Source organism: Adiantum capillus-veneris, chromosome 5 (assembly GCF_014529385.1).
Source record: "Adiantum capillus-veneris isolate H3 chromosome 5, ASM1452938v2, whole genome shotgun sequence".
In the NCBI taxonomy this organism is placed as follows: Eukaryota; Viridiplantae; Streptophyta; class Polypodiopsida; order Polypodiales; family Pteridaceae; genus Adiantum; species Adiantum capillus-veneris.
The window spans coordinates 118183203-118255291 of record NC_140935.1 but is presented as its reverse complement, the minus strand read 5'-3'; the positions used below and the strand labels follow the sequence as shown (position 1 = coordinate 118255291).

Sequence of the window (72089 nt, the reverse complement as noted above, 5' to 3'; positions counted from 1 at the left end):
AAGAAGTCCTCTGACTATGAACTTCCCAAGAAGGGCTCTGCTCTGCTGTGCTGGATCAATGATCCCAAGCCCTCCCTGAGAACAAGGAAGCGTGATGACCAACCAAGCCACCTTGGCTCGGGCCATCTGAGTGTCACGTCCTAACCAAAGGAAGTTCCTGATCAGCCTCTCTACCTGGCTGATACAAGAACTCGAGAAGATCCAGCAAGAAGTGATGTACCACATAGTCGCCAACAGCACCTGGTTGGCAACTACTACTCTACCAGCCAGCGAAAGTCGTGCTGAGCTCCAATGTAACAGCTTTCTCATGATGGACAGGAGAAGAGGATCAATCTGTTGCTCAGGGGACAAGTCCAAACCAACCTGACAACCCAAGTACCGAACTGCAGTCCCTGGGGGAATCCACCTGAAACCCTCTCCTGGCATCCAATCTGGCACAGGAGCACTGCCAACCGAGAAAACCACTATCTTCCTCCAGTTGATCAGTGCGCCCGATGCACAACAGAAGGTCTCCAAAGCCTGCTCACATATGTGTAGATTGGCCTCCTGGCCCTCTAAGTGCAAGGCTGAGTCATCGGCAAACTCAGCGTTCAGAAGCTCATCCCCTGTATAGAGAGTGCTAAGCCCCTCAGACCAACCTACTGTGACACCAAAAATTTGCTCATCGCCTCCGCATATAACAGAAAGAGAAAGGGGGCAAGAGGACAACCCTATCTGACCGATCGTGTGAGCATGAAGCGCTCACCTCTACCTCCTGCCAAAAGCACCTAACTGTGAGCCTGTCTGTACAAAGCTGACACCCCTCTGATCCAAGCATCTGAGAAGCCCATCTTGCGTAGAGTGCCCTCTAGAAAGTCCCAATCAACTCGGTCGTATGCCTTCTCAAAATCGAGAAGAAGAATCACAAGGTCCTCCCCACAGAGCCGTGCCAGGGCAAAAGCCTCCCAGAAAGTGAAGATGTTGTCAAGGATACTGCGCTCCTTGACAAAACCTGTCTGAGTCCCATGTATAAGGCTCTCCAAAAGTGGCTGAATCCTCAAACTCGGAGCCTTGGCAAGAATTTTGTAGGCTGAGTTGAGGATGGTGATGGGGCGCCACTGTCGAATCTCATCCAAGGAGCCACCCTCCTTTGGAATGAGGTAAATCAGGCCCTCACTCATGCTATCCGGCATCACTCCTGTGTGCAGAATGTACTAAAAGGCACTACAAAGATCTGGGCCAAGCAGGTCCCAATACTCCAAGAAGAAGCTGGGAGTCAGTCCATCCTCACCTGGACAGCTACCACGAGGGAGGGCCCTAAAAGCCGTGTGCAGCTCCTCAAGCTGAAGAGGCATCTCTAGCCTCTGGCGTATCTCCTCAGTCACAAGACAAGGCATCTGTGCCCAAACCTGTTCCCTGCATGCATCCTGCCGCTCTGACTGGGGCTCAGCCGACAGTAACTCACGGTAAAAGTCAGTAGCAACTGCACACATATCCTCGAGCTCACAAACAACTGACCCATCGGGTCTCCTCAACTGATTGACCTTGGCATGCGAGTGGCGAGGTCCCACTGTCTCAAAGAAAGCACCTGTCACTCTGTCACCCACCTGAGTCCATTGAGATGCATGTCGGTGAAAGGCAAACTCATGACGCCTCTCCTCTTTGCAAGCAAGCTCTTGTCGAGCCTGCTGTAACTGCTCCTCCAACCATGGACTGTCTGGATGCTGCTCCTGCATCCTATGTAGTGAAGCAATGCCTCGTCTGAGACGCTGCTCCTCCTCTCTCGCTGTAGCCCGTCGAGCCAAAGACTCCTGGAGAAAAAAGTGTCTAAGCTGAGCTAGGCCTAAGGCCACTCTGTCTGCAGGTAGATCCTGGCTGTCCAGAGAGACTCTACCCTCTCTCGGAGTGCTGAGTCCAACAAGACCCGCTCTGGGATGCGAAGCATCGTGCTCCCACTCCTCTGCCTGTCTGCCACTGTGAGGATCACTGGTGCATGGTCCGAGAAGGAGGTCCCTGCCAGGATGCCCATTGGTCCCCCCAAGTCACTGAAGTGGTCACTAGTGTAGAAGAGATCTATCCGCGATAGATTCACTCCTCCCACTCTGCGGTCCGATCTAGAGAAGGAAAGACTCTCTGGAGGCCTCACAAAGCCAGAATGCTACCATGTATCCGCGACCCTCAAAGTCATACACAACCTCTCCCATGCTGCTAACTCGACTCCATGCACAGTAGCATGGCTTCCTCCGATCCTGTCAGAGGGGTCCTCCAACATGTTGAAGTCCCCTCCTACACACCAATGGTCACTGGCAAAGACTCAACAATCTGTGACCAAAACTCTGCACGTGACTCGCCACATTGGGCGCATAGATGTTCAGGAAGCCCACAAGGCCACCCTGAACCTGCATAGTAATCCACTGAGCCCTACTTGGCACAATAATCCCTCTGCCCACAATGGCCTGTTGCAATGAGTCCGCAATAGTTATACATACCCCACCCTGGATGCCTCTAGGTCCAAAAGCAGCTGACCAAAAGGTATCATATCGTCCACGCAAAATCTGACCACATCGCCGAATGCGTCTCTCAGATAGATGGTGCTCCTGAAGCATAAGGAGATCAATCTCTCCTCCCACAAGGCAACGCTGAAGCTCTTGACGCAAACGGCCCCGCTGTCGCTGAAACTGGGGCCCACCTAATCCCTGCACGTTCCATGAGACGATCCTCATGGGGAGCGAGAGAGAACAAACACTGCCGCAGCAACAAGACGGGCTATCTTCGAGGCTGGCTTGGATGGGGAGTAATCCGCATTCGAGCATCCAGGAGTCCTCATGAATGTATACATAGCAAGGCAAACACTGCGTATCAGCATAAAAGTACACCACAATGTGCCTACATCGTGCTGAGTCTGGGGGTGTCACCGCAAACTTGGCCAGTGGCCACAAAGTCTGCAGCAAATCTGTAACTCCAAGTTCTCCCATGTGGTGAGAGAACTCGATAACCTGTGTATGCAACCATCCCACCACTGAGTCGAGGGACCACTCTGTCTCGGTCCTACCACAGAGGGGGAAGGAGAAACCAACTGCGAGGTGGGGAGTGGACGGGAGCAGAGGGCGGGGGGGTGGATGATGAGGAGGAGGAGGAGGGGAAATCTGTAGGTGGGGCGGTTGGCGAGGGTGAAGCGGAGGTGGAGGCTAGTGTAGGGGGCTCCTCCTACTCAAGAGGACCAAAGCGGTTCCCCGTGGGAACCAACTGCTGCTGAGTAGGCACCTGAGGGCCACTCTGAGTGCCAAGCTGTCGCTCTGGCCCCTGGCGTCGGCGGCCACGGGCCTGCTGTCACCCCTTCTCCGCTGGAGCCCCAGGCTCGGAGGGTGGCTCTGAATCTGTGCGTTGTGCCGCTGGCTTAGGCTGCGGCCCAAGGCTGCGGCCCAGCCTTGGCAGGCTAAGGCTAAGGCTAAGGTGCAGGTCGTGGCCTCCTCCGTGGACAGGCCTTCGCTAGGTGGCCCATCTGTCTGCAAATGAAGCACTGGTTCGGGAGAGCCAAGTACTCCACACTCTGTCTAAACCAACCCCCACTCACCCGAGGTAGAAGGATGACCTTCGGGAGCGTGTGGGTATCTTTGACCGAAACTCGAACTGAGGGGATGCCAGCCGCCTTGGCAGCTACTGATGCTGCCGTACGAGGTGTCTCTAGGACAGTCCCGATGGCGGAACCAATCTTGGAGAGAAGTGGTAGGTACTCCCTCCGTAAACCCAAAAAGCAGACTGAGATGGGGATGTCTGCCTCCTCTACTAGCACATCCGAAGTCGGGTCAAAACCATGTCGCCACTATCGAAAGTGGGCACGCGATGCTCGGATGGCCAGTGGACTCATAGCTATGACCTTGGAGGCCATCTCGGAGGTCTCGAACTCAATCTGGTAGTACCCCCGTCTGAGAATCTGGACATCCAAGATCTTGCCCACCTCTGCGAGAAGGTGGGCCTGGAGAAGGTCTCGCAGCTCTCCTCTGCTAGGTCGGGTGCCGAGAACCTTGCAGATGACCGAAGTTGCCTGCAAATGCTCTACCTCTGCGGCAAGGCTCGCTTGCTCTGTCGACGAACGAGCAAGTCGAATGGTGGGCTCAGCGGGGTCGGGCGAGGGGGCTTTAGGCGAGTCCCTCTGTGGCGAAGCTGGATCCTCCATCTTTGTCTACTGTTGTGGCCTAAATAGAAGACGACGGGCGGAATCTGCAACTTGGCACGCACAGCACTACCCCAAAATGGACTCAATGTTGTAGGTACCAACTAGGAGGAAAAATAAAAGCGGGGGGGGGGGTTAATCCGGGAGCGCTAGCAACAAAGGCGGGGGCGGCAGCAGGCGGGAGCGACTACAACAGGGGCAGGGCAGCTGGCGGCAGAGGCGGCAGGGGCGGAAAAAGCGAGCGGGGCTGCAGCAGCAGCAGTTGCACGCACTGCTACAGCAGGGTTAGGGCAGCGCGTGGGCAAGCAAAGCAGTGAGGGGGGCAGCGAGGGCTAGCAGGGGGGCAGGCGAGCAGCGCTGGGGGGGGAAGGGGGAGGGCGAGGGCGTAGTGACGGGGATACAGCAGCAGCGAGCTCGGGACCGATGTCGAACAACCCCATAGCTAGAGTCCTTAATCCATTGTAATACTTTCCCAGGGGCGGGTGGGAATGGGTAAAGGATGTAGTAATCCTTGTGCCTTATGCCTGTCAAACTTGACCGTCTGGCATACTAAACAAATGCGAACAAAGTTGTCCACATTCTTCTTGAGTCTTGGCCAAAAGAAATAACACTCCACCCCCTTCAAGGTGGTGTCGATGCCGCGGTGACCCATAAATGGTGGGCAGTGGCACCCTGTCAAAACCTTTTTCCTCGATGGTTGTGTAACACACAACATTGTTTTCTTCATCAAGTAGCCATCCCAGATGGAATATCCTGGCATGATCTCCCCATTCTGTATCCAAGTAAAAACATCGATAAACTCAGCGTACTAGTCAACCATATGCTCAAAGCTTCTATGATGGATTGCGAAAATAGCCAAGATGAGGGGCTTCCGAGACAATGCATCGGCCACTAAGTTTTTATGTCCCTGAACATGGACAATCTAGAAGTGAAATTGTGACAAGATGTTAGCCCACTGCATCTGCTTTTTCAAAAGGTGCTTCTGTGACAAGAAGTAATGTAGACTCTGGTGATCAGTAAAGATCATGAAATCGGATCTGAGTATAGCATTGATCATTGCCAATATCTCTTTCTCATAAATTTGTGCTACCAATTCTGACCTTGAAAACATTCTGCTTTCAAAAGATATCCACTTTTCAAATCAAGTAGTGAACCTAGTGAACTAAGCTATCAACACAACTAGCAAACTATCACTCTCTAGCCTTTTTGCTAATGTGTCCTTTGAGAAAAATGCTTGAAATAGTCTAAGCTACATGTTGTCCAAATCTCAACCAAAAATCATGACATGGTACATGGATCGTGATCCATGACACATGTTTGACCTCATTTTAGCATGAAACTTAGTCTGTTAGTTGTCTATGCCTACAAATGCTATTCCCAAAAAAAATTGAGTTTGGATAACTAAAAGTTCACAATCTCCAAATTTTGATCAAAATCCCAAGCTTTTGAAGGTTTTGTTAAATTTCTTTGATTTGAGGATGTTTTTAATGTCAATTTGACCCTAGTTTTTTATTTTTGTTACTTGGAAGCACTGTTTGTCAAATGGTATTAGTTTTTGCTCAAACAATCTCAGAGGTACATGGATCGTAATCCATGTTCCTCCACCAAACTGGATGAAACTTTGCAGATTGCTTCTTGTGAGTTTATTGATATCCTTCGGCACCAAATTAGGTTTTGAATGCTTTTATGTTATGACCATCAAGTTTCTATTTTTTTAGAGTTATGGTCTCTTTTATCAAAATGTGGTTTTCGCCAGTTTTTGTCCACAACTTTAACCCAATTTTGATGGTGGTAGTTGCTACTTACCCTACTCCTAGGTACTAACAAAAATCTATGAACAAAAACAAACAAAACACTGCAAATTGAAAGTAAAATGGAATATAGAATAATAATTTCAAGACATCGAGAAAATTGAAGAATGAAATGCTTTTTGTACTCACTCAAACTCTCTTTGCCTATCAAGAGTAGATCTAGCAAGTCCTCAATTTCTAGTCTCTACCAAGCACTAAACCACGTGTCTAGCTACTTCACTCCTGCTAAGGTGTGAACATAATGGATAATAAATCTCCAAAAAAGGGTATGAATATGATTAAGTCACTCACCAACTAAGAATCGTATCTTCGACAACAACGCCAATGTTAGTGGGTCATTACAATCAGACTTCTATATCATAGCTATCTGACACTAACATAATGTCAATACTCAGGAAAGTGACTCGAATGGGATACGTAGACTCTTTGAGGGTGTCAGCCTCAAGAAATAAACCTAGTGAACTAATCTATGAACACAACCAGCAAACTATCACTCTCTAGTCTAGGAAATTTTCCTATATCCTAACTCGTCGCTCTAGGTCATCACGCCACAACAAAACTTTTTGGAGAAGCTATAATAGGCCTAGAGCACTAATCTAAAAAGTATGAAGGTCATCCGACAAGGTACCAAAATCCTGATCCATCATGGTCCAAGTCTTAAAAATTGCAACAAAACAATCTAGATAGGTCACTCTAAGGTCTAGTAACACTCTCATATGGTCAAAATGTCAAAAAGCAATCTTTTTGGCACTCAAATATGGAGGTATAGCTTACAAACATGTACTCAAGAAACACAACAAAACTGAGAATGATTATACTTAAATGGAAGAGCATGAGACAATAAACACAATGCAATTCCGAAACAAAATTTTGATTACCATATCAAGAGAAAAATCAATTATAAGTTGTTGCTGGGTAGTCATTCATAATCATACATACAAAAGCTCTTCAAAACTTCCAGCTAATGTTACAATGTGTCCTTTCATATTAAGGATTTTGAGCTTTATGCCTAGGGCATTCCATATGGCCAATGGCTAGCTTACAAGGCTTTTAGGCTCATGATAAAAAATACATCTCAGAATTTACAACATTCAGCTCAAAAATCATAATGTCTCTTTTGACATTAAAAAATGATATAGATTACATTAAAATTCTAGACTTGGGCAAGGTGTGGTTACCCATCAGCTATATCTGCCAAACAAAAACTATGCTCATATTTTTGATGACATACCATCTGAAAGCCAAGGGAAAAACCTTTCAGTGGGGCGAATATCAACAACTTTTTGATGCTCTTAAGGACGCGTTAGCTACAGCTCCTATTTTAGTTATTCTGGATGCTTTGAAGTTATTTGTTTTAGAAACAAATGCCAGTAGTTGTGCTATTGGAGTAGTTCTTCTTTAGGAGGTAAGGCCAATTGTATTTGAAAGCAAAAAGCTTGATTCCACCGAGTGGAATTATTCTGTTTACGAAAGATAACTCTATGCAATAGTGAAGACATGGCGGCATTATTTGTATGGAGCTCAGTTTAAGATTGTGTTTGACCATCAAAGCATAAAAGGGTTTACACAAGAAACAGACTCGAAGGGTCGAAAGGCCAGGTAGGTTGAGATTCTTCAAGAGTATGATGCAAAGCTCTGGTATTGTAAACGACGATACAATGTGGTAGCTGATGCTCTTAGTCGCATGTCTGAGATCAACTCTCTTCTTTTTACCAAGCTTCAAAGTGAGTTTTTGGAATCTTTCAAGGGCAAATGTGAGCATGATGATGCATACTTCAAAGTGAGAAGCATGTGAAAATGAGGGATCCTTCTCACTCCAATGCTAGTAGTGTGTCTTTAACCTCCACACCCAGTTCTCCTCTTTCCAGTGATGAGTTGTAGAGATGGAAGAGTTTTTCCATACATGATGGGTACCTACTCCACAATGGTAGAGTGTATGTACCAATGAATGCAGACATTTGGTGCAAAAGTTTCTATGAATGTCACGACTGTCCAAGTGTAAGGCACCCAAGAATTAAGAGAACTTATGCTCTCGTAAGATGAAATTTTTACTAGCCAGGTTTATACGACTATGTTCAAGACTATGTCTTGCTTATCAAAAATGTCAAGTAAATAAAGCAAAGCTCCAAAGGCAGGAGGTCTCTTGCATCCATTGGAGATTCCTAATGGTAAACGGGAAAAACATCTCTATGGATTTTATTATGGGTTTATCAACCATTGTGTGAGGTCATGACTTCATGACTTGTCTTATGTTTTGCAGCTCAACATTCCTCCATGGATGTGCTTTCTACCATGTCACTGTGCTTTTCTTCAACGGCACATGAGGACGTGCGCCAAACTAGAAGGGGGGAATGTTAGCAGTGGCTAACACATGCTACACGATTATGCACCAAGCTAGGGATGTGCTATTGTGCACACTATTTCCTATTAATTTTATAATGCTTTGAGCTCATTTAGGAGTTCTAAATTGTATAAGCTTAGGCTAAGGGGATCAAATTTATCCCATAGTTGAAGGGCTTGAAGCCCAAAACTATAAAAGAGCCCTATGCTAAATGAGAAGTCAGCTCTTCTTTGTAAAGTGGATGGTCATGAGGCTCATGGTCTTTCCATGCCCATCTATCTCTTGATTTCTAGTAATCAATTGTCTTCTTTGTCTTGATTATGTGAACTGAGATTGTACTAGTGTTATGTTAGATCTCTAATCCCTTTTTTAGTTAATCTCTTCTATCTACACCATTGGTCATAGTGTGTGAAGGCTATGCCTTGCCCCTCTTTCTCTCTCTCTACAAGGTGTATGGTTGGTGTGTGTGCATATGTAGTCACATTGAGGGGATGGATCCGGAATGGCAAAACTAATGCAAAGTAGGTATGTTAATTGCATGCTAGTGTAGATGTTTGATTAGGAGTTGTGATTAGGGTGATTGATGTGAGAGGCTAATTTCAATCACATGATTGTGTACAAAGTGATTAGTAAGTAGGATTGTGTGGTTGATTAGAGGAAGCTCCTTCCATGGCTTCTCTCTACGATGGGTAGAAGGATCCTTTGAATCCTCTATTTTGATGCATCCTATGACACTCGTGCTTGCAAGCACTAGCCGTTTTGTTGATCCATGGATTGATAATTTTATGTGGGTTGCAATTAGGCCATTGCTACAACGCCTCCCTACCCCTATTCTAAGCTTCTCAATTGCCAATCCTACCGTAACTCGTGACATGCCTAGCACTATCGTAAACAAAATCAAGAATAGGAAGATAATCCTCCCAATCAACTACTTCTTGCTAATGTATGCCCATAGCATATCCTCTAGCACTTGGTTGAATCGTTCAGTCTACCCATCTGTTTCAGGATGATTTGTAGTACTTATGTTGATTTGTATACCTAATTGTTTAAACACGGTCCTCCAAAAGTGACTGTCAAACTTGGGATCACGATCACTCAAAATATTACTTGGCAACCCATATAACCTGTACAAATTGTCCTAAAATAACTTAGCTAACTCTGGAGTCTTAGCCATTGATTTGGTTGGAATAAAATTACAAATTTTAGTCAATTGGTCTACGACAACCCATACTAGTATCTAAGGCCAACAAAGATGAATAAAACATGAAGTGCAATGAAAGATTATGCAAATTGAATTGTTACATCTGAAAGATGGATCGATTATAGCCGAAAACTAAACAACATAAAGCAAAACAAACACCTAAATTATTGTGAAGATTAAACCACTTGAAATTTCAGATTTATGAAATGTAACACAAGCAATCAATTATGACCCTAAGCTAATGCAAGTTCATAAACCTACTAGCCTAAAAACTATATGATCAATCTTAATAAAGCATCCAAGTCTATCATATCTATGGCCACAAATAAGCTACTAATCTGTTAGTACATTGTCACTTTAGTTTTTTGAAGCTCATGGAAGATTGTTTGTAACATTTCATAGAAAAAGTAAGGTACATCTCAAGGCTGCCAGCCCAAGGCAAGTCTAGCTACAACTCTCAGCTCCTTGAACCCTCAAGGAGGTGTTCCAAGAATCTACTAGCCTACCAAGGTGACGGCTAACCCCTATCAGCCCAGGGCATCGGTTTAGGGTCTTGACCAAGCGAGCCAAGCGCTAGGCCTCACGTATACACAAATATAGCATCCAAATTTCATTTTTATGTGTCTAGTAGCATTTGTGCTACTCTTTTTTGACACTTTTTTTTTATTTGTTCATTTTTTGCATCTTTTATTGTTTCCATCAGAAGAGTGCTTATGACAAATGAAGTAAGGGACTAAAAGCCTAATCATAACCCTAGGTCATGTTAGAAATGAGTATTAAGTTAATCACTAAGAGTCTAGGACCAATAAGCAATGATCCTACATTAACCTACGATCAAGACCAATTACTCATGATTAGCACACATAAAACCAAATTTTTAATGAGTTTAATATTCACAAAGCAAAATGTTAAAATTTCCTGTACGTCTAGCTTTTGAAAATGAAAGGAACCATAACTTAGAAGAAAATCCACTTAATCCAAGCAAGCAAGAAGTGTAAAGATAAGCAAAAGAGCGATGTCATGGAAGGATTTCACCTATTTGTGCTCTTTTGAGCATCCTTGGAGTAAGCATCCACTATGTGTAGAGGCCCCTTGATTCGTTTTATTTGCAAGCCAAGCTTAAGCCATTTATTGAAAGCCAAGAAAAACATACAAAATCTTTATTGAAATCCTAGTGCTGGGATCTTTAATACCCAATATATACCAAAGGGAAAAAACCCTAGGGAAAATAAGTGCCTTTGGTTATGCACATGATGCTCTTTAATAGAAAATATATGCATACATAAAAAATAATGAGAGAGAAAATCCTTCTACATAAGCATATTTTGCAATTTCTAAAATCTCTCATGCATGATTAAAAGTTGATTAATTGTTAGCTCAAGGTAAACGTAAAATTTAAAACAAGCCAAGAGCTAAAATTAATGCAACTTTTAAGTGAAATGAAGTGGCTCTTGAAAGAAAAATTTTACAATTTAGCTCCAAAAAAGTTGACTAACAACTACCTCACATGAAATTTTACAATCATAGTACAAAGCGGCGAGCTAATGATTATACAACTTGGAATTGGAATGGCTCTAAATAGCCACATATTGCAATATATTGCAATGCAACCCCTCCTTGGATCAATTAAAAGCTCTTGCTTGCCCAACCCTTCAGAAAGTGACTCAATCGTCAGTGCTATATAATCATATAATGATTTAGTACAAGTACTAAAACAATTCACAATCAATCACAAGCCTGAAATTTTCAATGCTACCTCGGGGTCATCCAAACAAGCTTGATGTTTTAGTGCTATGGAAAGTTTTTGTATTCATATTAAGCACTAAAATGTATCAAGCAATGTAAAACAAAATATCCCAAGCATGCATCCCCTCATCAGCATATCACAAGGAACTTTGTTCATTTAGTGAAAAAAGTATTTTTCAATTAAGCCAAGCAGTAGATCATAAAAATCCATAAACCAAAAATTATGTGCAATGAGGTGCATAGAAATGCTCATAATCATCACACACAATCGATGTTTTGTCTGCTTGCTTTGATGTTGCATGTATTGCATACAAATCAAGAGAGAGAAGAAGCATATGAGGCAATGTTTATTAGCTCCCTCAAGGAAATCAAAATCCAATGTTTCTCTTTGGCCCAAGTCTCAATCATTAGTGCAAGAGAAGAATTTTCATTCAATGACCCACGAGACTTGCCATTTTTTTGTATTCCATGAAAACATGTTCAAATAATCACAATTAAATGCACAAATTTGATTTATGGTGCTCTCACTAGCGGATTTGATCATACAAAGCAAGTGAAAGGAAGAGAATATCCATTGTAAATAATTTTGTCATTTTTTGAGCTCGATTTTGTCAAGTAAGATGCGATGTTAAACCTCACGGCTCACGGGCACCCCATCACCTACGACGGACGTGTATTATGTATTTGGTAGAGTCAGGTACCGGGCTTGTCGGACCAATAGGAAAAGGGTAAGAGTGATCGTCGATGAGAGGCGCACTCTAACTGGGACATTCAAGGGATTAGTTGGCTAAGCATGGGCGCCCAAGTGTGAATGGGGTGAGCTCATATAAAAGCCAACTAAATCTAAAATTCACTCATTCTCTCATTTGTGCAATAGAAGAGTGCTCTTGCTCCATCTCCATCTCCATCTTCTTCTTCTTCACCTCCTTGTGTGTGTGTGTGTGTGTGTGTGTGTGTGTGTGTGTGTGTGTGTGTGTGTGTGTGTGTGTGTGTGTGTGTGTGTGTGTGTGAGAGAGAGAGAGGGAGAGTATGTGTGCGATCGAGCATTACGAAGGCACGACGGCGGCGAAGCGGTTGAGCGCGGCACGACTGCAGCTTCTTCTTCATCGCGGCGAGGAATCCACCACGAAGGCGAGAGTAGAGCGGTGAGTGACACACCCTTTGCTCTCTTGAGCTTGCTAGATTAGTCTTGTTGTGTGCTTGGAGCCATTTGTGGCTCGCACACGGTGTATTGGCAAGTCCCTTACTTCGACAGTGCGGCAAGGAGCGCACATTTTTGGCGCCGCTGCCGGGGAATCGCCCTGCACTAAGCCCAAGAGGCACTTTGTGCTTCTCCTATGAGTTGTTTGTAGTAGGAAAGAAGAGGAAGAGGAAGAGGAATGAGTTGTTTTTCTGTAAGTTGTTAATTTCTGTGTTGTCTGCAAGTTCTGTGATTTCTGCATAATGTTGTGTTTTCTGTTTGCACACAATCTTTGCACAATTAGTAGTCGTTAGCTTGTTTGCAGTGAATGAATAAGTAGGAAGGCAGTTAGCAATTTCTGTTTGCACACAGTCTGTACACAGTTTTCTGGCAAGGTTTGGTTGCACACAGTCTTTGTACAGTAAGGTAGTGAGAGAGGAAGTAGGTGGACAGTTAGCTCACTGTCAGTAAGCAGTTAACAGATTAGTCAGTGGTTAGCAGCATTGTTAGTAAGCAGATAAGGTAGTGAGCTGTCTGTGAGCTGTTGACTGGGAGGTTAGGTAGGTGAGAGTGTGTGTGGCCAAGAAAGGGTCACCTAAACCGCGCGCGGTCATCGCCAAAAAATTTAAAAAAACCAAAAATATTTAAGCGTGAGTGACTAGGGGGCTACATTAAAATTTTGATCGAGATCGAGATCATTTGCCCAAGCCCAAGCCCAGGCCCAAGCCTCAGTCCTCAGTCTTATGATATATACTAGACTCACTCTTATATATATACCCTACCCCCTCAAGAGGGAATGAGAGCATGTGGGGCAAGTCCTCCACTCTCCTCCCTTCTCTTCCCACTTGCACCCTTAGACTTTCTAATTTGGGCCTAGTTCCCTACTAGAAATTGACGGTTTTAGGGATTCCGAGGGCATAAAGTGACCAAACGGAGGGCTGTAAAGCACGGCATGTCCCTCTGACCGAGACGCTCGTTTTGAGCTATCATACGTTCTATTCTATAGCTGGGTCAGAAAAAAAAGACCAAAAAATCAAAAAATAAATAAATAAGAAAAGACTTGGGTTGCAAAACACCCAAAATTACTTGGTGAGCAGCCTTCACGGGACCTCACTAACACTTCTAGGGGATCCAAGTCATATGAACCTACGCTCCGGACGAGTGTTAGAGCACGAGCATATTGGTAGTGCCTCCATTTACGCGGGCACCCATTATTCCTCCACCCTAGGTTCTGGACCTTCGGCCGGGACTCAAGGTAGCGCGACCCAAGATCCTCATATCGCGTCTAGTGATTCTTCCTCTGACTACGAAGTCATGGAGGGGTATCCTACACCAAACCCTGATAGTTCAAGTCAAGACATGCATGCCATGGGCCCACGGCCCGGGTCCAGCGTGTTTAGCAGCTTAAAAGAGACCCTTAGTAGAGCTACTCGCTCCGAACATGCGGTTAATGAAATAAATGAAGGGAGTGGGGAACTAAATTCGTCATTCATGCCTAAAATGGCCCCTATGCTTCTTGAGAGTGTGCATGTGAATGTTCCATCCACTGCACCTCCTGATCCTTTAGGACTATCTCCCCCTGAGGTTTTACTACCCGATGGTAGGAGTCTTTCCGAAGTACAAGAGATCGAACGCTATATGCAAGCAACAAGGGAGAGGGAAATTGAGAACCTACGAAGGCTAGAACAAAGTCGAGCCCTGAAAGCAAAGGCTCCTATGACAACAATCATGCCAGCCGAGCAACCGAGTGCTCCCAAGGTAGCAGTCACAGAGGGGCAAGCTATGGGGAGCAATAATGCTTCCACTTCAAGGGAAACCTCCAGCACTCCAGGCCTAGATGGGATATTCCTAAATGAAAATTGGGAGTATGACCTACAAGCAGAAGCTTTAACTCATCGGTACACAGGACACACCTATCATGTGGGTTGGTTAGATGTTCTACAATCCACATCGGGTGCTACTAGCATAGATGAGCAACAACAGAAAGTCTGTGATGTCCTCCATAGGATTGTCGAGTTAGAAAGACAGAACACAGGGATCAACATGCCTTCAACAGGCCTAATGCGATTCTTGGATACGGGAAAGGCCAACCAACCAACCCTGTCACAAATGGAGACTCCCTCAGTGAGCCCCATTGATCCTCCATATGTTGTTTCGCCAGGAGCCTCAGTACAATCTGAGCCCACAAGTGGCAGCTTTACCTTCCCAGATCTAGCTCATCTTTCTCTTAATGACACTACGGCTACCATGCATATCCCAATGGTGATCATGACAAGAAGTACACCATGGAGTTCATTTGTTAACACGGCGTCGATGCCTATTAGCACAGTGCCCCCAACTATACCTACATGTATGTATCAATCATGTGCACCTGTCGTACCTCAGCCTCATGTAGCTCCTACACCTCCGATTATTCCAAGAGCTTACAATCCACAATGGAATTATCCAAGCTCTTATACAAGTGGAGCCATGCCATTTAATAATAACATGCCATATCAGGCACCCCCTATGCCTAGGGCCACGCCTGTAAACTTTGGACCACCGTCTGGTACACCACCATACGAAATTTGGGACCCAAGAGCCGTGCGTATGCCAAGGCCAAGGCCAACTCTCATCTCACATGTGGTTCCAAGAGCACATACACCCATTATACCTGCTCAAATAGGAGATTTGGCAGCATTTGCTCAAACTATCGGTCGCTTTATTGCAAAAAACATGCGTAGTGCACCTGATAGAGAGCCTAGGAGCAAGGCAGTTCAAGTAGCTAAGCTCACACAGAAATTCAGTGGAGACGGAGATGCTAGAAATCATATGGAAGTCTTTGAACATGTGTGCGATTCTTTGGAAGAGCACAATGAGCTACATAAGTGTAAGGCTTTGAGTTTGACCCTAAGCGGAAAGGCTGGAGATTGGTATAGAACCTTAAGAGTAGAAGAGAAAACGATCTACTCTACTCTTAGGAGACTGTTCTTAAAAGAATACATACGAGAGGGAGTACTTTGGGGTGTAGCCTCTCAGCTCCAGAAAGCCCAACGAGAAGAAGGTGAATCCGTGAGAGACTTCATTAGTCGCCTAAAGAATTTGAATTCTCGATGCAATCCAAACGAGCGATTCAACAACAACCAATTTCTCGATAGATTCATTAGGGGACTACGACATGAAAGTATCTATAATGGCCTAGTCATTAGAGGTATCACTACTTGGGAAGCAGTCACCATGAATGCAATCCAATTGGAGGATAATTTAATGATTGCAGGAGAAAGAGTGTCTATCGAGCCGAAGTCAAGTAGCTCGCAAGCATTAGGGCATGAGCCAATGAAGATAAAGCCAATCGTGAAAGAGCAAACGATATTTGAGATGACTTTGGCAGATCTCACCAAGTCCATCCAAGAAAGCCTTAGGGGTAATCGTGGTCCACAAAACACTCATATGTATCCAAGAAGGGAGCAACAATGGTGCTCAATTTGCTTGGGCCCACATACTACGAGTGAATGCCCTACTTTCAGAGTAAAGTTTAACGGGACTTGTAACGCGTGTGGTAGGTATGGCCATCAAGCGAAGGATTGCCTAATGCTTAAACGCATCATGGAAAATAGACCGCCTATAGCTTGGGCAGACTCACCTCGAGTTCCTTCATTGATGTCTACCCCACCCATGGAGCAACAGTTTCCATTACAGCACATGGTCCCTAGAACCCAAAATGTGGTCCAAACCACACCGTTGCCACCTCCGGTGCTAGGACCGCAACCCCTTCATCCAAGAGTTACACCTATGAACCAAATAGGTTGCGAGTCATCTAGTACTTATGTAGATTGCGAAGGGGACATAGACCCTAGTAGCACCTATGGAGTCGACATGCTTGAGGAGTGTCCCATGTACTATATGGAAGACCATTGGGGACAAATCAAACCGGTATATCAAGCTACTGCGCTAGCAGCAAGAGGCCAAAACATTAATAGTTTTGCCAGGAGACCACCTCTTTAGTGCTACGAATGTGGTGGACCACATCGAGTAGCTGAGTGCCCCATTAGAATGCAAAAGAATGCTGCACTAATGCAAACAAGTCAAGGGAGTGCATTGGCAATGCCAATACTCATTTGTAATCGTTGTGGCATAGATCATTTGATCGCACAGTGTCCTAACAATCCAAACGCACCGAAAATCACACCATTGAACTTAATAGAGATTGTTGATGGGACACCACCAACTATAAACATAGCACCAGTGAATGCACTCACACGGTCGATGCTCCAAAAGCAAAATTACATCGTCGAAGAGAGAGATGCTGCATCCATTGGCCGAGCGAGAAAGAAGAAAACACGACGAAAGAAATCCCTTAATGCTTCTAGCTCAAAACCTAGTTCAAAGACTAACATAGGGACAGGAGAGGATCCCGTGTATATGAATGACCCTGAGGATGACTCAGATTCAATAGAGACCATGGAGACCAAAACTATTACTACAAAGGAAAAAGCCAGTGAGGAGGATCACGAGAGGGAATTACAACGAACACCAAAAGAGTATTCAAAGTTAAACCACCCAGTTGCGAACCCCCAAGATAAGCCACGAGAGATGAAAAATGAGGATTGCAAGAGAAAGATTGGAACCTATCCAAACCCAACAATGGAAATTGAACGAGTCCAACAACTGATGGGTTTGGTGGAAGAAACTCAACGAACATTAGAGCCTGAACCCAAACATATCCAGATGTCGGACACAGTGTTTCCCACACAAGTTCAACCTCACAAGAACTACAGGCCGTTAGCTATACCCAGTATCATTCGGGAAGAGAGTGAGGGTAGGACATCTGAAAGTGGACACACACCTTTCCTACTAGAGAGAATGTTTGGTGAGGGAATGCCCGACCCCCTTGAGGAAGTGGAGATTCCATCTTCACCATTCTCTTTTCAGGGTCCTACATCCCACAAGATGCCATTAAATGTTGCCAAATTGATGGATTTCATGTCTTCAGAAGTTAGAACCACCATCATGTCCAAACCATATAAAGACCCCGAGCTAGTCTCAGCTCTTCGAGCCTTCCTCAATGGAGAATTACAGGCCGGATTACCACAGTTTTCACATATGAACAAACCTGACTCGTTAATGAATGATGAGGAACATTTAGCACCACCATCTGACCTAGCGGGACATGAATCTGTAATTGAAGTACCCGTTAACAAGTTGGGGCAATACTTTGAAGGTGATGAATCTAATGCTACTCTGCCAATCACTACTAAAGGATTAACTATAAAGGGAGTCCTTGACGGTGGTGCAGGAGTCAGCATGGTGACAAAGAGTTGTTGGGAGTCTATGGGGCGACCTCACCTTGAAGCCACAAGCGTAGTGGTAAAAATGGCTAATGGATCTATTGTTATGCCTATTGGAATGCTTAAGGATCTCAGGATCAAGGTCTTGGGACACAAGGTAAGGCAGACTTTCATTGTTATGGATTTTTCCAAGCATCCTATGTCATTTGAGATGATCTTAGGGCATCCATTCATGAGGGAAGCAAAAATGGTGCATGACTGGTCCAAAAACCACGTCTACTTACAGTTCCAAGACTCTGTCATTCAAGTTGATCTTTTAAGTGGTCGAACGCATCCTCTAGGAAATAAATTCATCATTGATAATCGATCAGACACAACAATTCACTCAGCTCCATTACAGTATTGTTACACGTGTAACGAAGACACGGATATTGGGGAGAACTCTCCTTATATGGATATCCTACCCGGAATGGCTGAGTCAGACAATGTCGATTGGGTACACCTAGCGGCAACTATAGATACATGGGGAGCTAGAGGAACAACCTGGGTAACACCAGATGGGGAAGAGATACCACACATTGCACCAGTAAACATGTTAGGTGTAGCGCATGTAACATCCGATGATAAGAAAGAGGCACACCTACCTGAGAGTGAAACCGATAATTCCTCAAAGGCTTCAGGCCAATACACATCAGAAACGGAATCTCAGGGAGAAATGGATTCAGAACCTAAGGAAACATCGAGTGAGCCAAGTATAGAAACTGAACACTCAAGGTCTAGTACGACCATCTATGGTAATTTATATGAGAGTGAAGAAGATACAAGCGAAGACCTATCAAGCGAGTCGAGTTCAAACATTTACCAAAATCAAAACCTTACCAAGAAACAAAGGTCATATAAGAGACGACGATATCGAGCAAATGTGAGAGCTAGGATACACAAGGAAAGATCTACTACAGAATGGCTTAGCTATCTAGGGGCATGTGATGCTCATCGAAAGCTAGTAGACAATTGGGGTGAACATCTCCAGAGTGTCATGTGGTGCAGCCCGCGACCCATTGACCTCGCTCAATTGGAGGTTACAGAGCCGAAATTGAGTCGAACTATAAGAAGACGTCAAAACTGAGAGTTAGCACAACAACAAAAGGAGGCAGAACTAAAAGAAAGGTCTCCGTCAGGACAAGAGCCTGCTGACTTACATACGGCTCCTGAACATTTTAAATCTTATACCACGGGGGAGCGAAAGGTTGTGTATGCCAAAGCCCAACGAATACCTACCAATGGAAGCAGTGGAGTCTATGATGGTCCAGCGGTAGTTAAAGAGATAGAATTAGCAGAACCAGGTGAGGAGTCTAAACCAGTCTTTATTGCTCAAGACCTTACCGAAACTGAAGAGGCTGTACTTAAGGAGCTCCTCAAGGAATACAAGGATATCTTTGCTTGGACATATCATGACATGAAGGGCGTTCCACCTTCTGTGGTGCAACATACAATTCCCATGATCAACACTGCTAAACCCGTCCAGCAACGACCCTATCCAATGAATCCTAACTACGCCAAAATTGTACAAGAGGAGATTGAAAAACTTATCCAATGTGGATTCATATACCCTATTGAGCACTCAGAATGGGTTTCTCCAATAGTCATTGTGCCAAAAAAGAATGGGAAACTAAGAGTGTGCGTGGACCTCAAGAAAGTTAATGCAGCCACTAGGAGAGATCATTATCCCTTGCCATATTCAGAACATATGCTTGAAAGAGTTGCGGGCAAGGAAGCTTATAGCTTTTTAGATGGGTACTCTGGTTACAATCAAATCACAATTGCATTAGAGGACCAAGCTAAAACTGCTTTTATCACAGAGTTTGGAGTGTTTGCATTTCGTGTTATGGCTTTTGGCTTAACGAATGCCCTTGCTACATTCCAAGGATTAATAAACACTGCGTTTAAAGAATTTCTAAGGGAGTTTTGTGAAGCTTTCCTAGACGACCTTTGTGTTTATTCTTCTTGGGAGAAGCATTTGTTATATCTACGAAAAATATTTGAAAGATGCAGATTTTATCGCATCTCATTGAACCCTTTCAAATGCCAATTTTGGGTTAAGCATGGAGTCATTCTAGGGCATATAGTGTCCAAGAACGGGATATCCACAGATGAGAGTAAGATTAAAGCCATTGCCGATTTGCCACCACCTACTAACTATAAAGGAGTTCAAAGATTTATGGGCCATGTTGGTTATTATCGAAGGTTTATTTTAAACTTTGCCGAGATAGCACGTCCATTGTACAAGCTTCTTATCGAGTTTCACTGGACGGAAGAATGTCATCAATCTTATGAGTTATTAAAGAAGGCCCTAACAAGTGCTCCAATCTTGCGAACACCTGATTGGAATGTACCTTTTCATGTGCATATTGATGCATCAAATTTTGCTATTGGGTGTGTTCTAACTCAACCAGGAGAACATAAATTGGACTACCCTATTAGCTTTGCAAGTCGCCAATTAAATGATGCCGAGATGAACTACACTACTACAGAGCGCGAAGGTCTAGCTATGATTTACGCAGTAAAGAAATTTCGCTATTACCTTCTTGCTACCAAGTTTGTGTTTTATGTTGATCATCAAGCATTGCTATATTTGGTAAACAAGCCGTGTTCCACAGGTCTAATTACACGATGGTTGTTAATTCTTCTTGAGTTTGACTTCACCGTTGTTGTGAGGCCTGGGAGGAAACATGTCATGGCGGATCATTTATCTCGTATCCCTAATGGCGAAGCTCCTACGGGGGTTGATGATGAATTGCCTGATACTCCTTTGTTCATTGTTGAGACAATGCCTGAATGGAGTGAAAAGATTGTTAACTTCTTAGTTAATGGTTTTCCACCCAAAGAACTGTGAAAAGATATAGCTCGAAAATTAATAAAGTAATGCGAACCCTATTGCTTACTGGCTGGAACTCTCTATAAGAGAGGAAAAGATGATGTTCTTAGACGTTGTGCCCGCGAGGATGAGTATTTATATATTCTACAAGAGGCACACATGGGCGTAGCTGGTGGTCACTTTTCAGGAAAGTTGACTGCCCGAAAGATCTTACAGTCAGGCTATTGGTGGCCCACTCTGTTTAAGGATGCATCACTTTTTGCAAAGGGATGTGATGAATGCCAACGCTTCAACAAGCCACAAAGAAGGGATAGGATGCCTCTACATCCCATCAAGGTAACCCAACCATTTGAAAAGTGGGGCTTAGACTTTGTAGGACCGATTAGTCCGGCTGCACGTAACACGCAATCACGATATATCATTGTCGCTACCGACTATGTAACCAAATGGGCTGAAGCAAAAGCAACACGAAAGGCGGATGCAAAAACAACAGCTAAGTTCCTCTTTGAGAACATTATCACACGTTTTGGATGCCCCTTTGAACTTGTGAGTGACAATGGAACTCATTTTATAAATGAAGTAATAAAAGAACTCACATCAAACTTCATGATATCTCACCACAAGTCTACACCCTATTATCCCCAAGCACATGGCCAAGCTGAGAGTACCAACAAAACTCTCATCTCCATTTTGACAAAGACAGTCGAGGCTCATCGCACTGATTGGGACCTAAAGCTTACATCAGCTTTATGGGCTTATCGTACTGCGTATAAAGTTGCTATTAATTGCACACCGTTTAAGATGGTGTATGGCCAAGAAGCAGTTATGCCATGGGAGTTTGTCATTCCTAGTCTTCGAGTAGCTTCTTAAGAAGGTTGGGATGGTAACCCCTTAGTGGAGCGATTATATATCCTAGAAAGGCTAGATGAAGAAAGGCAATTAGCTGTGCGAAATGCTCTAGTGGAGAAGGATAGGAGAAAGAAGTGGTTTGATAGCCATTTAAAGGATAAAGACATCAAGGTTGGTGATAAAGTTCTTATGTACGGGGTACGTAATGAAAAGAAGAAATTGAAATACACTGGTAAGGGACCATATCGAGTGTGTGAAATTACTCCGCAAGGTACCATTCATGTGGAGACTCTAGATGGAGTTGAAACCATTGGATTCCTTAATGGGAGTAAATTCAAAAGATATTATGATCCTCTAAGCCAGGAAGAGTTGCAAGCCATCCATCAAAAGAAGGCTGCCAAGGAACAAGCAGAGCTTTAAAAAATCCAAGCAAGAGTTGAGGCTCGAGAACGACAACAACATCTTAGACGCCAACGAGAGGCTAATCTGGGAATCACGCAAGCATTTTTCGAGGACACAGATGATGACTCATTAGAATCTGAGCCACCCCTACGATACCCAATTGAGCTAAATAGCCCCTATGGGAAAGTACTATACAATGCCTTATTAGATACGGAAGCTAAACACAATTTGTTATCCTATGGAGTTTTGTGTCTATTAGGGAAACCGACCCTATCCCCGAGTATGATGCAAGTCAAGGGCATTAATAAAAAGAAAACTGCTATTCTTGGAGTCCTTCAGACCCCTGTTGTCTATGACAATGGAAGCATAGTGCAGAGGTTTCTAGTCATGCCCGCAGGAGCTATGGAAGGCAACGTAAACCTGGGACGCACGTGGATGTTGGCAACCAAATGCACTATTGATTGGGATACTGGTAGTGTCACGACGCGACCACCGACTCTTATCCCTATCATTCAAGCAAAGTCACCTACGTTGCAAACTCTAGCAAAGTTGAAGGATAGCCAACATTCACAAGCCAAGGTGGTTAACTCGTCTTTGCCGGCTACCCATGAATCTAGCACTTCAACACTTGTAGTTGCAGCAAGCAGTAATATTGCAAGTACTCAACCTGCACGACCTAAGAGTACATATCAATGGGTCCCCAAGGCCTTACTTCCAACTACCTCAACCCTCCCATCAATTCCAAGAAAAAATTTCCCGGGAAAACCAAGAGCGCGCCCTAGGAGAGTCAAGACCAAATCACGATGGATTCCAAAACAACTATTAGAAGCCCAAGGCTACTATGATGGAAATGAGCAAATTTGGGTACCTAAACGTAAAATGTGTCCTTTCCTATCGACAACAAACCCATATGAGTCAAACAGTGTAACGCTAAAGCCAATGGCAGACCGTGGGAAGGGAAAGATCACAGAATGCTACACACCTAGTCCAGAGCTAGTTTGGGCTCCAAGGCAAAACCAATTTATTCCACCTAGCTCAGGAAGGGGGGAGTTCCATGAAGCTTCTAGCTCCTCATGTAATACATCCATAGAGGTAAAAGCTTCTACACAGCCTCCATCTATAGTAGTGGACCTCCATGAAGCTACAAAAGAATCCACACCTCCCAGTGTTCAAGAATCACCTGATGAACCACTTCAAGTTCGATCCTAGGAGAGTACCTTACCACCCTTGCAACTTGACGAGGCACCTAGGGTAATAGAAAACTACTGGCAAAAATCCTCACCTATTACCAACTGGAACAATTGGTTTCAAAGGGTAGCGACATCATTTCAAACAATATGATCTACCCAAGGAAGGGGGGAGTATTTGTGGACATCCATCATTCACTTGCTTCCCTCTCAACCTTTCTCCCTGACCTCTTAATCTCCGATCTTAGGGAATGTATATATAAAGCCTTATACTCACAAAAACAAGATAAAAAAGTAAAAGAGCAAGAGCCATAACACAAATCATAAAAACAAATTATCCACAAGAACACGACCCTTGTAATATTTGCACTCTAACCATCATCTATTTGCGTGTACAGATATGGCTAGTACGCTAGAGTCATCCACTCCTACCTTGGGTGAGAGGTACCCTCGTTACTTTTCACAAATATTTCACATGGTCTTTCCAGTGCTTGCATGTGAATGGGATTTGATAGGTACGCTAGCATGTGAGAGGAATTTTGAGGAGTTAGAATGGCTGATACGTCTCTTGACCACGTCTGATCCATACTTAGTAGAGAGCGTTTCTCCCATTGCACAAGCCTACCCTTTTGACCAAGATGACTATAGGCGTCTAGTGACCTTCTTAGTAAACATGGGCACCTATGATGAAGAAGAAAATTTACACGACTACACGGATGGCACATATGGTCTCATGGATGATGACTTTGTTTATCTCGACGACGAGGATAGGGGTTTAGCCTTAGGGTTTCCCCCCAACCTCTACAATATCCTATTCCCTTGACTCTCTAGGGGGAGTGCAAATAATTAGGTTAGGGTTCCTTATGTTTTTTGTTGTGTTCAATAAGTGTTAGTACCTTTTTCCACTAATGTGCCTCCTGGAGGTATTCCTTTTGTTTCCTAGTGTGTACAGGAGCGTGTTGCTATTGGTAGGATTTGGACCTTCATGGAATCTTTATCTCGACTCACTCTTCAAATCAAGCGCGACCGTCGACACAAACAGGTGTTTCTTGTCCATTAGCATTGCCCCTTATCTTTTTTGCATCTATGATTGTCAGCTTTAATTGTGATTGGTAGCCTAATATTCACCGCATTTGCTTAGTATCAAACATTTAATTCAATGTAATTTTTTGTCATAATCACTTGTCTAGGTTTAAAAATCAAGCAGTCCGACAAACTAGTTTGACCAAGTTAGGTGTTAGAAATCTTCTCTTAATACCATGGGGAATGCTTTCCTAATAATTAATGGTTACTTAGGTTCTTAATCCGATTTGGGCAGCATTGTGTGAAATGTACTAGGGCTTTCTAGTGGGCTTGACCCTATTGACCTTTAGCTTAAGTATTATAAAGGGAGTTTACTAGTGTGATGAGCCTGGGGAGGTGTATCAGTGTTATATGACCCCCCAAAGTTACAAAATTAAAATGCTGAAAATGAACAAACAAAAAATCAAAGTGCCACACTGTAAAATCTTAAGCTGGAAGAGAAATCTCAGCTTGATTTGGTACTTCACTCACATGTATTGCCTATGGTACTAGAGCCCTAGAGGTTCCCAATATGGGCGCTTTTACTTGAAAAGCAAAAAACCCAAGGCATACAAAATAAGCACACACATCAAAATTGAATCACTGTGAAAAGACTTTGGGGGGTCAAAGAAAAAGTAATCAGTCAGGCGATGATTTCATGAGAAATTACTTTTATGGTAGCTTAACTACAAGGTCTTCTAGATATAGCCTCTAGTAAGCCCTCGAACATGAATACTTGGCTCTCGCGATTAAACAACTTAATTGACCACAGATAATTAAGAAGCTTACCCATGGTATTAATATTCGATCTCTAGTGCCTTTCGACCGTCAAATTAGCGGCTCCAAACTTGTTTAATTTTTTACCTTTACATCTGTTTATGCATTTGATTACATTGCAATTTAATGTTCATTGCTGACAAATTGTTTGAAATTCTTTTACCAATCAATTTGTCTACCTAAAACTGCATATGCTTTTTAATCACTTATGAGAATGCAATTATTGTGTCAATGTTGTTTGATTTTGCAGTGACTGAAGAAGGCTAAGGATATTCATCTCAAATGCTCTTCCACCTCGACGAACGAGCTTCAACTCAATAGCTTCCGAGGACGGAATCTACATCAGGAAGGGGGGCATGTTAACCCTCACGGCTCACGGACACCCCATCACCTACGACGGACGTGTATTATGTATTTGGTAGAGTCAGGTACCGGGCTTGTCGGACCAATAGGAAAAGGGTAAGAGTGAATTTTAGGTTTAGTTGGCTAAGCATGGGCGCCCAAGTGTGAATGGGGTGAGCTCATATAAAAGCCAACTAAACCTAAAATTCACTCATTCTCTCATTTGTGCAATAGAAGAGTGCTCTTGCTCCATCTCCATCTCGATCTTCTTCTTCTTTACCTCCTTGTGTGTGTGTATGTGAGAGAGAGAGAGAGGGAGAGTGTGTGTGCGATCGAGCATTACAAAGGCACGACGGTGGTGAAGAGGTTGAGCGCGGCACGACTGCAGCTTCTTCTTCATCGCGACGAGGAATCCACCACGAAGGAGACGGTAGAGCGGTGAGTGACACACCCTTTTCTCTCTTGAGCTTGCTAGATTAGTCTTGTTGTGTGCTTGGAGCCATTTGTGGCTCGCACACGGTGTATCGGCAAGTCCCTTGCTTCGACAGTGCGGCAAGGAGCGCACATGCGACAAGCACATAATAAGCATTCATCGATAATGGGTTTTCAAACTTTTTCATCAAGCACAACTATTAAGGTTAAAACAAGTTCCTTTTGAAATCCCAATGCTTTGCAAGTTGATGGTAGATTCTCGGTATTTCATTTTGAGAGAAAGGTGAGAATGCTCTCTAAGGAAGCCTTAACGTTTTTTTCCAAAATAAAATTTCCCTTTTTTTCATCGATGGCTTCGTCTATGTGTGCAAGGAAAAACGATTAGGTGGATGGTGAGAGAAAGAGTGTGTGTGTTGTGTGTGTGTTTTGTGTTTGAATCCCTTGACCATCACTGTAGTTTTAGCAAGGCAAAGATTCAACTGAAGGTTTTGTGTGTGTGAGTATGACTCTCTGAGGCGCAAGCAGGTAAAAGTCTGGGAGAGTGGCCGAGTTGAAGGAGCCAGGACGGGAGTAGTGTAGGTGTGACTGTGGGTGAGCATGCACTATGGCATGATTGGATCCCCAGCTGGTAGAAATTGTGGGGTAATTGGAGGGGTTGGCAGACGCGGGCCAAGACGTTCTGTGTGTTCCTTCAAGGTATTTGAGGTTGCACTTTTTTAGGCAAAAGGTCGGGAGCATTAAGGTTGCAAATCATTGGGTTCATCGCTATAGCGACTGTAATGCAGTCGATGATGGGTTTGTGAGGTGGGGTTTGCACAATGTTGTGTGTGTGTGTGTGTGTGTGTGTGTGAGAGAGAGATTCCAAAGGCCAATTGTGTCAAATTGCTGAGTAGCAGCTAGAGTCTGTTGTTGTGCCTTGAAGGTAGGAGGGCCCCATAGCATGTGTGTGTGTTTGGTGAATGAATCCAAAGCCGACAAGTGGGTCACAAGGGGTGGGGGAGAGCTGCCGAAAGTTTTGGAGAATTTTGGAAAAGGTATGCAGGAGTTGTTATGGCAACCTACAGTGTCACCCAATTTTATTTTTTTGTTGAAAGGTTCCCTTAGGGGAGGATTCTCACGGAGCGATTGTGCACTAACATTCATTGAAGGGTTCTACTCTTGCATAATCAATCATCTACTCTTGCATAATCAATAAAAGAAAGTTTTAAGATTATTTTCTTTAAGATAACAAGTTGGTGCATTTTAAGGTTTTGTGTTTACAGCTCACTCACGGTTCACACCAAAGCAAAGGTCAAGGTAAAGAGCTTATACATTGCTCATTTCATTAAATTTGTCTACTTTCAAGTTTCTTTTGCGATTATGAAAGGGGGGGGGGGGGGGGGGGGGGGGTAAGGTGATAGCTTCACAGAAGTGACAACCGTGTTTCTTGAACATAAAAACTCCCATCGCTTCCATGGAGATGCCCATGGATGGCATATGATTCAAAGATAACAAATGGGATTCGTCCAAGACGAGGTTAATTTGAAACTTACATCGAGACAAAACCTTAACTCCCAAGAGACTTGTTGTTTTCTTAAGGTCTTCTTTAAGTGTACATTAAAAGAAAATAGGAACTAAGGGATTATAACTCAATGGACTTAATCTAAATTTCAACTAGGATTAAAATTTTATCAAGAAGGTTTGACGTGGATAGCCCTAGCATAACATAGACAATTTGAGTGTAAAATTTATCTTTGAGTGAAAAAGATTGGCTCAGGTGTTACCTGTGGGATAGGGATGGTCCTTTCTGGCTAGGACTGATAATTGTTGCTCTATTTTTTGAGCTTGGGTTCATTTAATATCCTGGAATTGGGATTGGATGGGAGTGAGTCCCGATCGAGTGGTAAGACCCGTGAATGCGTATGAAAATCAGTGTAGTCCAGGTGGGCATGATGCCGACAAAAAAGCATGAAATAAAATGGATCTAAGAGGGATCGGATAAGGGAGGAATATGTGATTTAATTAGGGAACTCTTTTAATTTTTTGGTAAAAAGGAACCTTGGAAAGGCTAGGAACCTAAATGGGCTATCCCGCAATTGTCCTCATCAGCAGCGGGACCTTTGCTCTACTTCTCAAGATATTTATCTAAAAGAAACTTAACGTATATTAATTTTGTAATATTTTCCAATTAAGATAAATAAAAATAAGAATTAAAAATTGTGTAAAGGTTCCACCTCCACACGTGGCAAAGGAGAGATACTCGAGTCGTGGAATAAGAATATGGATATGCTTGAGAAGTATATGTGATTGCTTGAAAGATAACTAGATAACTTTGATAATACTAAAGAAAAAAGGAAGTAAAATAGTCTAAAAAGAAAAAAGTGGAAACAATTTGATAAATGCACACTCATAAGGGTGTGCAACAGTTTGCATGCTGCTTTCAAATGCTCGAAATGTATTCTCTGGTTGACTTGATTGGAATCATGTTTTCCTAATATCATAGTATCACCTTAGGAATGTGCATTTACTAAACGGGTCGGTGGGAGGGTGGATTCCGGAGGCTTCTATTGTTGGTCAGAAATTTGATCTAAATTTTTATGTTGTATGTTAAGTTAAGAACATGGAAAGGGATTTCGATTTATGGAGTAGGAATCAAACTAGGGAACGTGGGAAATGAGTAGTTGGTTACAGCCCTCACCTTAGGGAAACATATCCACGGCTGTGCTAGCCCATGCTCAGGAAATAGGCATTGATGACCATGAACCAAGGGTGAATTGTAGAACTCTTACCAGTTGACCCTCAAAAGTTTGAATTTAATTTAGTATGATGGTTTTGAATTAAAAGGTCAATCTGATAAGGAAGTGTTTAAGGGATCCGTGTAGGGAAGAAGCGAGAGGGATGTAAGAAATCATAGTGTATACATTTGGAGATGGTGTAGGTGGAATCCCTTGCATGACCATCACAAGTGTTATCATAGCACATTTTCTATCCTTGGCTAGACATACATTTTAATAGAGCTTTTGTAGTAAGAGAGTCAGGCATAGATAGAAAATGGCCTAGAACTCTCAAGAAGGAGAATCTCTCAAAAATTGTGCAAGAGAAAATAAAAATTGAATATGGCAAGGAACTCTTGAGAAGGAGTTTTCAGAATTGTGCAAGAGGAAATGTAAGTAGAAACTCTAGAAGAGAAAAGGAGACCATGCTAGATTATTTTGTCCATCTCATCTTTCTTGCAAAAGGGACTGTTTCTTTTCAGACTCAATGGTGAATATTTTTAGCACAAGGTAGAGCAAGAAAAGCTCCCTTGAAAGTAATCAAGCCACTGAGCTTTTGTAACAAATTATCAAGTCGAGGCTCAACCAATGGGTAAGGAGTTGAGAGCATCATTGACTAGTAAATCCACTATTTTCACAGATAAGGAAGGCATAGACCTTCATTTAAGCTCAAAGTTCATTCTAATTCTCATTCAATTTTGTGTACGCAAGATGGAATATATATATATATATATGAAATCTCAAGGATGGAGTGGTTGAGCAAAAATCAAGTTATTGCAATCAAGGGAATGTAACATTTGCATACAATTAAAGGGAACAAGATACAAGCACAAGGCAAAATGGACAAAGCTCCTCTAAGAGTACTTAGGGTTAATCAATTGATCAAGAGACTTAAGAAAGGTCTGTTCAAGTATGTCATCAACTTGAAAAAGGTACATAAGGAATCACATGGCCTAGAATCTAAAAGACATCAAGATATATTCCCAAAAAGAACTAACAAAAACTCCTCCTGTCAAATTTTATCCAAGTCTAGAATATTGTATTTCTTTAACTATAAGAGAAGAGCCAATGTTACGTAGAAAGATAGACTAATATTAACAAAAATATGAAAAAGATATCACCCACTTATTTAATACTCCACGGTTTGTTGAAAATGGTCATCTTTTCATTCAATGCAATTGTCTTTTTCTTGACATAGGCACCGCTCGTTTAAAATTGTTTTCATCGTCACTAAAATCTTAAAAAAAACACAAAAGTGTCATCTAGTGGTAGAATTTGAAGTTTTGACACCTCCAATGTGTCCAGAGGCACCCAAAAGCAGGAATATCTACATGTCTCGTTTTGACACCCAAAGAGGTAGAAAAGCCTAAAAACCCACTTTTTAGTGGTTTTTGGACAATGACATACATAGGCCATTCCGAAACTTTTGGAATGGCATGTGTGCGCCGTTCTCCAAAAACTTATATATTTATATAGATGTATGTATATATATGTATGTGTGTATATGTGTGTGTGTGTGTGTATACATATATAACATATATATACATGTTTATATATAAAGAAGTGCATCCCTTGACCATTAATCATTCCCCAAATGTAAATTTTGGACAAGATAAAGAGAATCTACCTTTTGAAATTTTTTACTTTTAAAGAGTTTTAAATCTACCCTTGTGTATTTGTAAGATTTATGAACGTATCTCTAAGAGAGTGGTTTTTTTTGCCATAGCCATAAAATATGCCATGTAAACTCCCAAGAGATAGAGCTTCCCGGGATTTGCCCTTAGCTAACTCTTTAGATCATGTGCTTCTTGATGAACGAGCACAACCAACACCTCAAGCTGACCCTGTACCAAATCAGATGGAACTTGTTGCAGCCCTCATAGAGGATTTTAGGCGTGACAAGAATCTTAAGACCCTGCTCAAATCTGTGCAACCAGGTCCATTTTTAGGCACGAGTGATGATGTACCTACTCAACTAAAAGTATGGATAATTCAAATGGATGGCTAATTTTCTCTTGCCGACTACAATACAGTTGCTCAAGGGATAATGGGGAGAGCTAAGCTAGAAGAACCAGTAAAAACATGGTGGAAGCTCAACTGCCAATCTCGCCAAGTAGCACAAGTGACCCAAAGTTGGGATGATTTAAAGCATCATCTCAAGGAGCAATATATTTCCCTATACTACCATACCACTAATATGAATGAGCTTCTTTCTTGTGAGTTGGGGAACAGGTCTCTTGCAGCATACTTTGAAGAGTTTGTCCGACTTTCATGATATGCTCCTCTCTTGACAAAGGAACAAAAGTTAAGTCGCTTCATCCTTGGGCTTGGAGAAGATTTGTCTCCCAAGTAGATTCCCTTTGACCTACCTCATTGGCGGATGCTCTAATCTCGGCCAAGGCAAAACACGAGAGTAGTTTTATGGGAGGTACTATAACAAGTAGGAAGCATGAACTCCTTTCTTACCCCAATCATCCCTCTAGAGCACCCAAAGTGCCATTTATACTGAAGCCAATTGCCCAATCCCATTCTCCACTACATTTTGTTCATGTGAATGCTCTTCCAACCACAAAGAGACAAATTCAGTGTTATAAATGCATAGAATTTGGCCATAAGAAGGTCAAATGCCCACAAAGAAATAACCCCATTCATTTGGATACCCCTATTAACTTTCAGAATCAACCCAATCAAGGGAAACAATTTAAAAACCTTGGAGCAAGAGGAAGAAACCCAACCCAAGCAAGAACTCCCCCTACAACTCATTTTCATACTCAAGGGCCAACCGTCAACCTACCTAGATCAGCAACAGTAAACTTCATTTTAATAAGGGCAGAGATAGATGAACAAGCCAATGTTTATGCTGCCTTGGATGCTAGTTATCAAAATCAACAATTCTCCATTCTTGAGACTAAGGGAGAGTATGAGGATGGAGATAAAGCAAATTTTATACATGAACGATAATTCGAGAGGTTTTGGTCCAATGGAACGGCTATCCCACTGAAGGTGCTTCATAGGAGGATTAGGAACGTCTTATTTCTCAATTTCCTTACCTTTTGTAATGCGTTTTTCTACATTTTATGATCCTATTAATCTTTTATAAGCGATGAAAGCAATGAATACAAGCTCCGTCTTATTAACTTTTGTGTTACTCAAGTAATTTAACCTTTTGTAATACGACTGTTTTTTATAAATAATAGCAAGATAAGTGTTATCCTTTAAATCTTGTAACTTGGGTCGTTGTATGGAATTGCAAAATAAATATATAAATAAATTTAGTTACGTCTATAATATACCATGTATAGGAAACTAAGAACAAAATCGATCAAGTGAAATCAAAGAAAGAAGGACTCAAGTCTACACGAACAAAGATCTTAATATACGATGAACTTGTTAAGAGATACAACAAAGATTGATTTTTTTTCTACAGGTCATAAGCATATCCATCACATGATCATAAAAGCAATATCACAAGCATGGCACATATCATAGGTAACTCATTTATTGGAATAATTCAGTGCGTTATCATAACACCCGCCTCATTGGTATGAGGTGACATGCCAAAAGAACCTCTAAGAGGCAAGCCAAAATGGAGATAAAGGCAAATCTTGTGGTGAGGAAGGAATTGTGCAAGCAAAAAGACTCATTCAAAGAGCCCACGATGCATTGTCCACACAGTACTATCGAGGGTCCCAACATATAGCTTCAATAACCATAGCTAGGCGAACATTGTTGAAAAGGTGATCATGATCTCAAAGTGTCATCCTTGTAATGCCTCAAAATGTCCACCATATGGTTTGTGCTACTGAAGTTCCCAAGTTAGGGAAGAGCATCCGCTCATATTGCTCCACAAAATTTCTATGTTACAAGATTGGGCAGCCTCCTATTGTATGTTCTTAACTACAATTGGGATAGCTAGCATGTCATGCTTTATTATTGTGATGTCTTTCTATTTTTACTAACAGTGAGTTGATGCTATAGAAGATGTCATCAATAAATTATTCTCGGCCATTTTTATTTGCATAGTGTTATAGTTTATTTTTCCAATAAGCCATTATGGCTCGCTTGTAAATAATTAGTGAGAACTCACCCTAAAGAGGGTCATGTAATAAGTGGTAGCCACCACACAAAGACTAAAGTGGAACTAAGTGTAAACAGGGGCCTCCAAGTTTTGGCACCAATAAGGAATATCACATAATAAATACCAAACTCCACAAGAGGTGTCGTGGAGTTTGTGGCTACAAGCTTTAGCACTAGTATGGTAACCTAACAGGCATAAAAGTGTCCTTTTAGGGTTTTGGAAAAAAAATCCAAAACCACAGTAGATCCACTCATTTTTTAAAATCCTTTCATGAACTTATAGTTCAAAGACTACTACATAGGGAAAAAATGCAAAATTTGTAAAGTTTCTCATGTCTTGGTCACAACAAGCCTCCAAAGTTGATGGACAAATGCATTTTGCCCAAAACAACCATTTCTTACTGTTGATTGCCTAAATAAGAGTGGGGATTTTTGTAGGACATGAGATAAAATTCCCCGTTAACTTCAATGGTTTGGTGATCAAAACATATGGTTACTTTGCCTCACTATTTTTTTTTGGGGGCAAAAAGAATAGGTCTAAAATAGTTGCATGCTTGTCATTCTGCGGACCTATCATCAAAGTTTCTATAGTCACGCTCAAGACAAATACTATATACATGTTTTGTTAGTTCCCTTTGGGCCTTTGGATCCAAAAGGAGCCATGGAACATGTCAAAACAATCATGGATCTCAAGTGGAACCTTGGGGACAATGATGAAGTACTAAATATAGCAAACATGACAAAATTGTGTTTAGCATTATGACCTCTAAAATCCCATAGAAACCACTCAATATCTAGCCAAATTTATGGCTTATGATTAGATACGGTTAGTACTTGCAAAATAACACAATTGGTCTAAGAAACTAGCGTTACTGAGAAAGCTATACTTGTTGTATCGTATTCTTCAACAATCAAAAAACTCAACCATCATCATATACTATGCTATATAGTATATTAGGTCCCACAAAACTCAAGGAAGATTAGCTTTATGTTATACATGACACTCACAATCAAGATTGCATTTGGATATTAAGAAAGCCACCAAAAAATCATAAAAGTGCTAATTTTGGGCAAAAAAAAGGATTAGACAATTCTTGTTATTTGGTTGTAACTTTGAATTTTAAACTCAGTTCTCCCTAGAAGCATCAAAACATATTGAGAACTACGAAGGCTTATCCTTTAGCAATCCAAACCTCACAAACATGAAGTCTAGAGTGGTATAGTTGCAAAAATTGGAAAAAAAAACAAAAATAGGACCCGGTTTTTCACATAGTTAAGGTTCAAAAATGTTTTGCAAGAGTAAAGTTAATGGTGAGATCAATATTCCAAAAAAAATGTTGAGTTTCAATCAGCTCGTAAGGAATCTTTGTGGATATATAGCACCCAAGAATTCATTTTCATACTCTCCAAATAATTCGAGTCTTACAAAATGACAAGCGAGTTTTTTCAAGCGATGAAAGAAACGAGCGAGTCCCTGAGCAATAAATTTATTTGTGAAATAATTTTTTTGGTGCCAATGTCCGATCTTGCAGTGACTCTAACTATGGTTTGCAAGGAAGACCTTCCTTGTCTTTGGAAATCGTGATCAACTGCAGGACTACATAATTAAATGTCCTCATTGTTTCAGTATTTAATTTTTACGTGTATGAGACATACACTTTCATTTGGCCAAAAATTTGAAATCATGATACTCTCATAAATGTTTAAAACACATACTTTTTTCACTTAAATCTACAACAATTTTTTTTATCAACGTATTAAACTTGATCACATTTATTTTTAAAAAAAGGGGCTCTCGGACATGTTGGTGAAGCTGGACAATTGCCAAAATGGGTCCACGGTGCCAAGGACCTGTTTCGGCACAACTGTCCGGCTTCTCCAACATGCCCAAGAGCCTTTTTTAAATATAAATGTGATCAAGTATGAGATACAGATTTTTAAGATACATAATAGTGAAAGATGTCCCATAAGAGGTGGGATCAAGCAAAAGTACACAAGCACAGCTGGAGATCGCCATTGGTGGTAGAAAGGCTGTGCACTTCGAGTCGCTTGCTGAAGTCAGTAGTAGCAGCACAATCTCAAGATGGTCATTGACAATAAAAGGGCCGCAAATGGGGATGAGGGAGGCATGTGGAGGCATTCTTTTTCTCATTCTGCTCTCACTCTAGGATTTTCCCAAGTGGCCTAGCACACCTGATAGAGTCGAACCCCAAGACTTTGGGGTCTGAGCCTCCCGCAAAGTTTTAAGTAGCGATCAACTACATATGAGATCATAAGAGATGAGAATTGGGATCTTAGGGGATTCCTATGATTAAATCTACACTTAGATCGAGTAATTATGTGGTACCCAATTTTAACAAGTTATTGATTTTATTTTTAAAAAAAGATAATATACAGTATTACGTCCGACCCCACTGCAATAGTGCTCAAGTTTCCCGTTGCCAAAAGTGGCGCTGCCCCGTGCTGAAAACGGCTTGCATTGGCATGTATTGGTTTTGATTACAATCACGAAGGTCATACAAAGGCGACATGCTAGAAAAAAATGGGGGTACAATGAAATTCTAACATCGCGACTAGATTTTGACCTTGCCTTTAAGAAAATCGAAAAATTTAGACAAGTTTTAGTGTGACTACCGCCAAACGCTTCAAACTTTGACCTAAAAACCAAGAAAATTTCAAGTTTGTCCTTATTTTCACGGCTTAGGGAAAATGTACTTTTCTAGCCCTAAGAGTCAAAAGGCCTGGTGAAGTTGATAATATTTTAATAAATAGAAAAAGGCCCTTGCAAGTAAGTAGTGCTTGTTGAACCTGTCGAAACTAGCACGGACTGGTTTCGACAAGTTTCACAGGCGTTGGGAGAGGAGGACAAATGGAAAAACATGGCCTCCAAAGATTGACTTCACTCTTTTTCACTCTAACCCTGCCCCATTCGTACTACGTGCAGAGGGCTAGGGTAGGCAGGCTACTCAGGCTGACAGAGAAAATTTTTGATGGCTGTGATGTGAACAGGCTAAGTGGCCCCAGGAGTGAGGATGGGGTCAATGTGGCTCACACTGCAGTGTAGTAGGTGAAGAAGGAAAACAGGCTCGGCATCAGCAATTGCTACGTCTCATCTCACTCTGTTGTCTCCTGTCTTCATGCAAGACAGAGAGAAGAACAAGAAGAGAAGAGATGAGAGCATGCAAGTGGCATCGTAACTGTGTGTGTGTGTGTGTGTGTGTGTGTGTGTGTGTGTGTGTGTGTGTGTGTGTGTGTGTGTGTGAGAGAGAGAGAGAGAGAGAGAGAGCAAAGCGAGCATCGACCATGATAGATGACAAAAAATATCATCTAAGAGAGAACGCCAAGCGGCCAATGGTACGGTTGGCGGACGTGAAGCGACCGTATGTACTTGGCACTGGGCTGATGCTACTGGCAGGTTTGACATGGTTGGTCATGTGCGACGAGCGCTGCCACCCTTGTATTCTCGAGGAACTATTAAGCCGGCAGCTCTTGGTGCTCTTCATGGCTTCCTCTGATTTTGCTAAATACCATAATTTCCAGTGTATTCAACAATGAATATACTTCCTAAGTCTCTTGTGATTAATGCTAAACACTCCCCTCCTCAAAGAGAGAGAGAGAGAGAGAGAGAGAGAGAGAGAGAGAGAGATTTCTCTAGATCCTATTTCATTTTGTATTTTCAAAATGTGTATTGCATACTATGTGCAGATATCAGGCATCATCATGGGTAAGGATCTGCTCACCCTCCCGCTGAACATGTTCAGTATCGACCCTCACACCAGCGATGCCTACATCGGCTCTGATGGCTTCTTCATCCAAAGGCCTCATTACCTCATCGGCCTATGAGCTGCCTAGACGAGCATCACACATAGCTTGGAATGGCGGAAGGCACATTTGGTCTCCAAAATCCGACGAGATAGGTGACTCTCGATAAGTCTAGACTAACCAAGCAACCTGCTCTTAGGTTCAGGACCAATTTTCCTCCATCAATCTAGCTTAGATATATGAGGACAAAACTAGTTTTTGGCTAAGGAAAAGACACTTGATCACTTTGGCAATATTTTGTTAGGCCAAGGATTTCATTTCTAAGCTGATATGAGGACAAGACAATCATCATTGATCTAATTAGCTATCCACGAATCTAAGTCACAAAAAGGGAGTCAAGTCCTACTCTATCTTATACTTTTTATTTCTTTTTGTGCATGTAGGTTAAAAATTTCTAAAAATAATTAAAAATTAGGAAAAATCCTTTAAAAAGTGTTGCATTTGCTCATAGCAATCCATAGAAGGGGAACCCACATGTTATCAAGGTTTTGAACAACCTAGCCTTAGGTTCAAAAGTTCCTTCAAGATCAGCATCCACCCGTAGCAATAGAGCCATGGTTGAACCTAGGCTGGTGAACCTAGGCTGGGCTGAACCAATACCCAGAAACATAGTGCTCTTAAATTTTAAGAAACTTCCACGTGTGACACCTCTTTTATGGCATCCACCACAAGGTTCCATGGCAGCGAGGTCTATCAGATGCCTAGAGATACTTTGTGATTTGGAATTTTATTAGGGCTCAACACATAAGGAGGTTTGAGATTTTGAAGCAACCACTGCTTTGTGGTAATTTTAGATGTACGACCCTTTTGTGTTGTGGTGTTGGTTGACTCCAGCATGACATGATTTTCTTCAATGTACCTTACACTTGCAGCAGTTTGTCAAGGGTGTTGCTCATATTTGCTCAAAAGTTAGCTTTGCTTGGTTTTCTTTGCTCATTGATTGGAAAGCCTCAATAATTCAAGCAAAATGGTCACTTAACACGTCACAAAAGTGTCCAAGGAAGTAAAAGTGTCTTGTTACCAGTCTAGTGTTAGGCCATTGATTTGCAGGATTCCTCTCTCTCCCTCTCTTATGCTATGTTGTGTACTCTCTAATCTTGTCTACATCATCTTTCCTTTTATAATCTTTCACTATCAAGTCTATACTTGTGTGTGTGTGTGTGTGTGTGTGTGTTATCATAGTCTAGGTGTGTGTACTTGGGTTTTGAAAGAGATGGTGAGAGGTTGACACGTAAGTGTGTAAGCAATTGGAATTGTGAAAGCGACCGTTCTCCCCTTCCCTCCAATAGTGGTATCAAAGCTTTTGATTCAAGGGAAATTAGCAATTGGTTTCAAAACTTAAGAGCAATTTCCAAATCTAGAACATCAAGCTTATGAATTAAGGCTAATCGATGATTAATCGATCAATTAATTTTGCTCATTGACGGATCGAGATTTGGTATGTCAAGTTTAAAATTCAATTTGGTGGCTAATTTTCATGGATTGTGAAGGTGGAACAACAAGAACTGAAGAAGCGGTGATTGAGAACCCGACATTAGAGTGATTTGAAGAAAGTTTTGAAGGTCAAAATCCGACGTAGGTAAACGAATAACAAGAAGAAGCAGATATAAAGGAGTTATGAAGTCGGGTATCAATAGTGGAGATAAGAAGAGAAAAATAATTGAAAAGACGGCTTGCGGGATCCTTTAAAAATTTCTTGGAAGAGGAATTGAAAAATTCAGAAGCTCGAGGTGAAACCACAACAACCTACCACACCAAATTTATTTGGGTAGCATCGATACTCCCCAATTGGGCATCCAAAGCACTAAGCGTATAGCGCAAAGAAAGAAAATTTGACAGTCCAACAAGGGCTGCCATGGGAGTCCTCTCTTGCATGCACAAAACATCATCATCGACCTCCATGAAATCTTGCAAGAGTGTTACCAACGTGGGTGCCCTGGAAATTTGAGCACTTTCTCTTCCTTGCACGCGGGCCAAAGTTGCTTGCAGAGCTCGCCATCAGTCCCTCTTCAATCGTGCGTTGCTTCTTCCTCCCTCTTAGTTCGTCGTTGATTTTTCACACTTTTAAAAAAAAAGTGTGGCCTTCAAGAGAGTGAAATATTCGACCGTCCATTGCTTACCTAAACTAAGGGGCTATTCACACATTGTCTCTTCGATTGCCCACTCACCTTTTAGCCCTTAAGGGGTAGCCACCCCAATAGCTTGAAGCTCGGGATTAGTTGTCAAACATAAGAAGAGAATAAGTAAATTCTCTCTTTTTTTTTTGCCACTCGTCTTCAATTCCAATCGGCCGCCCAATGTCCACAAATTTGGGCCATCCAAATTAGCTGTGACGAAGTCACCCACACTTCTTAAACATTTGCATATGTCATTTTTTAAGAAATTTCCCAGCTATCCATCGAGATTGGTTGCAAGATTGCCAATTAAAATTCTAAATAATTCTTGTTAGCCTAGGCCTTCGTCAACAAACGACAAATTTTATTGGTGACACATTATTTTGCACATGCTTGCCAATTACCAGCTGCTTTGGGATAAGGGAGTTTAGATCCCATACAAAAATTCAATTTTCTTGCAGATCGACTGCTCAATTGATCGCCAAATCTCAATTGTTCCTAGGTACTTCACTTTCAGATTGGACGCCATTATCAACCATGCCATTAAATACACACACACACACACACACACACACACACACACACACATGCATAGCACACACATACATAGCACACACATACAATTATATAAAAAAGAAAAAGAAAAAAAAGGAGAAAAAGTATGTCATCATGGCCCATCTTTCACAACCACCCATTGTTGTTGAACATCTCGCAAATTTGCATCAATCACTTGCATATGAATGCATGCGAAGGAAAGAACTAGAAGATAAGTTGTTGCACGCTACCTACACCGAATCTGCACCTCCTCTAAAGAAAAATAAAATTAGAAGAAAAGCTTTCACATTTAAGAATTTTGATGGCACTAAAGATTCCAGCACGGTGCTGGCATGGATTAGTCAACTAGACGACTATTTCTATGATGAAGACTTTCCCAAGCATGAAATGGTCAAGTGTGTATCAAATCACCTTAACGGTAGCATTGCACTATGATGGAATGTCACCAAACAGCATGGTAGAAGACCTCGCACATGGCATGCATTCAAGAAGTTGTTTTACCCCATTTCTTACCCACACAGTACAAAGCTAAAGCATGTATCCAATGGGATTTAATTCGTCAAGGTAGGAATGAAGATGTATAAGCTTACACTGGACGTTTTTGGAATTGTTTGATTAAGATTGACGTTATCGAACATGTCAGCCACATGAAACTAAAGCGTATATCTACTTTAGCACTATAAATTGGTGCTGAAGTAGATATGTTTGAGCTAGATTTACTATCAAAGGCCATCAATTTGGCGCTCAATGTAGAGAAAAAGAAAGGAGGATATCAACTTCTAGTTGATCAATCAATTAACACTAACCGTAACAAAAAAATTCCTTCCTCTTAACTTTGATAGGAACAAAAACCAGAGTTGTACTTTCTTCAAGACACACAGATTTGACAACTCTACTACATCTTCTCGACCTCATGGCACCAACAACCCCATGTAGTAGAGGGTCAACTAGAATCCTTCCAACAATCAATGTCCCAATCAATCTTCCAACGGTAATAAAACGATCAAATGTTTCAAATGTTGTCAATTTGCTACTATGTAGATAAGTGCACAAACAACCTTGTTCCGCAGTCATCCCAACGCCCAATCTAATGGAGTCGCACGCAACCATGATCAAAGACCATTCAACAACAACCGCCCAACCGGTGCACATATTAACCTCATCGAAGATCTCGACGACAATGAAGTTGAGGTTACTTATGGTGAGGGCTATGATCTTGAGTATGATGCCAATGACAATCCTTCTCCAGGTATTCCTATATCTCACACACTCTACTCAAAGTGAAAGTCACATTCAAAGGTGAAGATATCACAATTCTTTTAGATGATGGTAGTAGCCATGATTTCATCTCTACACGGTTGTCAGAAAAACTTTCTCTTTCACAATTCTCTTCACCTCACAAAGTGAAAATTGTCGTTAATAATCAACGTTTTACTTATAAAACTCAATTCATTGTTGAAGTTTGCATTGGTGAATTTTCTCATACATGTACATTTATAGTTGCACCCTTGCATGGTATTGATATGATTTTGAGGATGCCTTTTTGAAATGAATTTAACCCACCAATCAATTACAAAACACGCACTTTAACTCTCACCCATGAAAACAACCGCACACATAGAAATACAAGATTAAATCACAGACTTACTTGATTGAGGACTTAGTAGACCCAGTAGTTCACCATATGAAGCTCCAGTACTTCTTGTTAAGAAGAAAAATGGAACCTTTTATATGTGTATTGATTACATGAGGGCTCTAATAAAGATCACCATTATGAATAGATTTTCTATTCCCAAAGTGGATGACCTGCTAGAAAAACTAAAAGGGCCAAACATGTTCAGCAAAATAGACCTTAAATTAGTGTATCACCAAGTTAAAATGTTTGAAGAATATGTTTACAAAACTTCGTTCAAAACACAAACAGGACAGTATGAATTTCTTGTCATGCCGTTGGTCTAAAATGCACCAACTACTTTCACTTGTACGATGAATCGAATTTTCATTGACCATCAAGACTTTGTCATTGTATTTTTTGATTATGTTCTTGTGTTTAGAAAATTTGAGCAAGAACATAGGGAATATTTAACATTGTTGTAGTCACTGATGCTAGTGGAAAAGTTATCGGTGTAGTTCTTATGCAAGATAACCATTCACTTGCATTTGAAAGTCGTAAATTTAAACCATCTAAATATAAATTTAATGTGTATGACAAAGAATTAACTGCTCTAGTACATGCTCTAAAAATTTGGAAACATTGTATAATGGGTATTGACTTAATAATTAAAATTGATCAGCAAAGTATCAAATACTTATTATCTCAACCCCTAATAAGCGATAGGCATATTAAGTGGGTTGCTTTTATTCAAAGTTTGCAATATTCAATACCAACCTGGTAAAGAAAATATTGTGGCTCATGCTTTGAGTCAAAGACCCTCTTATAATAATGTATCAAATATTACGGGTACTTCTTTCATTCTATGCATGATACTTATGCACAAGATGATGATTTTAAAACCACATGGTTGCGTATGCTTGAAAATTTAGTGCACACATTTTTTTAATAAACTATACAAGAAAATTTCCTTTACTTCAAACAAAAACTGTGTTACAAAACCATTTCGTGTTTTACTCATTGAAGAATTACATAAACCACCTTAAGAGATTTTGCTAATACTTTTCAAAACTTATGTCATGATTTTTATTGGCATGCTATGAACATTGATATTAAATAGTATGTTTCATCCTGTTTGATTTTCCAAAAGATTAAAGCAGCAACGTGTAAGAAATTAGGTCTATTACACCCTCTCTCTATTCTTGAAAGACCTTGGGAACACATTTCTATAGACTTTTTACTGGTTTTTGACTCACATCTCACACACACGATATGATTTGGATTATTATTGATCGTTTTTCTAAGCAAGCATATTTCATGCCATGCAAGAAAACTCACACTGCACATCAAACTGCACTCCTCTTTTTAAAATCTTTTTTTCCTCATCATGGTTTGCCAAAAGTAATCATATCTGATAGAGATTGCAAATTTTGTAGTGCTTTTTGAATTACAGTTTTTGGAAATTTTGGTAATACACTTTATTCACTTTTGCATTCCATCCTTATTCTAATGATTAAACAAAAGTCACTAATCGCACTATTATTGATTTATTGAAAGCTTACGTGTCTTCTCCACCCAAGAAAGGAAATGATTACCTGCATATTTTACAGTTTTCTTATAACAATACCACCCACTCTGCTACAGGTAAATCTCAATTTGAGATTGTGTATGGTCACTCTCTTCAAGAGTTTCTAACATTGTGCATGCTTCTACTGATACTTTCAATGCAATTTTTCATGATATCTATGAAAGTGCTCATTCTGATATTAAGCTTTCACAACAACGTTACACTAAGCATGCTAATAAAAGCACCGTGAAGCACATGAATTTAAGGAAGGAGATTATGTTATGCTTCAAATTGAAAAGAGAAAAATAAAAATTGTTGATACAAATGTTTTTGTTAAGCTTTCTCCTTGTTTTTATGGTCCATTCAAATTTTTTGTTGTGAATAAATGACGTTTTATTTAGCTTAGAATTACCTTCACATTGACACATTCACAATGTATTTCACATTAGTTTATTATGACCTTTCGAGGACCCCTACCTACACAACATATATGTGAGAAACCACCTACACTTGTAAATAAAAAGAAGTAACTCGTCCCTGAATAGTTGATCATGGGACCACCACTACATGCACATGCATGGTTTATAATCATTATCTTTTGACTTTTAAGGATAAGGATAAGGTGAATAAGTAACTTGTTGAAGAAGTTTTGAAAAGGAGGATAAGTTATCAAAATATGTAAAAATAATTGACAATCTTTATCCAATTGTCCACAATTGCTCCCAAGAGTTCCATGTTGTAATAAGGTTTTATGCAAGCTTTGTAGATGTTTGAATCCAATGCAAAAACACATTTCTAAGTGAGAGCTTGCATTACAGAAGGACAAAGTTTCTTTCTAGCTCTCTTGTATAAGGTAAAACATTCGTCGGTCCATGGGGAAGGAAATTCCTAATAGTGTACTCTTGTCATTTCCTATGAGAATGCTCATATCAACAGGGAAGATGTTTGTCATAAATTTAGAGGAGTATCGGAAGCTCGTCTCCACACTCTTGAACTTGGATATATTGCACTTGTAAAGGTGTGAACTCCTTGTTGGGATTCTTTCACATGATAAATTCCTTCTTGACGACCTTGACATGCGTAATTATGACTTATGTGTTGGTCTTGAGTAGACTAAGCTCTTGGCCAATCTACTTGTGAACATGTATGGTAACTATAACACTTGCAAAGAGACTCTGCTACTCTAGGAAGTATTACCTACTCTAGAATTTTTTTGCTAGTATGGATATCAATGTTTAAATGCCTTGCAACAATTTTTCTTGCCATGTAATCATTGTTGTATTGTACGGAGGGTCTTATTGCCATTTGTTGAGAACAGAGAGGGCGAAGACATTATCAAGAACAGACGAAGGAGGGCCGCGGCGCGGGGGGGGGGGGGGGGGGGGGGGGGGGGGGTTTAGTATGCAATCCACATGATGTGTCGCTAAATGGCTTGGATCCTTGCTCTCGACGTCATAGGTTACATTAGATGTGAAGCTTCTCTTATTTCCTGTAGACGTCCCGGGCTCAAATCTTACCAGCTCCTTTTAGTAGACGAGCATACGCGAAAAGCTCTAGGACCCTTGTACTTCACTGAGGTATGGAAAGGCAAGCTTCCATGTTGACCTTCAGAACCCTCACAGTCGAAGCCGAAGCCCCATCCTAGCTTGTCGTCCATGTCCAGAAAATGCATCAAGCTGTTGAACATGGTAGCAAGTTCTCCCTCTCAGCTGCATTAAAGGCCTGTGCCAGAAATGGTAATTTGACAGAAGGCAGGTTGCTACATGACCAGGTTATCCGGAGTGGTCATGATTCAAATGCTGTTGTTGGCACATCTATTGTTGACATGTATGCGAAGTGCGGTAGCTTTGGAGAGGCCTGCAGGACTTTTGATACATACCCACATCGCGACTTGGTCTCCTGGAATGCCTTCATCTCAGCTTGCATTGATCATAACTCTTGCTCTCTTGTCCTTGATTGTTTCCGAAATATGCAACAAGTTGCAGGTTTCTCTCCTAATAAAGTCTCATTCGGGCTTGCTCTCAAGGCATGCGGTGTCGAGAACATGCTATGGCAGGGCAGGCTCGTTCACGAGCATATCATAAGATGTGGGATTGTGATAGATGAGACATGTGGCAGTTCTCTTATCGATATGTATGCAAAGTGCGGAGACCTCGACGATGCACAAACCTTGTTCATGACTCTACCTTACAAGAATGTTTTTGCATGGGGTGCGTTGATGGCTGGCTATGTTCAGCATGGGCAAGGTGCTGCAGTTCTTGAACTCTTTGAAGAGATGGAAAGCAAAGCCATTCGTCCTAGCGCAGCCATCTATTCCTGTGTATTGAAGGCTTGTGGATCACTAAAACATTTGGAAAAGGGCAAGTTGGTACATGACCAAATCATGGATCATGGCCTTGGTTCTGATCAAATCATCAATAATGCTCTTATGGATATGTATGCCAAGTGTGGAGATTTCGAGGAAGCATTCAAAGTGCTTGATAAATTACCCCATCAAAACGAATGGTCGTGGGGAGCCATCATAGGAGGGTATATGCAACGAGGCTGCTCTTTGCTGGCATTAGAAGTATTCGAAAAAATGCAGAAAAGAGGTGTAAAGCCTAATAAAGTCATCTATTCATGTGTTCTAAAAGCATGTGGTGACATAGGAGCTACAGATGAAGGCAGAGTACTACATCAGTGGATTATAGTCGACTCTGTCGAATCAAATGAAGAAGTTTACAATAGCCTTATCGGCATGTATGCCAGCTTTGGAAGTTTAGCAGAGGCATGGAAAATCTTTAACACTATATCTAAAGCAAACGCTAGATCTTATGATGCAATGATTGTGGGCTATAGCAGGCATGGGCATAGTGCTTCCTTACTTGAACTGTTTGAGAAAGTTCAGCGCAATGGAATCAAGCCTAGTGAAGCCATGTTTTCTTGTGCTGTTAAAGCATGTGGGGGCCTCAAGGCTCTGATTTATGGTAGATCAATACATGGACAGATTGTTGTCAATCTTGCTAAACCAGATGTGGTCCTAGTCAACAGCCTTATTGATATGTACCTTAGCTGTGGGAGTCTCAAGGAAGCTGAGAAGGTTTTTGACAAATCGATAACTCGAGATGTGGTATCATGGAATTCTATTCTTAGTGGGTACACACAGAACGGGCATCCCTCTTCTGCCCTGAAAGTATTCAACAAAATGCTCAAGTCAGACTTAAAGCCTGATAGAGTGACCTTTCTTTGCATGGTGAAAGCCTGTAGCAGCGTGGGAGCTTTACGAGAAGGAAGGTTCATGCATGACAAGATTCTTGAGGGTGGATTTGAGGCAGATGTGGCTGTAAGGGTTTCACTGGTGGACATGTTCGCAAGGTGTGGAAGCTTGTTAGAGGCTGAAAAATTGCTATCTGGAGCTGCGAAATGTGATACCGGGGCATGGGCAGCCTTGATAGCAGGCTATGCTCAGCATGGAGAGTGTAAGGTAGCTAGAGAGCGTTTCCATGACATGCAAATGCATGGTGTGATGCCGGACATTGCAGCCTTTACTGTGATTCTTACAAGCTGCTGTCATGCAGGTGAAGTAGAAGAGGGTTACTGGTTCTTTAACGCCATGAAGAAAGAGTATGGGATAACACCAAAGTTGGAGCATTTTAACTGCTTAATCGATCTTCTTGGCCGTGCCGGGCGCTTGAGTGAGGCCAGCCAACTGTTCAAAATCATGCCAGACTTTCCTGATGTGATGGGGTGGATGTCATTACTCACTGCATGTAAAAGATATGGTGATGCCGAATTGGGCAAGGAGTGTGTAGAAGAAATTCTTCGCATAGATCCACAGAACTCAGCTGTGTTCACACTAATGTCGAACACCTTTGCCGATGGCCATATGTGGGAAGACGCAGCTGGGCTAGAAAAGCTTAGATCTTATGCCAATGCATGGAAGAAGCCTGCCACAGCTTGGATACAAATTGAGGACCAGATTCATGAATTTACTCTCGAAAAAAGAGCCAAGGCTGAGGATGACCTTAATAGTGCAAGATTGAAATTTCTTAAAAAGCAGATGGAAAAAGCAGGTTATATTCCAAAGTTGGACATAGTCACCATGGAGAAGACAAAAGATGAATCAGATTCTTTCTTGAAGTTAAATAACGGGGACGAGCATGCCTTCAATTCTTTTGAAGAGTCTGGGCATGCGGAGGCTCATGCTCTTGTCGGGTTTGGTCATGTAAAGCCTCTCAAAGGGGCAACTGTAAGACTTGCAAGAGTATTCTATTTATCTGCAAGTCAAAAACTTGAGAAATTTAGTACACCCAAGACTAATAGAAAAGAAATAGTTTTAAGAAATTCATATGGGATTCATTTTTCATCAAGTCATTTTGTAAGATCTTATTGCCTGTTTTGAGTGTGGGGTCGTTCTTTTTTCCCTTTCGGTGTTTGGACAGCGCACAAAAAGTCAAGGGCAGTGACCATTGTTTCGAATCCGTGGTCTCCCTGCAGGCAGCCTGATGTTTTAACCATGTGGCCTTATGGGTTTCATTGCTCCCTTTTTCATTGCTCCCTTAACCACTTCACTTGCTTATAAAGTAAACTAGCCTAGGCAGAAGTAAACTTGGATAGGAAAAGTAAACTCGGACCTACTGCTTGCCATCGATCTCACCGCTCGACCTTCATTGAAGATCCCGTGCCCTTAGGTGTTGAGAGGGGGAGGGGGTGCAACACTCTCTTGAAAAAAGAGTGAAGGGAATAGCCAAATTATGTGGCTTTGTAGCTGCCCAGATTGCTTTCTGTACAGGTGGCGGTGACCATGTGTAGCATATGTAAATTCCAGACCATAGTACTGATAACTCTCTAAATCCACCCTAGGCAGTTCATCTTTGTGCTTGGGCTATATTTCGTCAAGATTCGGTCATTCTGACAGCTCCCCAAACTCTTCCAAAGTTAAAGGCAACCTTTGTTATTGAACGACTTTAAAATTTAAAAGTTTAGTATATATATAATTTAATTTTCGTATCTGTTGCAACAACGGTTTCGTGGTGTAGTTGGTTATCACATCAGTCTAACACACTGAAGGTCTCCGGTTCGAGCCCGGGCGAAGCCATGTTGAGTCGCATTCTATTGTGTTTTCCATAGCCAACCTTTTTTAAATTACAGTGGAGATATGCCACTCATTATTTTCCGAGGGCCATCATCATCGTAAAGTTGGCTAAACTTGCTGTGCAAATATTTTTAGGCCACTGCTTTTTGGTTGGCCTAAGACCTTTTTGCAACATGCACTCCACATAGCGCTATCTTACCCATTAAAAGCGTACAAAATCCAACGCTTTGTATTAAGGAACTAGGTGGTAGCGACGAGCGATATTTTAAATTGTCAATCGCAACAAAACTAGAGGAGGTCAACAGTTGGCGCACGACTGCTGGGGCTTCTCTCTAGGGTAGAGGAGCCAAGTTAAGGACATTGAGATTGAAATGCCTCATATAGTGCACACATGAAGTGTTTCCGCTCGGCTTGTTCCCTTTGCCTGAACGTTACGCACATGAACAGTCGGTCGCTTGCAAGCTTGCTGACGTTGGCGTGTACAGGTTTGTTTGCAGAGCCGTTTTGCAGCCTGTAGGAGAACCTCCTACCACTGTGAACGTGGGCGTTTGAAACGACCGATTCCTTTGAAGGCTTGAGGAATCGTCCGCTCGCATCGAAAAACAACTCGAATAATGCCCAAAAAAAAATGGTGGGTCTTACCACTTCTTGGATTAGAAAATGAACGATCATGCTTCATGTGCGCACTGCATCAATCTAGGGCTATACTTCAAGATTTTGAGTGCTGAAAAGTGTAGATCAATGCTAAGAATACCAATAATTTGCAACAAACGATGGCACTGGAAGAGGTGCAGCAAAGAGGAATTGCGATGACGATTTCTATTTCGCCATGTAAAAAAAGAGGGCCCAGTAGACGAAGACTGACATGCTCCAAAAAGAGGACATGCTCTCGCGAGTCTCGACCAATCCACAACGCGCACGCCATTCGCGCAGTACAACAACATTGTTTGGGTTCTACCCTCCTTTGTATTTAAGAATTGTCTTGCTTATGGGGCCCATCCTTTTATCGCGGCCTTTACCCTAGCCCATGTGCAAACCGTGGTGCTAGGTTGGACGAGGCAAGAAAGAGAGTAAGGCCAATGAGGGACAAAGCCTCATGAAACAGTTGCTATGAGGTGATGAGAACTTGTGGCCAGCAAGTGACCAAGAAGAGTCAATAGACGGGCATATAGACGCCTTCATGACTGTGTGGTGGTGCCTACAAAAATCACTAGTTGCATCTGCTTCATCCCCTCCTGCATATGTCAGGTAGATTGGCCTCAGGGTCAGTCTGATAGTGCAGCATGCATCAACCAACCACTTCCAGTGACATGTGGCTCAAGAGCACAATTTATTTCACAACCTATACTAAGGTCATCATCGACTTTCTGAGCACGCATCATTGTCTGTTGTTGTGAGTGAGAAGCTGGAAACATTTGCTGAAAGCCTCGTATCTTAAGACAAAGAGTTATGGTGATGTTCTCGAGCCATCCGGATAAATTTCGAGCGCTAGTGCGATGTGGCACAACTGAATATCCTCCGATCCCTTTGATAAAAAACTTTGAAGGGTGCTTTCTAGTGCCACCTAGGCACCTGCGCTCGAAATCTATCATCGTCCCCTAAAAGCAAGACTAAAGATAAACAAAAACATGGGCTTTCTGTCCCTAATGACAAAGGGAGAATCAAAGATTTGCAAAAGGACCTTGAACATGAGGCTAAGTTGAAAGAAGAGGGAGAACATAGGAGTAGTGGTGATGGTAGTCGTGATAGGCTATAGTAGAATTGAACACTAGACTCAACATGAGGGCAGAATTTGTAGAAGAGATGATGATGCAGATTGCGGTAGACATGATCGACATGGGAGCTAGATCATCTATGAGAGAAAGAAGAGGTTGGATCCCAAAGCTAATTATACTCCTAGGGACGTGCAAAGGAGAGTGACTATCTAGATGCTGCACGTATTATTGTTATACAAGTACATTTAGCTAGAAGGTCATATCCTTATGATCTTTTTGATGGGGCAAGAAGAAATTGATACAACATACAAGATCTCGTATGAGAGAAGGAAAGTTGGTTCTCAATGTTCCAAAGCTAATAGTGGTGTTCCTAGTGAAATTCAAACAAGAATTTTTTATTCTTCTTTGCTTTCTAACCCTGATGATAGAGGGAGAAGCGAAGTAAATATCTACATGAGGAGATTGAGCATGAAGCGAGGAACAACACAAAAGCAATGGTGAACTAGTGCAACAATTTTCAAAGAGTGGTCCATGCGACAACCTGTTGTGAAGCTCAACCTCCAACATAGAGTAGTCTGTCTGACACTGCAACAACCTATTGAGCTTTTTGAGTACTTCGTCAAAAGTTTGTGCACCAACATAGAAACACAAAAGGACCATTCATATTCAAAATTTTGAGCTTCTTGGGTACTTCATCAAAAGTTTGTGCACCAACATAGAAACACAAAAGTGACCATTCATACTCAAACCTTTCCTTGGATTTCTATCCTTGATGACAAAGGGAGAATCAAAGATCTCGAAAAGGAGCTTGAGCATGAGGCAAGGAACAACACACAAGTAGTGGTGATGGTAGACATGATAGCCAAAGTAAACACGACAGTCGATTTGATGGCAAAAGTCATGGAATTGATGATGATGGAGACTAGAGTAGACATGATGACACAATGATGGAGACTAGAGTAGACATGATGACACAATGATGGAGATGACAAGCCTCGCACAGTACATTCCACTCCCTATCCCCCCCTCTCTCTGCTGACATCCATAATGATGCCTCCTCTTGGCATGCCAACTAGCTCATGACTCAATGACGGAGGTAGGGTTTCTCTATAAATATCTTGTGAAGATTTTTTTCATTTCTTGTTGTGTTTGTATTACTTTAATTGATTGATTAGCATGGCTAATACTAATGTCCCCATGCTGTGAAACTGGCATATTGTACCTTTGGAGTGATGGATGACATGTGGTTGAGAACCTTTCATAGCGGGGGTTTTCCTTTTATTACCGTGGTATGCTATGACCATGCTCCCTATTAAGGTTAAGGGTTTAGAACTGCTTTATTTGGTGTTTTCCCATTGGTATCCCATTCTCCTCCTTGTGTTTGCCTATCGATCAATATTCATGCTAATACTTTTATGGGTTAAGTTGATACCATAGTCATGTCCCTCCTCATCACAAAATCGGGTGGGTGTGATTTGTTAACACATACATCCATAGTGGCCAAAAAAACTGAGTCCACTCAAATTTTTTGAATAAATATTTTGGAAAGGGTTCTCGTATGTATTCTACATCATTTACCTCCCTGTCAAAACACAATCCTTTCTTTGTAAACTACCACTCTTAGAAGCTCAACACATCCAAATTGGCCTGTCTTTGCGTATCCATGATGGAATTTTAGTTTCCTCTGAGGTTCCGAATCCAATTCTTAGATTAGTGTCCTCAAAACATCCTTGTAGGAATTATCTTTTAAAATTTTCCCGTCTAATTGATCCAACTTGTTTCAAGTAAAGATAGTTGTTTCTTCAATCTTGAATCGGCTGTAATTGTCTCATAAAAGGTCTTTCCAAAATGATTTCATAGTTTAGTTTTTTTTTCAAAATCTACAATGGTAGAAGTGTGTTCATAGTCAATTCAACAAGAGCTTACTATCACATTTTTCCTGTCAACCCATGGGTTTCTCAATATGTCCATCTACCAATTGTAGTTTCATTCGTGTTTGCCTAATTGTTGGCTTTCCCCAGGCTTCCCAGACTACTTCCATTAATATGGCAATACCTGCCTTGCCGTCTAGAATAGCCATCGTCCTCGTTACATCATTGTATTGTACTGAAAAGGTCGTGTTTCCTTCGTTTCCTTCACACTAATATCCAACTTTGTTCATGGGCATGGATTTGATCATCTTTGCGCGTGATTCTTCCCTCACAATTCTTTAAGATCTTCCTTGGTTATTCCGTTAAGCCTATCTTTTCCATGTTTTTTGCACATCCCTCCATAGATGTGGTCTTATCTTGAGCAGCTCAACCAATGTGATGGTACACTGGGTAGGAGCCGACATTATTGATTTCAAATTCTCCACATCCGAAATTTGCTTTGGTTTATTCTATTTTTTCTGTATTACAAACCAATGGTTTTTCCTTGTTTTCTCCCAAGTATGAGGGTAATGTTTGAAGTGTTTGAGATTTTGATAAGTTTGACTGATCTGATCCCCAATCTCCATACAAATATTGTTCATCCCAATTCCAAGGGTGGTTGATCTAACCAGACTTTCTCGATTGGAGCCGTCATTCACTTCTCTAACTCGTTCCCCACAGATTGTTTGACAAATCTTCCTCAACTAAGGGGATTCCATCTAGCCCTTCCTCACTATCTGGAACTATCATTTAAGGTATGTCAATTCTTGCTAAAGATTCCCTTGGGTCCTTAACATCCTTTGTCTCAGTTTCTGGTTTCTGGTTTGGTCTCAGTTTCTCCTAGTTTTTTTATGATTTTTAATTCCAACTTTTGTTTCTCCAACATAGATTGCATGATTTGCACTAAGTTTCTATAAGGCTTGAGCTTTGCTACTTCCATGTCAGGTATTGAATAGTTTTCCCATTTTGTTTTCAAGGCATTGACCTCAACTCTTTTATGAAATTTCTCTTTGATTTCTCTTTTTTATTTATGTCTTCTAAGATCATATTGTTTGCGTCACTCTTTTTTGGAATCTTTCAAAGGCTTGCTAGGTGTATCTGACCCGCTTGCACTGTTCTGTATTGTTTCTTGGGCATGCACCCTAGTAGCTACCCGAATCAGAATAGTAGGTTCACCCTCTTAAGGAGCTACTTGGCATGACTTGAACTACGTTTATGGTTGTCTTCCCTTTATTACCTGGATTTATAGGACAGTCTTCTGGAACATGTACACCCTTTCGATCACACTGCATGCAATAAGCCTTGATTGATCTATCATTCTTATCTGGATGTGGACAATCATTTTTTTGATGGTCATCTGACCCACAATTATGGAAATTCTATGGTCTTGGCTCAAGCATTGGCTTCATCATGGGTGTCCTAGCTCCCTGGTTTGCAATAAAGTAAATCGGTGCTACACTAGGAGATGCCTAATAAACTTGTACAATTGTGGCAGAGGTTGACTGAGTGTACCACTCGTCCTCTATTCCCACAATTACCAAAATTGCTTTATTATATGGTGTGACTAGTACTAGAGCCTACTCCTCCACTTGCCCTTCAGGCAGCATGTACTTGATCGGTAGAACATTGTTTCCTAGTAGTGGTGGTTACTGACCTAACACAGGTTGTGGTCTTTCCATAACCATAGGGGGTTTTTGGATTGGTCCCATGTTAGGCGCGGATACCTATACATTGGTTGTCCTTGTTGTCTCATTGGTACGTACTGAACATTTCCGTTAGGCTTGTAATAGCACTCATTTGTTTCATGGTTTGTCCATTCCTTCAATGGCACACCATTTTGATGGTCTGGGTTATCCCATAGGTTGCCCTTGGGGTGGACCCTATCACGGCCCTTGCATCAGCATCCTTCTCATTTTATTCATCATATCATTCATGCATTTAAGCATGTTTTCCATAGCATTCACAAGAGTTTCCGCAGTTGGTCCTACCTATGCTAGTACCATTCATGTGGTATGTTCACTCTGAGTATCCTTAACGATGCTTTCTTCATTGAAGATTTCGAAGTTATCCCCCAAGTCAATCTCATCCAGGTTGTAAGCTTCCTAAGTCGTATGTTTCTTACTATACAGAATGGCATGCAAATCTTTGGTTAACTCTTTTAGGAACAATGAGACAAGTCTCTCCTCAGTTGGAATCTCCAACTCCAAATATATGTCAATGTATTGCCTCATCCGACTCACACAATCTCTTGTTGTTTCTCCTTGTTTTTGTTTAAAGATGTAGATTTGTGCTATAGTGATGTGTTTGATTCCCGTTCTTGAACAAGCAGCAACAAATCTAATAGCTAATGTCAGTAGATCAGTAATAGATCCAGGAGGTATGGTCTGGAACCAAGTTAAAGCTTTTTCCTCTAAGGTCATCCCAAACCCCTCAAATAGAGTATGGAAGTTTTTTATATGATTAGCTCCCAGAAACTTCTTAAAGCTTGCTAAATGGTCTGACCCTAACCTCCTCTCCAAAATCAATTGTATGGTCATCTACCCTTACTACATACTCCTCATTAGGATCCAAGTAAATCTGAGCCCCATCCTTGTTAGACTTATAGAAGGTCAGAATGTGCTTGAATCTGAGAGAGGTTCCAGTCCCTGATTGAGTTGAAAAGAACAACATCTCAAACCTATGAAGGAATGGATCGTAGGCATGCGTGTGTGCAATGAAGATGGAGAGAGTGCGAGAGCGAGAGAGAGAGAGAGAGAGAGAGAGAGAGAGAGAGAGAGAGAGAGAGAGAGAGAGAGAGAGAGAGCACGACACAGGGATGTGGGGTGGAGCTCCCAAATCTCATTGTATGAGCACAGTGTGAGAATGAGTGAGAGCTCCTTATTCTTTGTATGTATAAAGAATAAGAAGATAAATGTGGGCGGTCGAACACTGGCCGACGGACACAAGCAAAGCACGGTGAGGCACACCGCCTTTACCTAGCATTCTCCCACTAAAGGTTGTGTAGCATATGTCCTCATAGTAGCACCATGCATATGCCTCTTCCGCTGCCTCTTCTGCTTCCTCATACGCCTGAAGCAACAACACCTAATATGCCATCGTGGTCATAGTTCCAACATGTCATTCGCGATCATGACCGAGAACCACCTCTAACCTGAAGTGTCTCCATATCCATGCCAAAACTATGGTAAACAATGCTCGAGATCACACGACTCTCCTACTCGAGAGCAAACCATTGTCTCAAGCAAAGAACGTGAGCAAACGATCAAGCTCACTAGCCTCTACAATAGGCATACATATCTGGCAAAATTTTGGGCAGAGTCTCCACTGTAACTGGAGCAAAAACTCAACGATAAATCGCAATGGAGTCAACAACAAATGCCCAAATGGCCAATCCGGGAATGTACTTGTCTGGAATCACCTCAAAGTCATACACAGAGCCAAACCGTTCTAGTCGGAGTATCACTCAATGGCGCCACAAATGACATACATATGTGAGTGAAAAACTGCTGCCAAAATATGTCAATGAATTAACAATGTGCCAGAAAACCATAGCATACACAACCAGTGTAAAAGTGGGAGTCAAAACACAATCACTATCAAGAGTAACAAGAATTGTACTTGTAGAGTAACACAAGCTCGTGTATGCATGAAAAGTATGGCTACAAATTAGTCCCAAAACAGCCCCAAATTCAGCTCTCAAATAGCTAAAGAAACAGGTCACAATTGTGCCGCAAATTAGCTTACAATTGAGCCATACATAGGCACCTACAAAGAGTAAATGATGGCTGAAAAATTCAGCTCACAAATGACCCTCAAACCTGTCTGTAAACCTGGAAATGTGAGAGCTCAATCACAAATGGCGACTAAACTCCAGCCACTATTCCACAAAAGCATACACAAAGCAAAAGCTCAAGACACCTGTTGTGTCGAAATCAGTATGCAAGCCAAAACATTGCAGAAGAAATGACAACACCTAGACTCAACTTGTAGCTAGCAGTCAAAACTGGAAGCTCCAAATGGTCGAGCACTCACAGCTCAAGACCAAAAATGCAGAGTGAAACACGCCCACAATGCACCACCCAAAAGGAAAAACACTGCATGCAAATCCTGAGTACTACAAGCAATCGTAATCTCGATCGCACCAACGATATGCATAAAACTGCTGGGAAAATGTCACCAAAGTTTCATCAACAAAATGGCTATAAAACCAGTAACCAAAGTGACTGCACGCTCAAAACCATGAGCAACCAATGTGCATCAAATCGCACTCCAAATGCATGCACCAATCTCCACTCTTTGCATACATCATTGCAAACACCTGCAAATCTAGTACACAAATACCTGCTCTACATGTGACTGCCAAAAAACATGTCGAGCTCAAACTGCAATCACATGAGTCTCTCTGAGCATTTGACCACACAAATCATACATTGTATCCACCCACCTGTGAGCAAACTTGCAGCCAATACCACTCTCACATATGAGAGCAAACCATGTGTGGAGTCCTCGACACATAATAAATAGTTGTTGTTGCAAAAAATTTAGAGGTCAAAATTAGTCCAAATGGACATCACCATTGTGTTTGGAGCGTGCCAAAACGCCAAGTCACACCCTAACCTTGCATAAATCGCATTCCATATGCAAAAGTTATGCAAAAAAACATTGTTTTGGAGTCCGAAAAATGACTTGCGAAAATGAAAATATGCATTTTTCCTGCATGGCTGCAAAAAACATACACGCTTGCAATATACCATCCTCTCAAGCTTGGAAATGTCCATCAAGCTTCCATGAGCACAGATGTGGTGGTTGCTCACCAATCTCAAGCTTCCACCGAAAACAAGATCACCATAGCCGAAAGCTCACTTCTCTGTAGCACTCCATCTATCGCGAATCCAAAGCTCTGATACCAATGGTAAAGGAACGGATCGTAGGCATGTGTGTGTGCAGCGAAGATGGAGAGAGAGAGAGAGAGAGAGAGAGAGAGAGAGAGAGAGAGAGAGAATAAGAGAGCACGACACAGGTATGTGGGGTGGAGCTCTCAAATCTCACTGTATGAGCACATTGTGAAAGTGAGTGAGAACTCCTCATTCTTTGTATGTATAAAAAATAAGGAGATAAATGTGGGTGGTCGGACACTGGCCGACGGACACTGGCAAAGCACGGTGAGGCACAAGTGTTTGTCACTTCTTCCAGTGTAGTTTTTAAAGGCTACCCTTGGTTTACGCTTTCTTCTATAGATACTCTACTCTCATTCTCTCTATTATAGCATTGATTCACGACAAAACGGTATGACCTTAGGTACATAAAGACTTGATGCATGGCCTTCAATACCAATACCAACCCGTTTCAGGCATCGTAACTTTAACTTGGCAATTTTCCAAGCTATTTGCGATCTCCCTATGAAATCAAGAGTATATAAGTTGTTCTAATTACTTGGTGTACAAAAACTCTTCATGCAAATTTTTCTTGAGTCCTGTCAAAATAGCCACAATGTCAATCTACAACCTTCAATTCTAGTAAACTCAACTTCAACTAGCAAACAATGTCCAAATTACTTCAAACCAACTTGCTAGATTAGTTGCTTAAGGTGTCTACCATATTGGGACCAAAAAATGTCAAATTGGACATCTCTGGCTAGTAGGAGATAATAAGCATGCTTATTATCTACTAGGCCAAAAAATGACAATTTTACACTTTTTCTTGTCCACACTGGTCAAGTATGTCTCCAATAAGCCCTAAATGAGGTTATTTTAATTTTTTGTCAATTTGGTCTCAATCCCCAATAGTTTTTGTATCTGGAAATTTTAGTGGTCATGCAAGTCAAATGATGTCCAAATTAGTTGAAACTTCTTCCACGCACTCTATTACTACCCTAGACCCAATCCCCTTTGAAAAAACTTAAAAAGTTCAATTTTTAAGGTAGGACATAGTAAGCACGCTTATTATCTCTAGGATCAAAATGAGGTGATAGATGCATGCAAGCCAAAAAAAGTTCAAAAATTTTGCATGAACCACAAACCAAGTTACATGAAGTTTGGTTCAGTTTTGAGGTTACTAAGACAAATTATGTGTCTGCAGTTTGGTTTCAAAGATTTTTTATCCTAACAAGTCACTTATTTTTAAGTGGTGATTGTTTTCCCTTTTTTCCAATCTTTCACCTCCCACAGTTGCAACAAGGTGTTTAAAGACCTATCAAAAGTCTTAATCAAGTTTTATTTAGTTTCAAGTGTTTTTACCTTCAGTTGTCTGTCTATTCAAAAAGAGGACTATTTTAGTCCAATTTGGTACCCAAATAGAGTTATTATCACTTGTGCCTTCACAAAAGTGTTAACATATCATCCAAACAAGATGTTTTTGTGAAGAAGGTTCAGTTTCAAGCCTGAGAAAAAAAAAACTCTTATTATGTACATGGCATAATATCTGCACCTTTTTGGGAGTTTGGTATTCAGGTCTTATACAAGCTGATGCAAACACCTCTAGCCAATTAAACTCACTTTTGCATGCATCTATCACTGGGGAGATAATAAGCTGAATTTTGGCCGAACTTTGAAAATTTTCTTGAAAGTTGATTTTTGACTTACCCGCCGGTTGCTATAGCTTTTCCAACATCAATGATGACCAAAAATTCTATTTTTGACGCTTTGAACTCTGCTTATGAGTCCCATAACTAAAACCTTTGAAATTTTTAGCACAAGCAACTTCATTGATGTCAATTCAAAGAGTGAGATGGATTGGAAACCTTCTTCGGTTCCTACTTACCCTACTCCTAATCACATCAACCAAAAGATAGTGGATAGTGTCCATCAACACTAGTTTTTCCATAATTTTTGCTTGAAGCATCAATCCTTAGACTCTGACATAGTCCAAGCTATCAACCATTGAAAAATGACCCAATCTAAGCCTTAAGGTCCTCGACAAGTAGGACTACTCCGAAGACACCTCTACACATTTGAAGTAGACACACCTCAACCGTGTAGTTTCTAAAAGTTTGTTTTTTGTACTCTAGGCAAACCTAGAGGAAGTTTTTGGACAATCGCACTAAGCACTGAGGTTTTTTTCCCTAGTTTAGATCACCTCTCTAAAGGCCAAGCCTTGCTATCTTATTGTAGTGACGATGAGAACAACGAACATAAATGTTATATCGCGGGACATAGTCGACTCAACTAGTGCATGGAGGCTACCATAGGTTGTCAATCTCTCAAAAAACACACTCAATCCTTGTATTACACAAATCTACACTCTACTATATGTCATGCAGCAAAAGCTATCTACAACACCACAAACAAATCTCATCAGTTCACCAAGCAAACAAGATCTAAGTGAGACGAAACTTATAGGATGGGTTGACAACATCAAAAGACACATGCTTGATTCTTCCAATACCCCTTTTGACCACTTGCCAAAATCACGCTTATTATCTACATGGAAGATTTGACATGATTGTTTTCAACCTGAATACCCCCTAAGCTTAGCAATGATGCCCCTATATCCCTCCAATGCATAAAATACAATTTTTTTAAGTAAATCAAGAATTATGAGAAGATTAAGGAGTAGGTGAAAACATCAAAAACACACTTCACTACAAGAAAAGAACAATGTTGCGAAGGGCTTTCACCTACAAATGCAATGAAGCAGACGACACTTCAAACGGACACTGCACGATGGAGTTATGAGCTTGAGAAGGAATCAAGAGAGTACATCGTGCTCTGTAAGTCAGTCGTACACTTATTAACCAAAAAAGTCTCCTTTAGATTTTACAAAAAAATGAATTTCAAACGTTAGCCAAAGGTTTTGGGTTCAAAAATGAGAAAAGATTCCAACTCACAGTAGCCTAGGATTTCCTCGATACAATTTGGAAGTATATAGCCCCACTCTGTCTGGCTCATAAACACATAATAGTTACAAAATAATTTCAAAATTGAAGTAATTACAACGGCTTAAGGCTATGGATGTCTAGAATGATCAAAAAAGTGAAAATTTACACATCATAGACTAAGTGTATAGGCTCCCAATGTTAATTGTGTGCTAACATGCACCTAAGTCAATGATCTAGTTTTGCACACAACACTCATCAAGATCCAATAATGAATCTAGACTAAGGTTAATAGTGAATATCAAGACATCTGGTGGCTATGACATGTCAAGAACAACCTCAGTTGGTGGAGACTCAACTACATTGAGCTCTTCACTCTTCACACTACTCTTAGGAGTGTCATAATAGACCATGGATTTACCCTTTTTGCGTTGAATAATGTGGTAGTATTCCTTCAAATGGTCTTTCTTGTGGCAATGATAGCATTCTATATTTTGTAGGTCACATCCACGATGCTTTCTACGAGCATCCTTGTGATCTTATGACCAACCATAACCACAATCTTGATCTCTCCGCCTGGAACAATTATCATTAGCCGTATATGCATCACCATGCCCACTAGTGTCAAGAGATTAACGTCTAATCTCTTTTGTGGAACAAAGCACTAGTAAAATCATTGAAAGTAAACTTACCCTTAGGGGCAGAGTTACTAATGGTAGTGTTAAACGTGTCCCACAATGAAGGCAAAACATAGCAAGAAAATAGCTTTTATTTCATTATCAAAATTAAGTCCTTTAGATGTAAGTTGCATTGAAAAGCTTTTGAATTCATTTAAGAGTGAACTAATGCTACTGCCCTTTTTCATATTCAAATGCTTGAGTTTTTACATAAGAAAAATCTTATTCCATGCACTCTTTCCATCCCAGGATGAGAATATGTCTCCATAATTTTTTTTAGCAGTCTTGTCCATAATCGTAAAGAAAATAGAGTCATCGAGGTGCAAGCAAAATTGAGGTACCTTGAGGTCTTTGTGACATTTTGAAATGCAAGTTGGAAGGCTTTATGAGCCTTAATTTGAGGGTCAATTAGGTGTGCCAAAGCATTAGATGTATTTACTTTGCACCCTAATTGAGGTACCTTGGGGTCTTTGTAACATTTTGAAATGCAAGTTGGAAGCCTTTATTTGAGGGTCAATTAGGCATGCCAAAGCATTAGATGCATTATAAAGATCCATAGTGACTAGGTCCATTTTCACATCGGTTGCAAGGTCCGCAACAAAGGATTGTAAGTGATTGAATTCAATGCCCTGAAAAGTGAAGGCAAGCAACCCATAATGCATCAGACACACATGAACCTATGTGTCTCTTAGAGCCGTGTCCGATGCATAAATCTTAATAGTTAGTTGATTTCCTGCTGATTTCTCCTTACAAGGGAGGGAAATCCTTGGGCCATGCTCTTATCGTAATATGGAAACGTTGTCATTTTGATAAAGTCTTTAATTGTTAGAAGCTCCTTGTGAATATGCCTTTCTATGGGTCTTTCATATGCATCGATGTCTTCATCGTTGGAATCACTATTGCAATTGTTGCCACTTGACTTGCTGCCACTTGCTACAATATATATGGGGATAGTTAGTCGATTTCTTGACATGAATACACATGATGAAGTTCTAATACCATCACAATTATCAGACCAAGATTTTGAGTCTTCCATAATTCCTATTCCCACATTTTAAGTTCATAAACTATCGCAAGAGAGCGATTGTTAACCACCCAGGTGGGAGGGTGAGATTGGGGGTTAGGTGACTTAGACCCATTGATCCATGGGGTCGACCATCGGCTATACCTAGGACCCAAGTGCACTTAGCTAGGTAAGTATGCAATTTTGAGACGATCACAACTGCACTTCGCTAGGTGTGCAGACTCTCTTGAGGATTTAGAAGTAGCTCATGATGTTAGAATATGCAATAAAATAGCTCAATAGAGACTCCATACCTATAATCTAGGTATGCATTCTCTCTTGAGGATTTGGGAGCAATTCATGAATGTTGCAAAGATGTCATAAAACTTCTTGTGTGTGTATGTTATGTGCACATTTTATGTACATGAATTGCAAACTTTTGTGTGTATTTAACTAGTGTGTATTTGGTGGAACAAATAAATACATTAAGAGTGGTGGTTGACCTTCTTTGATTGCACCAAGCTTGGCCCATATAGTGCCTAAAGTAACAGGAATCAATAATATTGCAATAATAAATGAAAGCAAGTGATAAATGACCGGGTGCCATGGGATTTTATACATGACATAGTGACACAGTTCAAACAGCTCAACCAAATGTCGATGCAACAATTATTGCTTGTGTGATTGTGTGTGTGTGTGTGTGTGTGTGTGTGTGTGTGTGTGAGAGAGAGAGAGAGAGAGAGAGAGAGAACAAACGTATGAACCTTTTGGGTAATAATGTATGGCATGTGCATGTGTGTCACTCACACACACACACACACACACACACACACACACACACACACACACACGGCACATGCAAGCAAATGACCGATGATCAAGCTAGGAATCTCCACCCAATGGATCAGCCATCTTGCGCACAAGCATGCACAGTCAGCTGTAAACCAGCAACCCATCGATCGTTAGTCAAAAGTGAGCAACATTTCCACAATAACGCCCATATTATAACCTCAAGGGTAGGGCCAGCAGTCCCTTGTGCCCCCAGCCACCCCTAACTAGGTATGCAATCCTTCCCCTCATATAATAGTAGTACTAGCTCACTCTCACAAAAATTCCCATGTCTTTGATTACGACGACATTAAATATAGGGATGGCATTCCGTTGTACCTAGCTAGGTATGCAATCTTTCCCTTGTAGTAGTAGCTCATAATGTTGAGGACTATAGGAAGAAGCAATGGACAAAGGACTTCTTTTCTCACATGAAAATCTATCAAAAGCGTATCGTGAATTATTAAGCTCAAAACCACTCAGACTTCTCCCATCAAAGTACCAAGATAGTGGATAAAGAGCATCTTTTTTATCTCAAAATTATGAGTGGAGATAAATTAATTAAAAACTGAATTTACAATGAGCCTCAAGCACAGGTTGTGCCTTGAGGAGCTAAAAGGTACAAAAGGTTATTGGCCTTGGCCTTTTCATAACCACTTAGCAACCATTTTCATACTAGCTAATGTGAACTATTGATTGCTCTTGTTTTGTTTGATAGAGGAAATCCGATCCGTGGCTCTCTTTTATGATTTCTTTAAAGTTGGTCGTTGCAAGAGTAACTACTTAAAACATCATAAGCTTCATGAATTATATGAAGAATAAAGTAGAATGGGATGTAGCCTTGCATTATTTGCAATTGCTTTGTAACTTGCAAACCTTGGACTTCTCTCTCTCTCTCTCTCTCTCTCTCTCTCTCTCTCTCTCTCTCTCTCTCTCTCTCTCACACACACACACACACACACACACACACACACACACACACACTCTCGCTCATATACACTTATCTTAATCTCAAAATGCCTTTTGTTTTTGCGTTAATGATGTCGATTAGTTTTAGCATTGTATCTTCTAAGGAATCAAAGCAACAACAGCAAGTACTTCAAGTTGTTGTTAATTGTAGGCACTACTAAAACTACCAAGATACAATGTGAGTGGTTAGATTACTACAATATCCCTATTGTTAACTAAAAACTTTGTATTTCATAACATTTTGTATGAAGTCATTGTATGCTCCATGACAATTACCATCACATGAGTGTAGCCATTATCGAAATCAGTAGTTTATACCTAGTACTTTTTAACTACAAACACCATCGCTCTCTCTCTCTCTCTCTCTCTCTCACACACACACACACACATATGGCAGGTCCTCGTGAGCACTCTCACCTTATTTGGTGTTTTGATGTAGCATCTTTCACCTTTTTTTTTTGGTTTTGGGGGGGGAGGGTTACTATCAAGTCCCTTGCAATGATCACACGTTATGATCATTTTATTTTTCATTAAATATAGTGATTTGGAAGCTATCCAATCCATTATAAATTTATGTTATTGGCAAAAAACTGGCAATATATCAAAAATGGGTAGCCCATTTTGTGCTTTCCATAAACTTGAAGCTGAGTATTGTTGTATTTAGCCAAGCACGGCATTGTTTTTTAATAGCCATTGACTACAAATCTCATCATGAATTTACTTGCCCACATCAAGTTCTTGCAGTATGCCACATGCCTTTAGAATGCAAGCATAGGCCATTGCATTTGGAGATGTGCTTTGTCTCCACACTCGGTGAAAAAATCCCAGTGCTTCTTAGTCTTTCTCACATGGGGAATACCATGCAACAAATGCATTCCAAGAGATGACATCCTGGATGGATTTTAGCATGAGAATTTTTGACCACTTCAATTTCTTACATGATGCCTCACATTTGAAGAGAGACCCTAGTTCCACACTCAATGAAATCAATTCAAAGATTTCTAGGCCTACCTTGATTCTGCATATCCTACAATCAACATAGTCCAAGAGACCATGCTGACCAAAACTTTGCCAAGCACAACTTTGTTTCCCAATCATCCCTACCTACAAATCTCACCATGGATTTTTCTATCCATGTCTAATTCTTGCATTATGCCAGATACCTTCAAAATACAAGTATAAATGATTGCATTTGTATAGAAGCCATGGCTTTGCATTCCTTGAAAATAACCTAGAGCTTTTGCATGCTCAACAAAGAGCTTCCTACCTTGGCACATGCCTCTAAAATGCAAGCTCTATCTGCACAGAATCCGATGACACCTCTTGTGTCTCACTAGAGCATTGTTGCTCTACCTCTACCTCTATAGAGTCTATTTGCATGTCCTGCACAATTAACTGCTCTATCTCCTAAGCATACTAAAGCTCACTCACAAATGAGACATGTCTCTCTCTTTCTCATCACATGCTAGCAACATCCTCTATCTTAAATACATGCATAGGGTAGACCAAGCCTCTCTAGGCTCCCTTCGTAATCACTAGTGATATGAAATGTGTTTGGAAAGGCTAATCTCTAAGCAATATATGGCACCCACAATCTGCTAACTCTCTCACTAAGGTCAAAACTATCTCATTTGAGGCATGTAACACACATGTCAAAGTGTATATGATGCACCACTAGCAATGACATACTTACATCTCCTACTCTTGCATTGTCCACATCGGCCAAGTTCACTTGACAAAACTCCCATTAGAAAAAGTGCTAAACCACTCACTACATGGTTTGACGTGGAAAACTACACCCTCATCTAGCAACCAATGAAAAGAAATGTAACTCGTGCCAAACAAATAAGCAAGCAAAATGCTAGAGGTAAACATGAAACTACCCACATCTAGAAACCAATAAAAAGAAATGTAGCTCGTGCAAAACATATAAACAAGAGAAATGTCAGAGGTAAACATGACATTACCATCATAGGCATATTGAGCCACATCTCTAGCATGCATCAAAATTGTTTTTGCATCTCGCATACATCATTGTCAATGCCTCATACATTGAAATCAATAAGGCCTAATGTGCCCTATGTGACGACAATGCCAACAACACAAGTATCAGCATGAACGAGATCTCCGTCTCTCACGAGTTATCTTTGTAGACTCTGAAACATTACACATATCTGCTAGATGGATATCAAGAAACCAAAATCCACATATGCATGAAAAGTGTATGGAAATAGAATAAAAAATATGGTGAGAAGTCTTGGGAAAAGTTTTACAGAGTCTCCCTTGTGAACTGAGCAAAATCTCAACCTTAAATGCGTCAAATATGCCAAAGTGGAAGATCACCTCGACCACTACACAATCATAGCCATGATCAATGCATATGCAACATATAGCTCAACATAGTTCTACCATAGAAACCATACAGAAAACAGTGTCCAACCTCTACCAAAACCAATAGAAAACCATGCATAGTCAAGCACCAAGTGATAATGCAAGCACAACGAGTGTGTATTTAACTAGTGTGTATTTGGTGGAACAAATAAATACATTAAGAGTGGTGGTTGACCTTCTTTGATTGCACCAAGCTTGGCCCATATAGTGCCTAAAGTAACAGGAATCAATAATATTGCAATAATAAATGAAAGCGAGTGATAAATGAGCAGGTGCCATGGGATTTTATACATGACATAGTGACACAATTCAAACAGCTCAACCAAATGTCAATGAAACAATTATTGCTTTTGTGATTGTGTGTGTGTGTGTGTGTGTGTGTGTGTGTGTGTGTGTGTGTGTGTGTGTGAGAGAGAGAGAGAGAGAGAGAGAGAGAGAACAAACGTATGAGCCTTTTGGGTAATAATGTATGGCATGTGCATGTGTGTCACACACACACACACGGCACATGCAAGCAAATGACCGATGATCAAGCTAGGAATCTCCACCCAATGGATCAGCCATCTTGCGCACAAGCATGCACAGTCAGCTGTAAACCAGCAACCCATCGATCGTTAGTCAAAAGTGAGCAACATTTCCACAATAACGCCCATATTATAACCTCAAGGGTAGGGCCAGCAGTCCCTTGTGCCCCCAGCCACCCCTAACTAGGTATGCAATCCTTCCCCTCATATAATAGTAGTAGTAGCTCACTCTCACAACAATTCCCATGTCTTTGATTACGACGACATTAAATATAGGGATGGCATTCCGTTGTACCTAGCTAGGTATGCAATCTTTCCCTTGTAGTAGTAGCTCATAATGTTGAGGACTATAGGAAGAAGCAATGGACAAAGGACTTCTTTTCTCACATGAAAATCTATCAAAAGCGTATCGTGAATTATTAAGCTCAAAACCACTCAGACTTCTCCCATCAAAGTACCAAGATAGTGGATAAAGAGCATCTTTTTTATCTCAAAATTATGAGTGGAGATAAATTAATTAAAAAATGAATTTACAATGAGCCTCAAGCACAGGTTGTGCCTTGAGGAGCTAAAAGGTACAAAAGGTTATTGGCCTTGGCCTTTTCATAACCACTTAGCAACCATTTTCATACTAGCTAATGTGAACTATTGATTGCTCTTGTTTTGTTTGATAGAGGAAATCCGATCCGTGGCTCTCTTTTATGATTTCTTTAAAGTTGGTCGTTGCAAGAGTAACTACTTAAAACATCATAAGCTTCATGAATTATATGAAGAATAAAGTAGAATGGGATGTAGCCTTGCATTATTTGCAATTGCTTTGTAACTTGCAAACCTTGGACTTCTCTCTCTCTCTCTCTCTCTCTCTCTCTCTCTCTCTCTCTCTCTCTCTCTCTCTCTCTCTCACACACACACACACACACACACACTCTCTCGCTCATATACACTTATCTTAATCTCAAAATGCCTTTTGTTTTTGCGTTAATGATGTCGATTAGTTTTAGCATTGTATCTTCTAAGGAATCAAAGCAACAACAGCAAGTACTTCAAGTTGTTGTTAATTGTAGGCACTACTAAAACTACCAAGATACAATGTGAGTTGTTAGATTACTACAATATCCCTATTGTTAACTAAAAACTTTGTATTTCATAACATTTTGTATGAAGTCATTGTATGCTCCATGACAATTACCATCACATGAGTGTAGCCATTATCGAAATCACTAGTTTATACCTAGTACTTTTTAACTACAAACACCATCGCTCTCTCTCTCTCTCTCTCACACACACACACACACACACACACATATGGCAGGTCCTCGTGAGCACTCTCACCTTATTTGGTGTTTTGATGTAGCATCTTTCACCTTTTTTTTTTGGTTTTGGGGGGGGAGGGTTACTATCAAGTCCCTTGCAATGATCACACGTTATGATCATTTTATTTTTCATTAAATATAGTGATTTGGAAGCTATCCAATCCATTATAAATTTATGTTATTGGCAAAAAACTGGCAATATATCAAAAATGGGTAGCCCATTTTGTGCTTTCCATAAACTTGAAGCTGAGTATTGTTGTATTTAGCCAAGCACGGCATTGTTTTTAATAGCTATTGACTACAAATCTCATCATGAATTAACTTGCCCACATCAAATTCTTGCAGTATGCCACATGCCTTTAGAATGCAAGCATAGGCCATTGCATTTGGAGATGTGCTTTGTCTCCACACTCGGTGAAAAAATCCCAGTGCTTCTTAGTCTTTCTCACATGGGGAATACCATGCAACAAATGCATTCCAAGAGATGACATCCTGGATGGATTTTAGCATGAGAATTTTTGACCACTTCAATTTCTTACATGATGCCTCACATTTGAAGAGAGACCCTAGGTCCACACTCAATGAAATCAATTCAAAGATTTCTAGGCCTACCTTGATTCTGCATATCCTACAATCAACATAGTCCAAGAGACCATGCTGACCAAAACTTTGCCAAGCACAACTTTGTTTCCCAATCATCCCTACCTACAAATCTCACCATGGATTTTTCTATCCATGTCTAATTCTTGCATTATGCCAGATACCTTCAAAATACAAGTATAAATGATTGCATTTGTATAGAAGCCATGGCTTTGCATTCCTTGAAAATAACCTAGAGCTTTTGCATGCTCAACAAAGAGCTTCCTACCTTGGCACATGCCTCTAAAATGCAAGCTCTATCTGCACAGAATCCGATGACACCTCGTGTGTCTCACTAGAGCATTGTTGCTCTACCTCTACCTCTATAGAGTCTATTTGCATGTCCTGCACAATTAACTGCTCTATCTCCTAAGCATACTAAAGCTCACTCACAAATGAGACATGTCTCTCTCTTTCTCATCACATGCTAGCAACATCCTCTATCTTAAATACATGCATAGGGTAGACCAAGCCACTCTAGGCTCCCTTCGTAATCACTAGTGATATGAAATGTGTTTGGAAAGGCTAATCTCTAAGCAATATATGGCACCCACAATCTGCTAACTCTCTCACTAAGGTCAAAACTATCTCATTTGAGGCATGTAACACACATGTCAAAGTGTATATGATGCACCACTAGCAATGACATACTTACATCTCCTACTCTTGCATTGTCCACATCGGCCAAGTTCACTTGACAAAACTCCCATTAGAAAAAGTGCTAAACCACTCACTACATGGTTTGACGTGGAAAACTACACCCTCATCTAGCAACCAATGAAAAGAAATGTAACTCGTGCCAAACAAATAAACAAGCAAAATGCTAGAGGTAAACATGAAACTACCCACATCTAGAAACCAATGAAAAGAAATGTAGCTCGTGCAAAACATATAAACAAGATAAATGTCAGAGGTAAACATGACATTACCATCATAGGCATATTGAGCCACATCTCTAGCATGCATCAAAATTGTTTTTGCATCTCGCATACATCATTGTCAATGCCTCATACATTGAAATCAATAAGGCCTAATGTGCCCTATGTGACCACAATGCCAACAACACAAGTATCAGCATGAACGAGATCTCCGTCTCTCACGAGTTATCTTTGTAGACTCTAAAACATTACACATATCTGCTAGATGGATGTCAAGAAACCAAAATCCACATATGCATGAAAAGTGTATGGAAATAGAATAAAAAATATGGTGAGAAGTCTTGGGAAAAGTTTTACAGAGTCTCCCTTGTGAACTGAGCAAAATCTCAACCTTAAATGCGTCAAATATGCCAAAGTGGAAGATCACCTCGACCACTACACAATCATAACCATGATCAATGCATATGCAACGTATAGCTCAACATAGTTCTACCATAGAAACCATACAGAAAACAGTGTCCAACCTCTACCAAAACCAATAGAAAACCATGCATAGTCAAGCACCAAGTGATAATGCAAGCACAACGAGTGTGTATTTAACTAGTGTGTATTTGGTGGAACAAATAAATACATTAAGAGTGGTGGTTGACCTTCTTTGATTGCACCAAGCTTGGCCCATATAGTGCCTAAAGTAACAGGAATCAATAATATTGCAATAATAAATGAAAGCGAGTGATAAATGAGCAGGTGCCATGGGATTTTATACATGACATAGTGACACAATTCAAACAGCTCGACCAAATGTCGATGCAACAATTATTGCTTTTGTGATTGTGTGTGTGTGTGTGTGTGTGTGTGTGTGTGTGTGTGTGTGTGTGTGTGTGTGTGTGTGTGTGTGTGTGTGTGTGAGAGAGAGAGAGAGAGAACAAACGTATGAGCCTTTTGGGTAATAATGTATGGCATGTGCATGTGTGTGTCACACACACACACACACACACACACACACACGGCACATGCAAGCAAATGACCGATGATCAAGCTAGGAATCTCCACCCAATGGATCAGCCATCTTGCGCACATGCAGGCACGGTCAGCTGTAAACCAGCAACCCATCGATCATTAGTCGAAAGTGAGCAACATTTCCACAATAACGCCCATATTATAACCTCAAGGGTAGGGCCAGCAGTCCCTTGTGCCCGCAACCACCCCTAACTAGGTATGCAATCCTTCCCCTCATATAATAGTAGTAGCAGCTCACTCTCACAACAATTCCCATGTCTTTGATTACGACGACATCAAATATAGGGATGGCATTCCGTTGTACCTAGCTAGGTATGCAATCTTTCCCTTGTAGTAGTAGCTCATAATGTTGAGGACTATAGGAAGAAGCAATGGACAAAGGACTTCTTTTCTCACATGAAAATCTATCAAAAGCGTATCGTGAATTATTAAGCTCAAAACCACTCAGACTTCTCCCATCAAAGTACCAAGATAGTGGATAAAGAGCATCTTTTTTATCTCAAAATTATGAGTGGAGATAAATTAATTAAAAAATGAATTTACAATGAGCCTCAAGCACAGGTTGTGCCTTGAGGAGCTAAAAGGTACAAAAGGTTATTGGCCTTGGCCTTTTCATAACCACTTAGCAACCATTTTCATACTAGCTAATGTGAACTATTGATTGCTCTTGTTTTGTTTGATAGAGGAAATCCGATCCGTGGCTCTCTTTTATGATTTCTTTAAAGTTGGTCGTTGCAAGAGTAACTACTTAAAACATCATAAGCTTCATGAATTATATGAAGAATAAAGTAGAATGGGATGTAGCCTTGCATTATTTGCAATTGCTTTGTAACTTGCAAACCTTGGACTTCTCTCTCTCTCTCTCTCTCTCTCTCTCTCTCTCTCTCTCTCTCTCTCTCTCTCTCACACACACACACACACACACACACACTCTCTCGCTCATATACACTTATCTTAATCTCAAAATGCCTTTTGTTTTTGCGTTAATGATGTCGATTAGTTTTAGCATTGTATCTTCTAAGGAATCAAAGCAACAACAGCAAGTACTTCAAGTTGTTGTTAATTGTAGGCACTACTAAAACTACCAAGATACAATGTGAGTTGTTAGATTACTACAATATCCCTATTGTTAACTAAAAACTTTGTATTTCATAACATTTTGTATGAAGTCATTGTATGCTCCATGACAATTACCATCACATGAGTGTAGCCATTATCGAAATCACTAGTTTATACCTAGTACTTTTTAACTACAAACACCATCGCTCTCTCTCTCTCTCTCTCACACACACACACACACACATATGGCAGGTCCTCGTGAGCACTCTCACCTTATTTGGTGTTTTGATGTAGCATCTTTCACCTTTTTTTTTTGGTTTTGGGGGGGGAGGGTTACTATCAAGTCCCTTGCAATGATCACACGTTATGATCATTTTATTTTTCATTAAATATAGTGATTTGGAAGCTATCCAATCCATTATAAATTTATGTTATTGGCAAAAAACTGGCAATATATCAAAAATGGGTAGCCCATTTTGTGCTTTCCATAAACTTGAAGCTGAGTATTGTTGTATTTAGCCAAGCACGGCATTGTTTTTAATAGCCATTGACTACAAATCTCATCATGAATTAACTTGCCCACATCAAGTTCTTGCAGTATGCCACATGCCTTTAGAATGCAAGCATAGGCCATTGCATTTGGAGATGTGCTTTGTCTCCACACTCGGTGAAAAAATCCCAGTGCTTCTTAGTCTTTCTCACATGGGGAATACCATGCAACAAATGCATTCCAAGAGATGACATCCTGGATGGATTTTAGCATGAGAATTTTTGACCACTTCAATTTCTTACATGATGCCTCACATTTGAAGAGAGACCCTAGGTCCACACTCAATGAAATCAATTCAAAGATTTCTAGGCCTACCTTGATTCTGCATATCCTACAATCAACATAGTCCAAGAGACCATGCTGACCAAAACTTTGCCAAGCACAACTTTGTTTCCCAATCATCCCTACCTACAAATCTCACCATGGATTTTTCTATCCATGTCTAATTCTTGCATTATGCCAGATACCTTCAAAATACAAGTATAAATGATTGCATTTGTATAGAAGCCATGGCTTTGCATTCCTTGAAAATAACCTAGAGCTTTTGCATGCTCAACAAAGAGCTTCCTACCTTGGCACATGCCTCTAAAATGCAAGCTCTATCTGCACAGAATCCGATGACACCTCTTGTGTCTCACTAGAGCATTGTTGCTCTACCTCTACCTCTATAGAGTCTATTTGCATGTCCTGCACAATTAACTGCTCTATCTCCTAAGCATACTAAAGCTCACTCACAAATGAGACATGTCTCTCTCTTTCTCATCACATGCTAGCAACATCCTCTATCTTAAATACATGCATAGGGTAGACCAAGCCACTCTAGGCTCCCTTCGTAATCACTAGTGATATGAAATGTGTTTGGAAAGGCTAATCTCTAAGCAATATATGGCACCCACAATCTGCTAACTCTCTCACTAAGGTCAAAACTATCTCATTTGAGGCATGTAACACACATGTCAAAGTGTATATGATGCACCACTAGCAATGACATACTTACATCTCCTACTCTTGCATTGTCCACATCGGCCAAGTTCACTTGACAAAACTCCCATTAGAAAAAGTGCTAAACCACTCACTACATGGTTTGACGTGGAAAACTACACCCTCATCTAGCAACCAATGAAAAGAAATGTAACTCGTGCCAAACAAATAAACAAGCAAAATGCTAGAGGTAAACATGAAACTACCCACATCTAGAAACCAATGAAAAGAAATGTAGCTCGTGCAAAACATATAAACAAGAGAAATGTCAGAGGTAAACATGACATTACCATCATAGGCATATTGAGCCACATCTCTAGCATGCATCAAAATTGTTTTTGCATCTCGCATACATCATTGTCAATGCCTCATACATTGAAATCAATAAGGTCTAATGTGCCCTATGTGACCACAATGCCAACAACACAAGTATCAGCATGAACGAGATCTCCGTCTCTCACGAGTTATCTTTGTAGACTCTGAAACATTACACATATCTGCTAGATGGATGTCAAGAAACCAAAATCCACATATGCATGAAAAGTGTATGGAAATAGAATAAAAAATACGGTGAGAAGTCTTGGGAAAAGTTTTACAGAGTCTCCCTTGTGAACTGAGCA

General features: G+C 41.0%; 1 protein-coding gene and 1 non-coding gene across 2 annotated transcripts; both read left to right on the top strand.

Annotated features, from left to right (window-relative positions):
* The first annotated feature begins 43635 nt into the window (after positions 1 to 43635).
* On the top strand, positions 43636 to 46908 carry LOC147457986 (pentatricopeptide repeat-containing protein At5g27110-like). The gene has a single exon (XM_086512742.1). The coding sequence runs from the start codon at positions 43792 to 43794 to the stop codon at positions 46504 to 46506; it is 2715 nt and encodes a 904-aa protein (XP_086368868.1). The 5' UTR covers positions 43636 to 43791; the 3' UTR covers positions 46507 to 46908.
* Positions 46909 to 47128: 220 nt separating this feature from the next.
* Positions 47129 to 47202, top strand: TRNAV-AAC (transfer RNA valine (anticodon AAC)). The gene has a single exon. It is a non-coding gene; the product is annotated as a tRNA-Val (tRNA).
* The last annotated feature ends 24887 nt before the right edge of the window (positions 47203 to 72089 follow it).

Excerpts from the sequence above, each read along its gene's own strand:
- LOC147457986 (XM_086512742.1), top strand. The coding sequence starts at position 43,792 with ATGCATCAAGCTGTTGAACATGGTAGCAAGTTCTCCCTCTCAGCTGCA.